The 71,298-nt window shown below is 44.9% G+C and overlaps 1 protein-coding gene across 1 annotated transcript; it reads left to right on the forward strand.

Moving 5' to 3' along the window:
- Window positions 1-2,634: 2,634 nt before the first annotated feature.
- On the forward strand, window positions 2,635-30,314 carry TBC1D21 (TBC1 domain family member 21). The gene is made up of 11 exons (XM_058156487.1): window positions 2,635-2,807; window positions 7,670-7,777; window positions 12,479-12,582; window positions 14,042-14,136; window positions 18,315-18,425; window positions 22,158-22,258; window positions 22,386-22,482; window positions 23,288-23,385; window positions 28,008-28,124; window positions 28,643-28,732; window positions 29,816-30,314. The coding sequence occupies exons 1-11, from the start codon at window positions 2,715-2,717 to the stop codon at window positions 29,858-29,860; spliced, it is 1,059 nt and encodes a 352-aa protein (XP_058012470.1). The 5' UTR covers window positions 2,635-2,714; the 3' UTR covers window positions 29,861-30,314.
- The last annotated feature ends 40,984 nt before the right edge of the window (window positions 30,315-71,298 follow it).

Below are 71,298 nucleotides of genomic sequence, written 5' to 3' on the forward strand. Positions count from 1 at the left end.
CATCCATCCATCTCTCCTCTCTCCCTTGTCTCTCCCTTCCTTCCTTCTTCCCTTCTTTCCTTCCTTCCTTCCTTCCCTCCCTCTCTTTCTCCTATCATTCTGGTCCAAAACTAATACAGCCACTAGAGTAAAGTAATGCTTCTCAACCTTGCCAGCTTTAAGATGGGTGGCTGGGGAATTCTGGGAATTGAAGTCCACCCATCTGAAAGTTGTCAAAGTTGGAAAAACTCCGCAGTTGGGAATCTAGACGTCTACCTTGTTTTGCTTTCTTGAAACATACATTGCGAGCAAAGTGCATTCTTTTTCCATCAAAGTTTCATCTTGAATGGGTCTGTTTGCTGAGCCTTCCTTGTCCATTAACTCTCCCTAGAGTTTGAAGGGTTATGTTCTCCACAGTTCTCCTACCTTGTTGTTCCACACCTCTGCTTTCATACCTTCCAATCCATTTGCAGCTTGTGGGGTTTTGTTTGTTTGTTTGTTTCTTTAGCAAAGAAAAACTCTGTTTTATTCACATCTGCTTGAAATCCACACAAGGGCATTCAAGGCTGACCTTCACGGCTACACCAAAGGCATCTACCTGTTGTGATCTGCCAGCAGCCTGTGGAGCCTGTGGAGTCAGACAGTGAGGAGTCTGGGGAGGACAATGTGTCAGTCCTGGAGTCAGGGGAAGGCCCGGATGTGTTGGAGGCAGAGATAGGACCAGGGCCATCTGGGAGCGTTGCATGGACTCTGCAGCCTCCAGAGGCGGACAGCAGAGAGGCAGAGGAACAGGAGGAGCCTGTTCCTAGTGCATACATGTGAGGAGCTGCCAGAAAGCAAGAGCAGCTAAAGCAAAAAGGACGACTCAGGAGTAAGGCCGCGAGATGATTGGCCCCTCCCATAAGGCTTAAAAGAGCAGCAACGGCTCTTGGGTTCTTTGTAGGAAAGCAACGTTGCTACAATTGTTTCTTGTCTCCTGTTTCTGAAGTTTGTGGGGTTCTTGCCAAGAAAAGCCTTTGACAGGGAGCCAAAAAAGACAAAGGCTTGTAAGAAGGCTGAAGGACTTTTTCTGAAGGATTTATTTTGGAACTAATTTGAACTAAGGTGTGAATGAAGTAATTCTCAGCTTTTCTAATATGTTTGTTTAGGACTGATTGCTATTCCAGAGGACAGGGGCCACAATAAAGAAGACACCGCTCCTAGGTCCTGCTGGATGTCTCTACAGAAAGGATCTGGAGCTGAACTGTGGCTCCTTAGCAGTTATCTATCATCTATTGCAATGTCCTTCCTGTTAAAGACTACTTCAGCTTCAATAGCAATAATACAAGAGCAAACAATAGATTCAAACTTAATGTTAACCACTTTAATCTTGATTGCAGAAAATTATGACTTCTGTAACAGAGTTGTTAATGCTTGGAATACACTACCTGACTCTGTGGTCTCTTCTCCAACTCCCAAAAGCTTTAACCAAAAACCTCACCCCATTCCTAAGAGGACTATAAGGGGCGTGCATAAGTGCACAAAAGTGCCTACCATTCCTGTCCTATTGTTTCCTTTCAATATATGTTCTTGTATATAATGTTGTGACAAAATAAAAAATAAAAAATTAGATCAGTAAAAAGATCCTTTTCCTTCACCAGAAAGCTATTGCGGGGGGGGGGGGAATTAGAACATTTCTACCCTGAAGAAACAAGAAGAAACAAGGAGATATTGCTTTAAAATGGAGAATAATTCAGTTGCTGGAATTTCTGTAAATCCATCCCCCTGGTCTCAAAACATCATGCTAAGGAGACAGTGTGACAAGGGGACTTGCTTGGAAAGAATCGTTTTAGGCTAAGAAGACTTACACTGGGTTTACCAACCAACCAACAAACACTGATTATGTTATAGAATAGAATAGAATTTTATTGGCCAAGTGTGATTGGACACACAAGGAATTTGTCTTGGTGCATATGCTCTCAGTGTACATAAAAGAAAAGATACGTTCATCAAGGTACAACATTTACAACACAATTGATGGTCAGTATATCAATACAAATCATAAGGATTGCCAGCAACAAAGTTACAGTCATACAGTCATAAGTGGAAAGAGATTGGTGATGGGAACTATGAGAAGATTAATAGTAGTGCAGATTTAGTAAATAGTTTGACAGTGTTGAGGGAATTATTTGTTTAGCAGAGTGATGGCCTTCGGGGAAAAAATGTTCTTGTGTCTAGTTGTTCTGGTGTGCAGTGCTCTATAGCGTCGTTTTGAGGGTAGGAGTTGAAACAGTTTATGTCCTGGATGTGAGGGATCTGTAAATATTTTCACGGCCCTCTTCTTGACTCGTGCAGTATACAGGTCCTCAATGGAAGGCAGGTTGGTAGCAATTATTTTTTCTGCAGTTCTGATTATCCTCTGAAGTCTGTGTCTTTCTTGTTGGTTTGCAGAACTGAACCAGACAGTTATAGAGGTGCAAATGACAGACTCAATAATTCCTCTGTAGAACTGAATCAGCAGCTCCTTGGGCAGTTTGAGCTTACTGAGTTGAGATTATGACCTGTTGCCTCTGTGACCTCACAACGCTATGGAAACCTACTTATGTTCTGGAAGCAGAAGACGCTCAGCCGCATCTATCCACAGACTGTTTGCTGGATGGAAAGCAGAAGAAAAGCTTAAAGGGGAACCCAGCTTCTTTGAAGGTAGAGAGGGACTGCAGATCCTGCTAAGCCTGGATGAGGACGAACACTGAGCAATGAAGCAGAGGATGGACAGCGAAAAGTTTAGAAGCCCCACCTCATCGGAAGAGGAACTTAAAGGATCCAGTTCATCAATCTCATCATTATTAGTAAGTCGCTGTCTTTAATCCTTGAGTACCACCCAAAAGCCCATCATGGCCTCCAACGCAGAGGAAGATCACATGGAACCTTCTCCCCTTCTTCTTTTGAAGTCCCCATCAGAATAATAAAGTTGGAAGGGACCTCATGGGTCTTCTAATCCAAGCCCCCTCCTCAAGCCAGAAACCCAGACAAATACCATATTTTTTCAGAGTATAAGACGCACTTTTTTCCCTCCTAAAAGAGGCTGAAAATTTGGGTGTGTCTAATACTCCAAATGTAGCCCCGCCCACCCACCAGCTCCCACCCTTCGACCTCCGCACATCCTCTTCCTGGCTGCAGAGATTGCCACCAAAAATGGCTTCTGTTTTTGGGCTCCACACGTCGCGTTTTCAGCCTCCAAACGCTCCATTTGAGAGACCTTCAAGGCCAAAGTACATTGCCACCAATAGCCACCCATAAACGCAAAACGTTTTGGAGGCTGAAAATGTGATGCGTGGTGCCCAAAATGGCTAGCCGGAACAGCTGCTGCTTTCTCTTACCTCTTCCTCGCTTCGCCTGCTTTAGTCACTGGAGCTCCCTCCAATGATCAGCTGTGCTTTTGAAGCTGTTTTGCAGCCCCAACATGAGGGAAGCAATCTCCCATGCTTTGTTTGTTTTTCTATTTGCTGCTCCCTCCAAAAATCAGCTGTGCTTTAGAAGCACCGCCCCAACGAGCCCCAACCTCAAAACCAGCAAGTGAACTAATGTGCTGAAGCTGACCAGGCTAAGGACTAGCCAGATACCTGGTAGGCAGAACTTTTTTCCCCCTATTTTTCTCCCCAAAAATGAAGGTGCATCTTATACTCCAGTGCATCTTATACACCAAAAAATACGGGTAGTTGTCCAATCGCTTCTTAAAAACCTCCAATGTTGGAGCACCAGTGGTGGATTGCTACAGGTTCTCCCGGCTTGGGTGAACTGGTAGCGGCAGCGGTGAGAGGCTCCTCCCACTCGCCCGGACGCTTCTGCACATGCACAGAACAGTGGCGAAATCCAAATTTTTTTACTACCGGTTCTGTGGGCGTGGCTTGGTGGGCATGGTGTGGCTTGGTGGGTGTGGCAGGGGAAGGATACTGCAAAATCCCCATTCCCTCCCCACTCCAGGGGAAGAATGTTGCAAAAGACTATTGCCCTATACATTGTAAGCCGCCCTGAGTCTTCGGAGAAGGGCGGGGTATAAATGTAAACAAACAAAAAAAAAAAAAATCACCATTCCCACCCCACTCTGGGGCCAACCAGAGGTGGTATTTTCCAGTTCTCCAAACTACTCAAAATTTCCACTACCGGTTCTCCAGAACCTGTCAGAACCTGCTGGATTTCACCCCGGCGCAGAAGCGTCGTGCGCAAGCATGCCCACGAGCAAACCGGTAACGATGGGTTTTGAAACCCACCTCTGTGGAGCACCCACAACTTCTGGGGGGGGCCAGATCAAATCAGACTTTCCTGTACCATTATTATTCTAGAAAGCAAGGTGGTGGCTACAGAAGTTCTTTCTCAGCAGGTTTCGTCATGTTCTCCATTTCCACGCCGACGTTTCTTTTTCCAGCCGCCAAACGACTCCTGCGCCTTAAAATTGAATCCCATTATTTCTTGTTTTCGATTTCAGGAGCTGCAGACCTTCTGTGATTCTAATGAGATTTGCTTAAATGGCCCCTCTACCTGATTCCATCGATTTTATTCCCTCAAGTTCCTCTCATCAGGTTGTTTGTAACTAATTATGCATTCAATCTATGTCGACCCCTGGTAACTGAAACTCAAGTGCAAAATATCTCACCGCTCAGGTTTTCCGACTGGAAAATTCATTGCTATAGAAAAGGCGACGAATGAGAAGCAAGATGCCCATGGCTAGAATTGATGCTCGCGCACAATGCAGTCACACACACAATGCAGTCACATACATGTGTGTTTTTGTGTGTGTGCGTGTGTGTGTGTGTACAATTGTTGGAAGAAATGTCCATCTAGGTTCAGTTCCAAGTGGGGAGAAAGACACTGGAAACATGGTGGCTGTTTGGAAAGATGGTTTAATATTTATTTATTTATTTATTTATTTATTTTATTTAATTTTTATACCGCCCTTCTCCCGAAGGACTCAGGGCGGTGTACAGGCAAAAGTAAAAACAGCACAATATACAGAATAAAATACCATTTAAAAAACTTATTAAATTAGCCTGAGATTAAAATTTTCCATACTAAAAACCCCAATTAAAATTAATAAAATTTCCCCTTAAAACTAATTTAAGCCAGCCCCGCGCGGATAAAAAGATGTGTTTTTAGTTCGCGACGAAATGGTGGACAGGACCACATGAGAGAGGGGGGGGAGGGAGAGGGAGGGAGGGAGGGAGAGAGGGAGAGAGAGAAATGTTTATACCCTCTGTTGGGCTTTGAATTTGAGCTTGTATTCTGATTGGTTGTCAGATTCCCATGGGGCCATGCAGGGGTAACTTTGTAGGTTGTCTTTTGAGTCCCAGGCCTGGTTGAATCTTGCTGGGTGATGATGTAATGAAGCGGGTTTTAGGCAATTCCTATTATGGCTGTGGGCTAATCCTACCTTTGTTGGATCTTGGGCAGAGGTGGGTTTCAGCAGGTTCTGACCAGTTCTGGAGAACCGGAAGCGGAAATTTTGAGTAGTTCGGAGAACCGGTAAATACCACCTCTGGCTGGCCCTGCCCCCATCTATTGTCTGCCTCCCGAGTCCCGGCTGATTGGGAGGAAATGGGGATTTTGCAGTAACCTTCCCCTGGAGTGGGGTGGGAATGGAGATTTTACAGTATACTTCCCCTGCCACGCGATTTGGTTGTAGTCAGAAGCGTTCATGACCAGAGGTTCTACTGTATCTCCTCTTAGCTCAAAGCTGGTTTGTTTGTTTTAATAGAACCTGTCTGGTGTTTTGTTTTTTTTTTGTTTTTTAAGGCAGCCTATTCTGTTATTCATAATTTGCAGCTTCTGAATGACCTTAAAGGGGAAATAAGTCACTTAGAACCTCAGATTTATTGAGTATTTGCCAGTTGTGGGGAATTTCCACATTAAAGTCAGAAGATTGCATTGCGTCAGGTCGCAGCTTGTTGGAACATCTAACTTTCAATATGTAAAGGGATGTTTCATGGATGAGGAAGATCTGTTTGAAGGTTCCTTTGATTTTAATGATCGAATGATGCTAGGACTTTGGCTTCTGCTTATTCACCCTCTAAGAAGACCTCCCTGCACTTACCTGGGAGTTAAAATGGGGCATGTGGAGCAGTGGTGGGTTCTAACCAGTTTTACCACCGGTTCACATCGCGGACACACAGATCGCATCGTGCATGCTCGCTTCACTCACACATGCATCAAACTTGCATTTCACGCAAGCGCATTGAGTAGAAAAACAGCTGAGGCTAGTCATCCACTCTGCTGTGCCTTACAGCTGAGCTTAAAACAAAGGAATAAAGGTAGATGTACCACGGGGGTGGGAGGGAAGGTCCAGATGACGTTAGGAGTGAACCAGTTTGTTCTCATATCAAGATTTCCACTACCGGCTCTCCAGAACCGAGGAGAACCTGTAGTAACCCACCACTGGCATGGGGACTCCTGGAAGGGGAAGGGAGGGGAGGGGCAGAGCCAGCCAACAATTTAATTACCGGTTCACACAAACCGTCCCGAACCGAATGAATCCCACCACTGCCACTAACTGAAAAGGAGAGGACACCTTCGGAGAACGTCCAAACTCTCTTCTCTTAGAGTACTTATTTGATGGTTCTGTGAACTGTAATAAAGAGTTCCTATATTTATTCACCAACAAGATCCCTGACTTTATACACGCAAATAACACAACCACAAATATCAAAATATTCCTCTGAAATAGCCTCACTGCCTCCGTTGGAAGGTAAAGACCTAAAGATTGGATCTCCACTGTGCTACATTTTGATTCTGGAGTCATAGAACATTGAATCACACAGTAGAGGGGAAGGGACTTTGGAGGTCTTCTAGTCCAACCCCATGCTGAAGCAGGAGACAACATATCATTTCAGACAGAAATTTTTGAAAGCCTCCAGTAATGGAGCACCCACAGCTTCTGAAGACAAGCTATTCCTTTGGCTGATTGCTCTAACCCAGTGGTGGTCAACCTGGTCCCTACCGCCCATTAGTGGGCGTTCTAGCTTTCATGATGGGTGGTAGGGGTTTTGTCCAATACGGAAACACTTTCCTTTTTTTTTATTTAATTGACTTTTTTAAAAAATTCCATAGCATTATTTAAAAACATTTTCATTAGGTTTTCATAAAATTCCCCGTGACAATTTAAATTTCTGAAAATATACTATTTGTATTGCCCGCGCATACGTTTAGTTCACGTTACGTAAGTGAAACTAAATGGTGCTATAGTGCGACCGCAAACAAAAGAGCCTCATTCCAGAATAGCTCGCGCATCTCCCCCCACACTACCCAGCTGTAGCAGACAAGCAGAGCTTGTAGCCGGTGCCCCCCCAAACCCAATCCACAATGTGCGAGAGGCATGTGCAGACAATGATACACGGCGCATTACTGTGGAACCGGTGGGTGGTTAGAAAATTTTACTACTAACAGAGATACAGAAGTGGGTGGTAGATATAAAAAGGTTGACTACCCCTGCTCTAACCATTGGGAAATTTCTCCTTAGTTCTCAGTTGCTTCGCTCCTTGGTTAGTTTCCATCCATTGTTTCTTGTCTTGCCTTTTGGTGTTTTGGAAAATGGATTGACCCTCTCCCCCGCTCATCTTTGTAGGAGCCCCTCAAATATTGGACTGCTGCAATCGTGTCTCCCTTTGTCCTTCTTTTCATCTAACTGAACCTCCACTTATCTGATTTTCATTCAATTCAGAGAATCAAGAAACTGCCCATCGATGCGGCTGAATGGGAAAGCTATTTTGACGAGAGCGGGCAGATCCTCAAGTCACAAAACTATGTGGCTTCCCAAATTTTGGAGAAGGTGAGTGTCCTTGGAGAACGATAAAGAACAGGGTGGTTGTGGGACCTCAAGAAGATAAAATGTCCATCTTGATTGTCATCTTACAACTGGCTCTGTTTTTATCCAACCTCAGTTTATCCCAGAATGGTTGTTTTTCCAAGAGCCAGTTCCCACAAGCAGTCTGGCTGTTGTCCAAGCCACATGGGAAATGTAGTTCACAAACCCCTGGAGAATATCAGATATAGGATATCTACTTTACTGCAGGGGTCTCCAACCTTGGCAACGTTAAGCCTGGCGGACTTCAACTCCTTGGACAGTTTGAGCTTTCTGAATTGGCGCAGAAAGAACATTCTTTGTTGTCCTTTTTTGATGACGTTTTTGATTTTGGGTTTCCATTTTAAGTCGTGAGACATAGTAGAACCTAGAAATTGTTGGGGGCAATAAGTTGACTTTGTATATAAATATACAAATAGAATGAAGACTATTGCTAACATAGTGTAAGCCGCCCTGAGTCTTCGGAGAAGGGCGGGATATAAATGTAAATTAAAAAAAAATCTGCAGGTCTCTACTGTTGATACTGTGTTGTCTAGTATTGTAAGAGGTGGAAGTATGGATGGTTTCTCCTAAAGTCCACCACCATTTCTACGGTTTTGAGTGTGTTCAGTTCCAGATTGTTCTAGTCGCACCACGAGGCTAGTCGTTCAACCTCCCATCTGTATGCGGATGCATCACTGTCTCGAATGTGACCAACATCTGCGAACTTCAGTAGTTTAACACATGGATCTCGTTAGAGATGCAGTCATTGGCATACAGAGAGAAGAGAAGTGGGGAGAATCAACTAGGAATCCCGCTGTCTCCCAACACCTAATTCATGCAAAACACAATAGTTCTTCTTCCCCAAACATCCTTCTCCTGTTCAAAGGTGAGGTTGCCATGGAGATCAGATGCCTGGACAACTTTAGAAGGGGGGGCGTGAAATCCATCCCCGGAGTTCTTTTTCAGTGGTGGTACAAGGAGATTTCTCCAGCCAATTTGAGGTCAGGAGAATTTGTTTGTCCAGGGATAATCCCAGGGTCCTGAGGCACAAGGTCAATTGTGAATGATGCAGAATTTCAGGTAGGGACAATAGTTGCAGCAGCTAAATTGTCCACATTTTAAATTGAAGGAGCAGCAGGATCATTTTTTTATTTGTAAAAGCCCCTTTTATGCATCGCCAAGGATAATTCATTTTCGTCCCATTTATCTTCTCTCTGCATCAGAGCCACCCACTTGCCTAGATAGATGGGGAATAATACTGTACAAGACAATAGCCTGGGGAAAGGATGGAAGGGCCATACAGAAGTACCTTTAATAAAAAAAGAAGTTAATAAAGGAAGAAGTTAAAATGTGGTTCACGGTCAAATTACCATTTTGGAAAAACAAAAAGCTGTATGACTAGACATGGCACGGACATTTTATTTTTTTTCTAAAAGAAGAACACCTCCTTCTCACCACTCTAAAAAAAGAAAAGGCCAAAATAAACGACCAAAATAAACTAATACTGTAGTGGGGGTGGGGGGGGGACCCCATAAGTGGGAAAATATTAAACTCTGAGAACTGCAATTGCAATCTTTTTTTTTTTTTTTTTACATTTATATCCCGCCCTTCTCCGAAGACTCAGGGCGGCTTACATTGTGTAAGGCAATAGTCTCATTCTATTTGTATATTTATATACAAAGTCAACTTATTGCCCCCCCAACAATCTGGGTCCTCATTTTACCTACCTTATAAAGGATGGAAGGCTGAGTCAACCCTGGGCCTGGTGGGACTAGAACCTGCAGTAATTGCAGGCAGCTGTTTTTTAATAACAGGCTTCTTACCGCCTGAGCCACACCACGGCCCTATCTTATATAATTTGGTCTTCATTTACGAGAGGTTCTTGGTGCTCTGCTCTCTAAGATGGTTCTTGCAGACGTTTCATGGGCCAAACTAGGTAATACCATCAGTGCTAGAAGGGAATGACGTCTGTGGAGAGGAGGAGGAGGAGGAGGAGGAGGAGGAGGAGGAGGAAGAAGAGGAGGAGGAGGAGGAGGAGGAGGAAGAAGAGGAGGAGGAGGAGGAGGAGGAGGAGGAGGAGGACTGTGGGGATCCTTGGTGCCCTCTGAGCTTGGTGGTTTTCTTGCAGACGTTTCATGACCCAAACTAGGTAACATCATCAGTGCTAGATGAGTGGGGGCGTTGTGGAGAGGAGGCGGAGGGGAGGAGGACGATGACTCTGGGGCCTGGAGCTGTCTGAATTTGGTTTATTTTTTTGCAGTCATTTCATCAGTGATGATGTTACCTAATTTAGGTCGTGAAATAATCTGCAAGAAAACCACCAAGCTCAGAGAGCATCAAGGACCTCCTCATTCCAACCCTGAGCTGCAAATCTTCTCCTTTATCGGTCATCATTTAACCGGAGTGGTGCAGTGGCTTAGCGGTGGAGCTCTCGCCTCACAATCTGGAGGCTGTGGCTTAGCGGTGGAGCTCTCGCCTCACAATCCGGAGGCAGGTGTTTCTGTCTCTGGGCACGATGAGAATATATCTGCTGAATATAATTCCACATTGGCGACAAGAAGGGCACCTGGCCAGTAAATAAATACTCAGCTCCATTCAGTTGCCCAGACTTCACCCCTTGAGGTGCACCCGGAGACTTCAGTTAGTTCAGAATGCAGCCGCGCGGGTGATAGAGAGAGCCACTCGTGGCTCCCATATAACACCGATCCTGCGCAGGCTGCACTGGCTACCTGTGGTTTTCCGAGTGCACTTCAAGGTGTTGGTTACCACCTTTAAAGCGCTCCATGGCATAGGACCGGGATATCTTCGGGACCGCCTTCTGTTACCACATGCCTCCCACCGGCCGGTACGCTCCCATAGAGAGGGTCTTCTCAGGGTGCCGTCAGCCAAACAGTGTAGGCTGGCGACCCCCAGGAGGAGAGCCTTCTCTGTGGGGGCACCTACCCTCTGGAATGAGCTTCCCCCAGGACTTCGACAACTTCCTGACCTCCGGACCTTTCGCCGCGAGCTTAAAACATACCTATTCTTCCGAGCAGGACTGGCTTAATAGGGTTTTTAAACATGGATTTTATTGGGGTTTATTTTATATTTTGTATTGTATTTTAAATTTAGGCCATATTGAATAAGTTTTTTAAATAGTGTTTTTATTGAAATGTATTGTATTATTTTATCTGCCTGTTCACCGCCCTGAGTCCTTCGGGAGAAGGGCGGTATAAAAATTATAAAAATTAAAAAATTAAAATTAAAATTAATTATGCGGTCATTAAAAGAAGATGATGATTGGTCTTCATTTAACCAAACTGTCTGAGGGGGCCCATCTCTAGGATCCATGGATGACTGGGACCCATCTCTAAGACCTAAAGATGGGCACGAATCTGGATCTGAAGAAGAAGTAGTGCTTCTTCCAGGTTGAGCCCACTCACGCTCCGCTTTTCCTTAAAGAAGCTGTGCCTATTCTGAGTCTCACCTTGGAGTCAGGTTCCTCTTTCCAGCTAACTCCAAGCGGTCAACGAGAAGACTTTTCTTTTTTGATGGGAAGGAGGGAGAGGAAGGGAGAAAGCCAGGGGTAACTTGGCTGGCTGGGAAATTCTGGGAGTTGAAGTCCACAAGTCTTAAAGTTGCCAAGTTTGGAGACCCCCCTGCTCTATGCCATCATAATCTGGATAAATTTAGCTAACACCCCAAGTTTCTTGTAATCCTAGAGTCCTTTTATTTTATTTTAAAAGAAAACATAAAATTGCCAAGTTCTTCTACATCCATGTCTCTGTTATGGAACCCCCTACAGCAAGTGCCTTTGGCAGTAAGGAGACGTTCTGCGTGCCAGTCTCTAAGCTGGCTGCTGTTTTTCCTGGCAAAGGGGCTTGATTGCTTCCTGAAGTTTAATTATGCTTTGGCACTTAGAATTCCATTTTTGGAGAAAGCCATGACGTGAGCTATGGCTGCTCTCTTCCTCCGAGCATCCTTTGAAGGTTTTCATCAAGCCAGATATTTTCGTCAGGCTGGTTATGAGCAAATTGTCACCTTCCCAAACATGGGTCTCCTCCAGGCTCGTCAAAACTCCCAGAATCCCTGAGGATAAGTCCCAACATTCTACGCCTGCGGGGACCAAAGTTGGAATTCTAGGAAATGTAGTCCCCGCATCTCTGGAAGGAACCAGATCGGAGAAACTGAGCATAGATCTCTCAAAGCAGGGATGAAATGCAGCAGGTTCTGACAGGTTCTGGAGAACCGGTAGCAGAAATTTTGAGTAGTTCGGAGAACCGGAAAATACCACCTCTGGCTGGCCCTGCCCCCATCTATTGTCTGCCTCCCGACTCCTAGCTGATTGGGAGGAAATGGGGATTTTGCAATATCCTTCCCCTGGAGTGGGAGGGAATGGGGATTTTGCAATATCCTTTCCCTGGAGTGGGGAGGGAATGGAGATTTTGCAATATCCTTTCCCTGGAGTGGGGTGGGAATGGGGATTTTGCAATATCCTTTCCCTGGAGTGGGGAGGGAATGGAGATTTTGCAATATCCTTCCCCTGGAGTGGGGAGGGAATGGGGATTTTGCAGTATCCTTCCCCTGCCATGCCCACCAAGCCACACCCACAGAACCGGTAGTAAAAAAATGTGGATTTCACCACTGCCTCAAAGGAAGAGAAGGTCAGAGAAATTTTTTGGAATGTTTTTTTTATTGTTGTTTTAGGGCTTGGATCCTTCTGTGAGATCAGAAGCTTGGAAATTCCTCACCGGCTACTATCCGTGGAAGAGTTCCTATGATGAGAGACTCACAACCGACAGCATGAGACGGTGTGTAAATTAAGTCCTGATGTGGTAAAATGTGCTCATTTTATGCAGCTCGGCTACTTCCAGATCCATTAAGACGGCTTGTGCAGAATTCTCAGCTATCCATCATCATCATCATCATTTAACGATCCCATAATCCCTTGCGGGGTGAAATCTGGGCAACTGAATGGAGGTAGCAGAGTGTTTTAATGGCCGGATGCCCTTCCTGTCACCAATGCAGAGTTTCATTCAGCGGATAAATTCTCAGTGTGCCCAGCAAGAGAAATATTTGCCTCTACCTAGGATCGAACTCACACCCTCCTGATTGTGAAGTGAGAACTGCACCATTGCACTGCACCACTCCTTCCTTCCATCCTTCCATCCATCTCTCATCTCTCCCTTGTCTCTCCTTCCTTCATTTCCCTCTTTCTTTCCTTCCTTCTTTCCTTCCTTCCATCCTTCCATCCTTCCTTCCATCCAGTCATCCATCTCTCATCTCTCCCTTGTCTCTCCTTCCTTCCTTCCTTCCCTTCCTTCTTTCCTTTCTTCCTTCTTTCCTTCCTTCCATCCTTCCTTCCATCCATTCATCCATCTCTCATCTCTCCCTTGTCTCTCCTTCCTTCATTTCCCTTTTTACTTTCTTCCTTCTTTCCTTCCTTCCTTCCTTCTTTCCTTCCTTCCATCCATTCATCCATCTCTCATCTCTCCCTTGTCTCTCCTTCCTTCCTTCCCTTCCCTCTTCCCTTTCTTCCTTCTTTCCTTCCTTCCATCCTTCCTCCTTTCCATCCATTCATCCATCTCTCCTCTCTCCCTTGTCTCACCTTCCCTCCTTCTTCTCTTCTTTCCTTCCTTCCTTCCTTCCTTCCATCCTTCCATCCTTCCTTCCATCCAGTCATCCATCTCTCATCTCTCCCTTGTCTCTCCTTCCTTCCTTCCTTCCCTTCCTTCTTTCCTTTCTTCCTTCTTTCCTTCCTTCCATCCTTCCTTCCATCCATTCATCCATCTCTCATCTCTCCCTTGTCTCTCCTTCCTTCATTTCCCTTTTTACTTTCTTCCTTCTTTCCTTCCTTCCTTCCTTCTTTCCTTCCTTCCCTCCATCCTTCCATCCTTCCATCCAGTCATCCATCTCTCTCTCTCCTTGTCTCTCCTTCCTTCATTTCCTTTTACTTTCTTCCTTCTTTCCTTCCTTCCATCCTTCCTCCTTTCCATCCATTCATCCATCTCTCCTCTCTCCCTTGTCTCACCTTCCCTCCTTCTTCTCTTCTTTCCTTCCTTTCCTCCCTCTCTTTCTCCTATCATCCTGATGAGCTCACTGCTCCACTCTATAGGGATCCGCCATGGAGGCTAGGAATTCTGATACTTGTGTCACACATATACTTGGACAGAGCCAGGGCTGAAGAAAGCAAAAAGTTCTTCTCGCTTTTCATGTCTATCTCATCGGTTATTCGGTCATGTCATCTATGTCTCCCTTCCCCCTTTGCAGGAAAAGCTATGAATCTCTGTGCAACATGTACACCAAGATCGAACCGCTGCTAGAAACAGAGCATCGAGACTTCACGGAAGTCCAGAATGTTATACGTAGGTATCCAAAAAAGCTTAGGAGAAGGTTGCATACAGAATTGGAGGTGGATCTCATTATAAGACGATACATTGCACGGGCGGAAAAATAAGAAACGTGTACTTAAAATTGCTGCCTATTCCAGTGGTTGGTTGCTACCGGTTCGCTCCAGTTCGGGTGAACGTGTAGCGGCGGTGGCAGGAGGCTCTGCCCACCCACCCGGACACTTCTATGCATATGCAGAAGTGTCGCATGTGAGAACAAACGAACCGGTAGCAAACTAAATTGAAACCCACTACTGGCCTATTCTATACGTCTATTCTCAGAGATTCTCAGTCATCCACGTCATGGCTGTCCCGAAGATGTTTTTTCAAAAGGCAACTAGACTTTGTTTTTCCTTAAAGATGTTTGGCTTCTCATCCAAGAAGCTTCTTCAGCTCTGCCTGGACGTGGTGGGGAATGGAAGGATTTATAGCATTCCCCACTATCCAGTCATTGCTGAAGAAGCTTCTTGGATGGAGAAGCGAAATGTCTTCAAGGAAAAACAAGAAAATATAAACCCTTCCATTCCCCACCATCCAGTCAATGCTGAAGAAGCTTCTTGGATGAGAAGTGAAATGTCTTCAAGGAAAAACAAGAAAGTGCAGTTGCCTCTTTGTCCCAAAACACCTTTGAGACAACCATGACCTGGTTGATTGAGCATCTCCGTTGGTGTTCATTAAGTATCTGTAGGGATTTGGAGATTAATGTTGATATATCGTTTCTTTTATTAAAGAAACTGAATATGTATGTTATCTCAAAGAGGCAAATCCGTCTATAATAAGACTACAGATGCCCCTCCTGCCAAAGCCTTAGCTTTCAGCAAAAAACGCTCATAAGGAATGAATGGACTCATTTAACAAACACTATAATATGTTTACTTAATGACTACAGCCAAAAAAAAGTTATAAAATCAGGTCAGACATGGGTCAGAGGAGGCATTCAGCCGGTTCGGACCAGTTCGGGCGAACGGATAGTGGCGACCTGCCGGGTGCAATCCTGTCCTATATCACTGTGTTTTTGACGCCGCATGCATGTGTGGACAGCACCCACAAGCAAATTGCGGTGTTGTTTGCTGTCGCAAGCCTGTGCGGATGGCGAGAGCAAGCGAATTGCCATGTTTTGCGACACCACACCATGTGTGAGTGTGCCCCGATGGCGTACATTCACATTTCCGGTGCTGGGTGAACCAGTTGTGAAGCCCCCTTCTGATGTGGGTGCCTCGACTTACAACGATCGTGACTTAGAGTGGACATTCTAGCCTCGTCAGAAGTCATAAGTCAAGGGCCACCTGCAGTGGTGGGATTCAGCCAGTTCGCACCATTTCGGGAGAACCGGTTGTTAACTTTCTGAGCAGTTTGGTTGTTGGAAGAAATCATTAGGGCAGAGAACCAGTTGTTAAATTACTTGAATCCCACCACTGGCCACCTGTAATGCAGTGGTCTACACACTTGTGTGTAGAATGAGGAAAATTGCTCTCCGGTTCCAGTTAAATGACTGAAAAAACCAAAGTGGGAAAGGGGCAAATATTTTTGGCGGCCCAACCTCTACCCATTCTGCAGCATCATTCACATATCCTCTTCTCCAGCCATTCTTTAAAACTGGTCCCTGTGCTGCTTCAATTGCCTTGATACTTGCTAAGTAGCTATGCCTAGCTTGAAAGTTGTATTGTTCTAGAAGGAGATCAATAATCTCCAAAGAGAGACAGATGAGAGGATTTAAAAAGACAAGAAGAAAAGGAAGGAAGAAAAAGGGGGGAGGGAGAGAGAGAGAGAGAGAGAGAGAGAGAGGGAGAGAGAGAGATGTAATTTTAAAAGAGCCAAATGGAAAAACACCTAAGAATCCATCTTCTCACATTGGACAGGAAAGCCATGATGGATTATTATAATTTTATTCAGATCTCCTTTTCTGTCTTTTCCCAGCTGTCTAACAAAAAGAATATTAAACGATACAGCAAAATTAAGGCTACAGATCAATGAAATGGACATAAATCAACGCGAGGCAGACTCAAGAAAGATTTACAACTGAGATGGGATGCAGGCCAAAGCCCTTCAGATATAATAGATATTCTCTCTAGCTGGAGAATTCTTTAAACAGGTCACATACCGGGGAAATGTTCCCCTTTTATTGCCCCGTTTTCTTCCCCAGAATTGGAATCAAAAGAGATCATTTTCCTACTTTTATGGGGAAAGGGGATGGAGAAAAGTAACATGTTAAATTGTGCCGTTTTCTGGCCTTATGCATTTCCAAGCCCGCTTGGGAATTTAGTATCTCTCAACGTCTCCATTCGGAGGTTGAAATATTTGGCTTTGTTTTAAATTGCCTGGCTGTTTGGCTTCTTTTATTATTATTTTACTTCCTCTTAACGATCAATTTCAGCCTTCAGTGAGGGACTGTTTAACTTTGAGAGGGGTTACTAAATTAAGAGGTGCCAATGAGCTCTTCAGTAGCTCTACCAGGAGCAGTTGGAAGACTTAATTCAAGGAGCACCGTAGAATGAATAACCTATTGCTCTTACTTATGAGTAGGGATTTCTTTCCAGGTTCTCTTGACTGGATTTTAAGATTGTGTTGTTATTGTTGTCCCCTCCTTCCTTCCTTCCTTCCTTCCTTCCTTCCTTCCTTCCTTCCTTCCTTCCTTCCTTCCTTCCTTCCTTCTTCCCTTCCTTTCTTCCTTCCCCTCCTTTTCCTTTTGCGCTCGATTTGGGTCTGTCCTCCAAGCCTTTTCCATCATAGCGATTTTAAAAAGTATAACCTGGCTGGAGCCATGCCAAGGGATTTGAAGGTGGGCTAAGAATCTGCCTATAAATAAATTAGGGCCTGCTTATATGACTGCACCGTCCACATAAATAAGTCAACAATGAGAAGTGGGGGGGGAGCAATCCAGATGGAAGGAAACAAGAAGAAGTAGGAGAGAAAAAGAGGGCAGCACGGAGGAATTTCTTGCTAAAGTTCCTTATCCCACCGCAGAAAAGAATCCCTGGATATTTTTTTCTTAATAACATTTTTTATTAACAATACAAATTAAAAACAGCAGACGTAGTGTGACGTCTCCGGTTTAAACATTTTCCTCAAATTTAACCTCATAATTGATACACGTCCTTATCTCTATACAAGTTTACACCAGGGGTGAAATGTAAAATTCGGCTGAAGAGGTTGTAGAAAAAATGCTTTTAAAAGGCTCCTCTGATAATCCCAGCTGAGTTGCCTGATCGTCAGAGGCTTTTCTTTTCTTTTAAAAGCATTTTTTTTTCCTTTAAAAGAAAAAAAAAGCCTCTGATGATCACGCGGCGCAGCTCGGATCGTCAGAGGGGCCTTTTAAAAGCATTTTTTTTACAACCACTTCGGCCGAAGAGGTTGTAGAAAAATGCTTTTAAAAGGCTCCTCTGACGATCCCAGCCGAGCCGTGTGATCATCAGAGGCTCTTTTTTTTTACTTTTAAAAGCATTTTTTCAGCCAAAGAAAAAATGCTTTTAAAAGTAAAAAAAACCAAAAAACTCTGATGATCGCACGTCTCAGCTCAGCATGGGCGGGGGGGGCAGGGATTTTTGTTACCGGTTCTCCGAACCACCCGCCGCCATCGCTACCGGATCGAGTGAACCGGTCCAAACCGGGAGCATTTCACCCCTGGTTTACACTAATTATCACATTCCAACTATATCAATTCTTTCATCTGTGAAAGTTACATCGATATCCAATTCAGTCCTATCTAAAATAGAAAATGAACATTAAAAACTTCTAAACATGTAACTCGTCAATAATCCTTTATCCCAGCATTCCTCCTCCTGTCCAGCCAATACTAAAATTTGTTAAGAATCCTGGGATATTTTATAAGGCATAAGGAGATATTTTATCCTTGGAATGTGGAGAGCAGAGAGCTCTGCAGATCAAGAGGCCTTTTGCACGGAGTTTGCATGAAGGAAGGGACATCAACAGATATCAGAGGTTTACATATATACCACGAGATCGCAGCCAGCGACTGAACGTATTTTCTGACCTTCCAACATCAACTGGAGCATAAATCATTCCAGCTAGGATGACCGCCAAGTTCTGGGCTTGGAGAAAATTGGCAAACTTGGAAGGGATCTAGTAGGCCTTGTCCTTCGACACTCGGTTTGCTTCCGGCATTCCCTCTTGATCCTCCTTTCTTTTCTCCGCAGAGTCTGATGTTCAACGGCTTTACATCAAAGATGCCCAGGGCAACCCCCTGGTTGATAAGAAGCAACTGGAGAAGATTCTTCTGCTGAATTATGTCTGCAACCTGAATGCTGGTAAGAGGAGAATGGGATGGGATGGGATGGGATGGGATGGGATGGGATGGGATGGGATGGGGTGGGGTGGGGTGGGGTAGGGCAAGGCAGGGTAGGGCAGGACAGAGTAAAGTAGAGTAGAGTAGAGTAGAGTAGAGTAGAGTAGAGTAGAGTAGAGTAGAGTAGAGTAGAGTAGAGTAGAGTAGAAGAATGAAGAATAGAGTAGAGTAGAAGAATAGAATAGAATAGAATAGAATAGAATAGAATAGAATAGAATAGAATAGAATAGAATAGAATAGAATAGAATAGAATAGAATAGAATAGAATAGAACAGAACAACAGAGTTGGAAGGGACCTTGGAGGTTTTCTAGTCCAACCCCCTGCCCAGGCAGGAAACCCTACACCACTTCAGACAAATGGTTCTCCAATCTCTTCTTAAAAACATCCAGTGTTGGAGCATTCACAATTTCTGGAGGCAAGTTGTTCCACTGGTTAATCCTTCCACACCATTCAAAGGGTGTCCATCCCAAATTGTTTTGATTCAAAGTTAGAATGGTAGCGTCCTCATGGGTTGCCAGGGTCACATGACCAAAGTTCAGGCGGTAACTGGGGGAATTCTGGGAAGTCTTGAATTGAACAGACTTCTTTGAAGTCTATTCGTCTTAACACTGAAATCTTAAAGTCGCTCAGCTTGAAAAACCATTGAACGAGAGAGTTAAGGATTTACTCTCTGCCTTTTTTTGAAAAATTGCTAGTCTGAGGTCATTTCTTTCTCTTCTGTCTTTGCTGGCACATAGCCATAGGCTGTGTTAGCTTTCCTCCTAATAGGATGTAGTCTAGGCATCTACGCAGAGCATATATTCTCTGTAAATAAATCAGCCTCTGGTTATTCCAAAATCTGCTTTATCCATCAATGATCAGGTTAAATTCCTCTCTTTCACACCTCTAAACCATCACCAATCAGTGCAAACTTAGGGTACAAAAGAATAAAAGAGTTGGAAGGGACCTTGGAGGTCTTCTAGTCCAACCCCCTGCTCAAGCAGGAGACCTTATACCATTTCAGAAAAAATGGTTGTCCAATCTCTCCTTAAAAACTTCCAGTGCTGCAGCACCCACAATGTCTGGAGGCAAGTGGTTCCACTGATTAATTGTTCTAACTCAGTGGTGAAATCCATTTTTTTTTAACTACCGGTTCTGTGGGCATGGCTTGGTGGGCGTGGTGTGGCTTGGTGGGCGTGGCAGGGGAAGGATACTGCAAAATCCCCATTCCCTCCCCACTCCAGGGGAAGGATACTGCAAAATCCCCATTCCCTCCCCACTCCTGGGGGAAGGATATTGCAAAACCTCCATTCCCACCCCTCCCTGGGGCCAGCCAGAGGTGGTATTTGCTGGTTCCCCAAACTACTCAAAATTTCCTCTATCAGTTCTCCAGAACTTGTCAGAACCTGCTGGATTTCACCCCTGTTCTAACTGCCAGGAAATTTCTCCTTAATTCTAAGTTGCTTTTCTCCTTGATGAGTTTCCACCCATTGCTTCTTGTCCTGCCTTCAGGTGCTTTGGAGAATAGCTCTTCTTTGTGGCAGCCCCTGAGATATTGGAATATTGCTATCATGTCATCCCTAGTCTATCTTTTCATTAAACTAGACATACTCAATTCCAGCAACCGTTCTTTATATGTTTTAGCCTCCAGTCCCCTAATCATCTTTCTCGCTCTTCTCTGCATTCCTTCTAGAGTAGCAACTCAAAACAGTAGAAATGGCAAAGGATCCTTGTTAAAGAAAGCTCTTGCCTCTTTTATTTATTTATTTTATTTTATTTGTCAAGTACATATTAGATAATATATATAAGTATAAGCATGAATTGAATACATAAAAGGAATACAATTAAAAGGAACATTAGGACAGGGACGGTAGGCACGCTGGTGCTCTTATGCATGCCCCTTATAGGCTTCTTAGGAATGGGGTCACAAGGAGTCAGAAGGGATCAAACAAACAGGCGTGCAGATTTTTTGCAATATTGAAACAAAACAATGTACCAGGAGAGGAAATAATAATCCGAAAACTTCTACAATATGCAGAAATGGAGAAGATGATGCTGGAAATTTAAAAAAGGGAAGAGTTGGAATACTATAAAGTGTGGAACAAACTATATGATTGGTTAGAAAAAAGAAAATCAAAATAATAAATCGGAATGTTGATCTAATTGGGTTAAAACTAGGAAGTGTAAATTACTGAATAGTGTTAACCGGACAATGATGGTTCTCTAATTAGACACCAATGTAAATATAAGCACGTAGATGAACGATTGAGTAAGAACAGAGAATATATATCTATGTCGATACAGTAAGCTGTAAAATAATATATGATGTAACGTTATGCTTGTTACGTGTTTTAATGTTTTTTGTTGTATTTTTCTTCATTTCGTTTTTAAAAGTCAAAAGTTTAATAAAATTACTTTTTTAAAAAAAAGAGTCAGAAGAGATCAAACAAGCAGACATGCAGATTTTTTGCCATATTGGTCACCCTGACGTTAAATCCCTGAGTTTATCCTGTTAACGGTTTTTTCCAACCCAAATGCATTCATTTGCTCTCCTTAAAGTGGCCGTTTTTAGGTGCTATTGAAGCTTACTCGAGCAATTACACATTTCATTAAAAGCTTCCTGTTTTCTAATCCTTTGATTGTTTTTGGTTCATGAGAATTTGTCTCACGGAGGCTCAGACTGTTGGCCAATCAGGCTTAGTTCGGGTAAGTTTTCTGCAGAGTCCCTCATTTCAAAACTAGACGTGTTTGTTTCTGCAACAGTAACTGAATCTTCTATCATCTATCCAGCCATCTAAGTATCATTTCCCATAAACTTCTGTTTTGATTCCATTTCCAGTTGGTTGCAGAAAATCGATGCCTCAACAATGTTCAAAGGCCCTAGGAGATATAGGCAAATCCTACCGTTCTGAGAACTTTTGAAATATTCCCAGAACAGTCAATTTTCCAAATAGCCCGGTTTTTCTGCAAATGCATCTACCAGTTCTGGGAAATGAAACTGAGTGTTCTGGGTGTTTCCACTCAGAAAGACCAAGGGTCAAACTAATTCAGGGGATATCTCTGAAAAGAGAATCTCCAAAGGTGGTAGAAATAATGAGATGTCAGTTTTGAAGTATGAAGAGCTAGGTTCTTCAGAAAAACAGGTTTCTTAATCACTTTCCCATCTCCCTCCCTCCTTCCTTCTTCTCTCTCTCTTTTTCCTTCCCTCCCTCCCTTCCTCCTTCCTTTTCTCTCTTTCTCTTTCTCTCTCTCCTTCTCTTTCTCTCTTTCTCTCTCTCTCTTTCCCTCCCTTTCTCCTTCCTTCTCTCTCTTTCTCTTTCTCTCTCCCTCTCTCTCCTTCCTCCTTCCTTCTCTCTCTCTTCTCTTTCTCTTTCTCTCTCTCCTCCCTCCTTCCTCCTTCCTTCTCTTCTCTCTCTCACACTCTCTCCTCCCTTCTTCTCTCTCTCTCTTCCTCCTCCTCGCTTCCTCCTCCTCTCTCTTTCTCTTTCTCTCTCTCTCCCTCGCTCCTTCCTTCTCTCTCTCTTTCTTTCTCTCTCTTTCCCTCCCTCCGTTCCTCCTCCCTTCTCTCTCTTTCTCTCTCTCTCTTCCCTCCTTCCTTCTTTCTTTTTCTCTCTCTCTCTTTCCCTCCTTCCCTCTCTCTCTCCCTCCCTTCCTCCTTCCTTCTCTCTCTCTCTCCCTCCTTCCCTCCCTCCCCCCCCTCTCTGTGTCTTGCAGAATACCAACAAGGTTTCCACGAAATGCTTCTTCTCTTCCGGCTGCTTGTCGAAAAGGAGCACGAGATCTATTGGCTGTTCCAGTTTTTCCTACAAAAAACGGTGAGCTGGTGTCTTTTTACCATTGCTGTAATTGCTGTAATTGCTCCGTTATTTGCTTCGGTTGGGTTGTCCAAGGTCTTTGCGTTCCTTGATCAACTTCCCTTTCCTCAAATGTTTCTTTTGTCAGGAGAACAGCTGCATCATAAATGTTGGGGTGCAGAAGAACCTGGCCATGCTGAAAGCCTTGATTACATTTATGGATCCAATCTTTGCAAACCACCTGGGTAAGTTTTGCAGCTTGACCGAGTTAGATCAGATGCTCTTTCCTTGTCTGCCCAAGAGTGGAAAAGCCGGAAGATGACCAGAAACCTCTGGTCACATCCTAGGCAGAGATTTAGTTTATTCGTTTATGCACTTCTTTAGAGAATTGATATGGCTGCCCATCTTAAATGTATAACCCTGAGTGGTGGAAGGGAGGGGAAGGGTAGGGAAAGCACAAGAGAAGGAAAGAAAGGGTGGAGGGAGGGAAAGGAGAGGGGAGAGGAGAGGAGAGGAGAGGAGGGAGGGAGGGAGGGAGGGAAGGGTAGGGAAAGCACAAGAGAAGGAAAGAAAGGGTGGAGGGAGGGAAAGGAGAGGAGGAGGAGGAGAGGAGGAGGAAAGCACAAGAGAAGGAAAGAAAGGGTGGAGGGAGGGAAAGGGAAGGGAGGGGAGAGGAGAGGAGAGGAGAGGAGAGAAGAGAAGAGAAGAGAAGAGAAGAGAAGAGAAGAGAAGAGAAGAGAAGAGAAGAGAAGAGAAGAGAAGAGAAGAGAAGAGAAGAGAAGCAGCTTTTACGCCCACAATATATTTTTCTTTCATCCTAGAAATTTGTAAAAGCACTTTTAAAAAGCCAAGATCAGCACAGCACAACATTGGCAAAATCTTAAGGGTTCGTTACACTTGTCTTCCAATTTTCTTCCAGGAGTCAAAAGGGCATGAATAGAATTTCTTCTTCCTGACTCTTTTGATACTGGAAGACTTTATTCCCAGGAAAATAAACCTTAGCCTTTTGTGAGTGTATGCGTGTGCATTTGATTTTTTTTTTTTCCCCAGAATCAAAAGGCCAAGTGGTGTCGTCATTGTTTCCTTGGTTCTGTCTCTTTTTCCAGCGTGTCTTCAAGTCTTTTGAGGATGTCTGGAGATTGTGGGAGGTAAGTATTTCCTGATACAGAATCCAGCAAAAAGTTGGAGGAGGTTCAACACTCGTCAATACCTTTTCGTTAGCAGTCAGAACGAAACTAAGTGTAAAGGATGTTCTAAATCAGGGGTCTTCAACCTTGGCAACTTGAAGACTTGTGGACTTCAACTCCCAGAATTCCTCTGACAGCAAAGCTGGCTGAGGAATTCTGGGAGTTGAAGTCCACAAGTCTTAAAGTTGCCAAGGTTGAAGACCCCTGTTCTTAATTGAATCCATATGCGCAGAGGGTAAAAAAAAAGGTTACTTCTTGGTTAAAACCAGGAAGTAATGACGTCCGGGCAGGTGGGCGGTGTTGTGTCTCGTCCGATCTCACCACAGCCGGGGTCTTCTTATCTGCTTCCGAACACGGAGGAATGTCCTAGTATGTCTCCCGGCCCCAGCCCTGGCTCCATGCCCAGACAGGCTGAAGAGGAGGAGAGAGGAGGGGGAGGAGAGGAGAGGAGGAGGGGAGAGGACAGGAGAGGAGAGGAGAGGAGAGAAGAGAAGAGAAGAGAAGAGAAGAGAAGAGAAGAGAAGAGAAGAGAAGAGAAGAGAAGCAGCTTTTACGCCCACAATATATTTTTCTTTCATCCTAGAAATTTGTAAAAGAAGTTTTAAAAAGCCAAGATCAGCACAGCACAACATTGGCAAAATCTTAAGGGTTCGTTACACTTGTCTTCCAATTTTCTTCCAGGAGTCAAAAGGGCATGAATAGAATTTCTTCTTCCTGACTCTTTTGATACTGGAAGACTTTATTCCCAGGAAAATAAACCTTAGCCTTTTGTGAGTGTATGCGTGTGCATTTGATTTTTTTTTTTCCCCCAGAATCAAAAGGCCAAGTGGTGTCGTCATTGTTTCCTTGGTTCTGTCTCTTTTTCCAGCGTGTCTTCAAGTCTTTTGAGGATGTCTGGAGATTGTGGGAGGTAAGTATTTCCTGATACAGAATCCAGCAAGAAGTTGGAGGAGGTTCAACACTCGTCAATACCTTTTCGTTAGCAGTCAGAACGAAACTAAGTGTAAAGGATGTTCTAAATCAGGGGTCTTCAACCTTGGCAACTTTAGACTTAGGATTAACTCCCAGAATTCCTCCGACAGCAAAGCTGGCTGAGGAATTCTGGGAGTTGAAGTCCACAAGTCTTAAAGTTGCCAAGGTTGAAGATCCCTGTTCTTAATTGAATCCATATGCGCAGAGGGTAAAAAAAAAGGTTACTTCTTGGTTAAAACCAGGAAGTAATGACGTCCGGGCAGGTGGGCGGTGTTGTGTCTCGTCCGATCTCACCACAGCCGGGGTCTTCTTATCTGCTTCCGAACATGGAGGAATGTCCTAGTATGCCTCCCGGCCCCAGCCCTGCCTCCATGCCCAGACAGGTTGAAGAGAAGGAAATACCTCCAGCCCCCAGCTCTGGCTCCATGCCCAGGCAAACGGAGCAACTAGACCCCTCCCCCTCCTCCACAGCATGTGAGCCTGAGGGAGGTCAATTGCCAACAGCTGCAGACTGGAGTGACCCTCGCGTCAGAAGACTTGATAGATGGAGGCAACAGAAGGAAGGGAGGGGCAGGCCTGGATAAGTGCTGAGTCATGGAGCCACACCCCATGGCCTATATAAAGGACCTGCTTTCTGGCATTCTCTGAGTCAGGCAAAGTCTAAACATATCTTGCTGAAGTCACTTTCTGGTCTCCTGCCTGCCTTGAGGACTTTGCTAGGACTTTGGCAGAGCTGCAGAGACACGCCTGATTCGGATTTCCCTGACCCGGCCGTCAGCGGAGGAGTGGGATACGACAGGCGGAGCCTCGCACTTCCGCCGCTACCAGTTCTCCGAACCACCCTCTGCCACCGCTACCGGCTAGCCCAAACCAATGCAAACCGGTAGCATTTCACCCCTGAGTCAATTCCTGGTGACCACATAGAAACATCTCATAAGAAATCCTGTTAGACAGCAAGGATCGCTGTAGCACATGTATGAAAACAAAATAATGTTCCAAGTGAGGAAATAATTATCCCAAAAAAAATCTACAATGTGCAGAAATGGGCACAGGATGATGTTAGAAATCAAGGAAAGGGACGAGTCGGATTATTATAAAGTGTGGAATAAATTGGAAAAAAGAAATTATAAATTATAAATTATAAATTGAATTGTTAATCTGACTAAACTGGAATTAGGAAACGTAAATTATTGGATTGGTAAACAGAATAATAGAATGTAAATATAAGTATGTATAGGATTGAGTAAAAAAAAGAATATATACCACTGCCGATACAACGAGCTGTAAAATATGTAACGCTATGTTCGTGGTGTGTTTTCAATGTGTTTTTGGGTTTTTTTGTTTTTTTTGTTGTGTTTTTTCTTCATTTTGTTTTTAAGGGTGAAAGGCTTAATAAAAATTATTTTTAAAAAAAAAAAAGAAAAAGAAATCCTGTTAGACTCTCACCCAATAGCATTGTCCAAAGACCTTTTCCGTGGCCATGGGGCCAGCATGGTTATACATCAAAGGAGCACACAATGGTGTTACCTTCCCTCTGAAATGGGAATCCGCTCACGATTTGCGTGCTTTTGAACTGCTAGGTGGACAGGAGCTGGAGCAAGGAACAGGAGCTCATCCCTTCGTGCAGGTCTCAAACCCAAACTATCAGATTTCCAGTTGACAAGTTTGGGGTCTTTAAACCGCTGAGCCATCACATCCTTAAACGCGTTTGCTTCCGTGAATGGATTTTGTAGAAACTGTTGGCCCAATTCTTTAGCCCAGAAACACCTGGGAAGCTTTCAAAAGGCCGTTTCTGTCCTCAAACTCTCCTCAAAAGAGATCTACAAGAGGAAAGCGGTTCAGAGATCTTGGCACTCTTGGTGCCAGAGATGAGATCATTCCAGCTGCTAGGGTCAACGAACAACGTTTTGGAGCAGGCCCAGGGAATACATCAAAGGATTGAATTGTTTCTTCTTAGAAACCAAATGAGGGGTATGTGGTGTGTGTCTTTGGGGGGAGACTTCCTGCTGTGAGGCTCTTTTTTTTCCCCATGCCCAAAGCTGAGATTTTTATGAATAAAAGCAAACATCAGAGAAGGTCCTAAACTTTCTTTGCGTTCCTTCACAAGGCAACTGAATTCTGGGGGGGGAAACAACACTCTAGTCCTGTTAAAGTCTCACCTCTTAGAACTGGTACACACTCTCAGAAGACCGATAATGTTTGCATCTTTGCCACCTGGTTGGGTTTAGAGTGCTTTTCAGTGTCACTCCAAAGACCAATAAGCATCTCACTCCAAAACTGTGGTTCACTTAAAAAAACAAGAACAATCGTTCATACAGATTTGTACGCTGTCTGGATTTAGGGGAGGGAAGGGGGGGGGAAAACAAACCACCTACTCACTGCAGAGTCCAAGTCAAATTTTATTGACAGAATCTCTTCCAAGTGTTTCATTGATTCTCTAGGCAAATATGAGGGCCCCCAGAGCAGTTTCAAGATATTGACATCAGTGCCTGCCTAATGCGATTTCAGCACCTGAGAGCAGCTAGTTAGATTCTTTCCTTCCTTCCTTCCTTCCTTCCTTCCTTCCTTCCTTCCTTCCTTCCTTCCTTCCTTCCTTCCTTCCTTCCTTCCTTCTTTCTTCCCTCCCCCTTCTCTCTCTCTCTCTCTCTCTCTCCCTCTTTCTTTCAACTCTGCTTTTTCACTCACAAAAACTCTCTTTTTAAAGTTTCAAACTTGTTCCTTGTAACAGCTGAATTTGGGGACGTGTTCTCTCTCTCCCCCCCTCCCTCTCTCCCTCCATATCTCCCTCTCTCCCTTTTTCTCCCTTTCTCTTTCTTTCTTTCTTTCTCTCTCTCTCTCTCTCTCTCCTTCCCTCCCTCCCTCCATCTCTCTCTCTCTCTCTTTTTCAATTGGCTGTCAAGGAGACTCTTAACAAGGACTAGAAGAGTCACTATAGCAAGATCCCCAACCAACTCAAGCTGGTGCCCTTGGGTTATTCCTACTCTGGTTCCATCCCGTCACCGCACGTAACTTTTCTTATTTCATTTAATATTTGCAAAGGTTGAGCTCCACCATGCTTGTTCTTCATGACAAGAAGGTTGTCAAAACCAGGATTTTGCTGACAATTATAATGTCAGGAGAGGCAACAGCTCCATTTTTGTTTTCCAATTGCTGCATCGAGAGAAATGTCAGCTAGATGATCCTCATCTCCTTCTCCTCTTTTCTTCTTCTTCTTCTTCTTCTTCTTCTTCTTCTTCTTCTTCTTCTTCTTCTTCTTCTTCTTCTTCTCCTCCTCCTCTTCCTCTTCCTCTTCCTCTTCCTCCTCCTTCTCCTCCTCCTCTTCTCTCCTCCTCCTCCTCCTCCTTCTCCTCCTCCTCTTCCTCCTCCTCCTTTTCCTTCTTCCTTCCTTCTTCCTCCTTCTTCCTCCTTCTCCTCCTCCTCCTCCTCCTCCTCCTCCTTCTCCTTCTCCTCCTCCTCCTCCTTCAGAGGTCAAGTTCCTGGATATTTCTCTGGGTTTACCACAGCCTAAAATTAGATTACAGGAACAGAAAGAAGCCTAAGTAGTAAGCATGGATCACAGAAGGAATCCTCCAACATTAATCTACTCATTCTAATTTGTGTTGAACTTCAAGGTGTTTCTCACAGGACATCCCTGTAGAAACTTCCAGGTGATTATCGCTTACACGATGTTGCAAATGGTGAGAGACCAGATCCTCAGAGAAGACCTGGAAGGGGATGACATTTTAATGGTAGGTCAGATTAATAAGAAAGAGAAACATTCAAACACAGGGTGAATATCCCTGAATTGCCCCCATTGAAAGCTGCTTATGAAAACTGTGGATTGTATGGAATTATGAAGGCCAGGATAAAGGGAAAAAAGAAAACTATAAGCTACACCTGGTAAATGTCTATATTTTAAGCTTGTCAAAAATACAATGAATGCACAGTCTCGCTCCAGAACTCGTGTTGTAGCTTACAAAAACTAGTCTTTTCGAGAGTTGTTGAAAAGGAATCTGCAGGTTTTGTAAGTCTAATCATCTGTATGTGTGAGGATGGGACATAAATCACTTTATTCAGTGCCATTTGAATTGTCACTAAATGAATGGTTGCAAGTTGAGAACTACTTCGATACAATCAGTCATTACCATTACCATCAACATCAGCACCATTCTTGTCCATCAATTATATATCAGTCTACGCTGAATTTGAAACCCTGTTGTTCTACAGTGTGAAATAGCTGATATTGTCCCCTGTCTTCTCCAACCAGTTGTGCCACAGCATTGTAGATCTTGATGCTGATGACTTGATCGCCAGAGCCTGTAACATATATGAACTCTTCCTGAAACATGAAGACAAGGTAAAGAATTCCATAATTGTCCCATGTAGGCCGAAGAGTTTGTAAACATGTTTAAAAGGCTCCTCTGACGATCCCAGCTGAGTTGCCTGATCGTCAGAGGCTTTTTTTTTCTTTTAAAGGCAAAAAAAAAAAGTTTTTAAAAGAAAATAAAAGAAAAGCCTCTGACGACCAGGCAACTCAGCTGGGATCGTCAGAGGCTTTTAAAAGCATTTTTTACAACCTCTTTGGCTGAAGTGGTTGTAGAAAAAAATGCTTTTAAAAGTAAAAAAAAAAATTGGCCGTGCCCACACAGTCACATTACCCCACCACCATCAAGCCACGCCCACAGAACCGGTAGTAACAAATTTTACATTTCACCATTGGTTTAGACCAGCGGTTCTCAACCTGTGGGTTGGGACCCCGTTGGGGGTGGAATGATGATTTGCCAGGGGTCGCCTAAGACCATCGGAAATATGGGAAGTATACTTGCGAGTCGAAGAATCGCGCTCCAATGGTTGACTCCACAAGCCAGCTGCAGGCTCTTCAAATCGCTAGCCGAATTCGGCTTCAGGCGCGATGAATTAAAAAAGAGAGAAATCTTTGCTCTGATGTCTCCCTCTCAAGCCTGCTGCAATCACTCCCAATCACTAGCCTAATCTGGCTTCAGGCGCGATAAACTTAATAGGGGAGAAGTCTCCGCGATAAACTTAATAGGGGAGGAGTCTCCGCTTTAATGCCTCCGTCCTCAAGTCAATCGCAAGCAGTTCAGATCGCTAGCCAATACGGCTTCAGGCGCGATAAATTCAAAACGAAAATAATTTTATGGTTGGGGTCGCCACATCGTGGGGAATTGTATTAAAGGGGTCACAGCACTATAAAGGTTGAGAACCACTGGTTTAGACCAAAGGATGGACTTCCAGGTCCTTGGCGGAAATACATGAGGAGGGAATATTCATCAGCCTTGGGAGGTGCAAACAAAAAAATCCTTTCAGCTTATTTATGGACGTTCTATCAAAAGTTTCCCCTGATCATGATAACCCTGGTCACTTTTTTCCTTCCCTCCTGCTCTCCTTGCAAGGTGATTTTTCTCCTCTTTCTGCTCAGGTTCCAGAAGATCTCAAGGAATTTTTCAGCCAACCTTCACAGTAAAAAGGCCGGGCTATAAATCAGGAGACTGCTACAGCCGAAGCAGCATGAGCGTTAAGGAATAGATCGAATTGGAAAGTAGAAACATCGTAAATACTGTTCACCTAAGACTAGATTCACCAAATTAGATTATCTGAGGTTAGGGCAGAATGCCTTATCTGTCCGCCAGAACTACCCATAAAACGTGTTGAAAATTTGATGGAGCAGCTTTACAGTTTCTGTTTCCTGCAAGGCAGGGGGTGGACAACCTGTTGATGGACAGGGGAGCTAACATTTGGGGTAAAACATTTCATTTGGTGAAGCCACAATGCAGAGGGAGTGATGCTGCATTAGACATCCGGGAAGCAAGAATCAGTGTTTCTTTGTTCCTTTTTGGAAATCAAGTGCTTTTTTTTCTGAGTTATTAACCTTTGGGCCGTCTTTGTGATTCAACGCAAATAAGAAACAGAGAATTCAGGCTTTGGATCAATTATTGGAGTCACCCATTCTAAAGATACAATTTTCTGTAGCCCTGATTTGTGCGGGAGGGAGGGAGAACCACACACACAGGCTGAGTTTATATTTCCCAAGAAATCTTAAACCCTGCCAATCACACTCTGGCTTTAGTACAGGGCATAAATTTCCTCATTTAACAGTGGGTTAATTGGGCGAATGCTGTGAGTTGTTGGGATAAAGCTGCAGGAGACAACAACAACAACAACAAAATCTCAGCATTTTTTGGTGAGCAAAGCCTGGTTCACTCTCCCAGTAAATGCACACTGCCAACGGACTGCACAATGTGTCTATTCAAACCACCCCACCTTTGGTTGCGAATGCCACTTGCATCTTTTTCACTTGGGAGGAAACACCTCCCACCCACCCCCATGGAAATCTTTCTCCTCCTGTCAGATTAACAGAGTTGGAGGGGATCTTGGAGGTCTTCTAGTCCAACCTCCTAGAAGGTTGGAAGAGAAGAGGAGAGGAGAGGAGAGTTGGAAGAGAAGAGAAGAGAAGAGAAGAGAAGAGAAGAGAAGGGAAGGGAAGGGAAGAGAAGGGAAGAGAAGAGTTGGAAGAGAAGAGGAGAGGAGAAGAGAAGAGAAGAGAAGAGAAGAGAAGAGAAGAGAAGAGAAGAGAAGAGAAGGGAAGGGAAGGGAAGGGAAGGGAAGGGAAGGGAAGGGAAGAGAAGAGTTGGAAGAGAAGAGAAGAGAAGAGAAGAGAAGAGAAGAGAAGAGAAGAGAAGAGAAGAGAAGAGAAGAGAAGAGATGAGAGAAGAGTTGGAAGAGGAGAGGAGAGGAGAGGAGAGGAGAGGAGAGGAGAGGAGAGGAGAGGAGAGGAGAGGAGAAGGGAAGGGAAGGGAAGGGAAGAGAAGAGTTGGAAGAGGAGAGGAGAGAGGAGAGGAGAGGAGAGGAGAAGAGAAGAGAAGAGAAGAGAAGAGAAGGGAAGGGAAGGGAAGGGAAGGGAAGAGTTGGAAGAGGAGAGGAGAGGAGAGGAGAGGAGAGGAGAAGAGAAGAGAAGAGAAGAGAAGAGAAGAGAAGAGAAGAGAAGAGAAGAGAAGAGAAGAGAAGAGAAGAGAAGAGAAGAGAAGAGAAGGGAAGGGACCTTGGGGGTCTTCTACTCCAAACCCCTGCTCAGGCAGTAAACCCTGTAGTACCATTTCAGACAAATGACTGTCCAAGCTCTTCTTAAAACTCTCCAGTGTTGAAGCACCCACAACTTCTGGAGGCAAGTCGTTCCACTGATTAATTCTTCTCATTGTCGGGAAATTCCTCCTTAGATCTAGGTTGCTTCTCTCCATGATGAGTTTCCACCCATTGCTTCTTGTCCTGCCCTCAGGTGCTTTGGAGACTAGCTTGACTCCCTCTTCTTTGTGGTAACCTCTTAGCTATTGAAAGATTACTATCATGTCACCCCTGGTCCTTCTTTTCAATAAGCTAGACCAGGGGTCCCCAACAGTGGTGGTATTCAGCCGGTTCTAGGCGGTTCAGGCAAACAGGTAGCGGCAGCTGCAGGAGGCTCCCCTCACCCACCCGGATGTCATCACATCCCGTTTTTGATGCTCTGCACATGTGCAGAAGGTGCGCACGCTCACATTTGCAACCCGGTAGCGAAGGTAAATGAATACCACTCCTGGTCCCCAACCTGTTTGGTTCTGTGGACTGGCTGTGGCAGTTTCAGTGGGAGGGGGTGGCGGGAAGAATGGTTTCACGTGTGCAATTTAAATCCCACGCCTGCACAAATGAAGCTTTGTGAGCTTGCCTGGTGCTTTGGCGGCCCGGTTCCCAGTGGGCCATGGCCCGGTAGAGGCCTGTGGCCCAAGAATCGGGGCCCTCTGAACTAGACTTACCGTATTTTTCGGAGTATAAGATGCACCTTAGTTTTTGGGGAGGAAAATAAGAAAAAAAGCTGATTGGCTGGTGGATTGGCCTCCCGGAATACCCTCCAATTAGCTGTTCCCAGAGGTGAATTTTAGCAACAGGTTCCTTGGTTGTGAGCTCTGTGCCTTGTTTTTTCTTTGGCTTTTTTTTTCCTGCCTCTGAAACTCTGTATCAGAAAAAACTTTTTTCTGCCTCTGAAAGCCTCCAAAACAGAACTTCAGAAAAAAAGCCTCTGAAGCTCTGTTTGGGGAGCTTCTTTTCTGAAGCTCTGTTTGAAGGCTACTTTTCTGAACCTTCGTTTCTGATGCTTTTCTTTTTCAGTCTCTGAAACCTCCGTTTGAGAAGCTGGGAGGGGCTACATTCAGAGTATAAGATGCAGTTTTTCACCCTCTTTTGGGGGGGGAAATACTCTGAAAAATACGGTACACAATTCCCGCAACCGTTCTTCATCTTGCCTGTACACCACCCTGAGTCCTTCAGGAGAAGGGCGGTATAAAAATCAAATTAATAATAATAATAATAATAATAATAATAATAATAATAATAATAATAATAATAATAATAATAATAATAATAATAATAATAATAATAATAATAATATATTTTAGCCTCCAGTCCCTTAATCATCTTTGTTGCTTTTTTCTGAACTTTTTCCAGAGTCTCAACTATCCAGGGTGGGTTGGTAGAGATGAGAGCGGTGGAGGGGGTGAGGAAAAAAAACCCCTTCATAATCAAAATGATTTTCTTTTTTTTTTCATAAAAAAGTTTTATTTTTACAATCATGTCGAACAACTCATTCAATGTACAGTTATATACAGTTAGTCGGGCCTGCCCAGTCACCACCCCCCTTTTTAACACTCTTCCCTCTTCTACCTTCTACTTTCCAGACCTTCCTCTCCTTCTCTTATCTACATCCTCTCCTCCCTCCACCCTACACCTTCCTTCTCCGTCTTCTACCCATCTTCCTTCCTCTTCTCCTCTTTCCTACCTCCTACTCTCTCTTTTCTCCCTCCCCACCGTTCTAAAATGGTAACTGGGCAGACCTGACCCTACATTAATTATATTTATACATCTTCAATAATCCCTGTACATTAACCATCACTCCATCTCTAGCCTCAACCTCCCAATTCCCCTCCCCCTTATCCCCCACTCCCCACCCCGACTTCCCAGAACAAAATGCAGGGTATCAAAACTAACAATCATAATCCAAAATAATTCCTAAATTATAATCTCTAGTCACCCCACACATAATCACACTCTCAATTCCCCTCTCCTTCAAAAATATATCTAATACAAAATATTTCCTAAATTTACTCATATGCTATTCGATATTTTTTTATCTGATACTTATTTTGAATATAATCAATCCACATTTTCCATTCTAAAATATATTTTTCTTGTGTATAGTCTTTCAAGTAAGCAGAGATTTTTGCCATTTCTGCCAGATTTGATACTTTAAGTGTCCATTCTTCAATTGTAATAATTAAAATGATTTTCAAGACCAAAAGAGGAATCCTACATCCTAATCCAAGCCTTTACATGAAAGGCTGCCACTCTGAACAAACAACGCCAGCTTTGCCGCTGCCTACTAGGAAAACCGTTCGTCTCATCTTGATTCTATGCACACGGGACTTCCCACAGAATCTAATCACTGGCCCAGAATTTTAATTGCTGGACTTCCTTACACTCGACGGTCTGTTTCTTGAACGCCGTCTTATCGTTCTGAAATTGCATTTAGGAGACGTGGAGGAAAATCCTCTTCAAAGGAATCTATTGGCACTTTGTAGCTAGTCTTTCTGTCTTGGTAGTAGCCACCATCACCCCAGCCATGTCATGTGACCTCTACCACGATTCAGAGGCATCTTCTCCGAAAAGTTGGGGGGGGGAACTTCTCTGGACTTACAGACTAATATGCAAAAATTAAGATCCGAGGATCCCTACAGAATTTAAACTTAGATGTAATGGGAATTCAAGGACAGTGGTTTGATTTGCAAATACGCTGTATTTTATTTATCAAACTTCTATACCGCCCTTCTCCCGAAGGACTCAGGGCGGTGTACAGCCTCCATTTAAAACAATTAATATACATATTAAAATAACAATTAAAAAACTTATTCAATAAAAGGCCAAATTAAAACCGTCGATTGACCATAAAAATACCCAATAAAATTACCATTAAAAGTTTAAAATTTAAATTTAAAATTTAAAAATCAGGCCAGTCCCGCTTGTATAAATAAATAAGTTTTCAGTTCGGAAGGTCCAAGGTCAGGCAATTGGCGAAACTGGGGAAGTTCGTTCCAGAGTAGGTGCTCCCACAGAGAAGGACCTTCCCCTGGGGGCCGCCAGCCGACACTGCTTGGCAGACGGCACCCTGAGAAGACCCTCTCTGTGAGAGCATACGGGTCGGTGGGAGGCATGTGGAAACAGCAGGCGGTCCCGTAAGTACCCGGGCCCTAAGCCATGGAGCGCTTTGAAGCTGTGATTTGCTTAACCTTGATGTATACCAATAAGCTACATTTTGGCCGTTATTCGTGGTTTGGAAGTCACAATCCCTGGGCGCGCGAGCCCAAATCTGTTACATCTTTGCCTAATTTTAAAATGATTTACAGTAAGAGAGATTAATGGGTTCCCTCTTTCTTTCAACTCTGATATTACACTCACAAAAAGTTCTCTGTTTTTAAAGTTTCAAACTAACTACAGTTCCTTGTAACAACTGAATTTGGGAACGTGTTCTCTCTCTCTTTCCTTCTCTCCCTCTCTCTCTCTCTCTCTCTCTCCTTCTTTCTTTCAACTCTGTTATTACACTCACAAAAAGTTTCAAGCTAACTACAGTTTAGTTTTAAAGTTTCAAACTAACTACAGTTCCTTGTAACAACTGAATTTGGGAACAAGTTCTCTCTCTCTCTCTCTTTCTTTCTCTCTCTCTCTCTCCCTCCCTTTTTCTCCCTCTCTCTTTCCTTCTCTCCCTGTCTGTCTCTCTCCCTCTGTCCCTCTTTCTTTCAACTCTGTTATTACACTCACAAAAAGTTTCAAGCTAACTATAATTTAGTTTTAAAGTTTCAAACTAACTACAGTTTTTTGTAACAACCGAATTTGGGAACGTGTTCTCTCTCCCTCCCTTCCTCCCTCTCTTTCCTTCATTATCTTTTCCCTCCATACAAAATATTAAACCAAGAACAAAATATGCATTAATCACATTCAGGGGATTTATGGAACTTAATAAACTGTACATCATCACAGTTTGTGAGAAATAAATAACACTTCATAAAACTGCCACTTGAAGAATTAATCAGCATTGCAAGAATCATCTCTCCCCTTTAAGCAGAAATGCTTAGGAAGAAGGTGGAAGGGGGGGGTCTCAGGAAGGGTCTTAAAGACCAATAAAGGAGAATATTTGTAGTTCAGGGTTGAAATTAGGGGTCCTTGGTGCTCTCTGATATTGGTTGTTTTCTTGTGGACATTTTATGACCCAACTAGGTAACATCAGTGCTAGAAGGGAGTGCAGGTATAGAGTGAAGGAGGAGGACTGTGCAGTCCTTGGTTCTCTCTCTTTTTTTTTTTTTAATTTTCATTTATATCCCGCCCTTCTCCGAAGACTCAGGGCGGCTTACAGTGTATAAGGCAATAGTCTCATTCTATTTGTATATGTTTACAAAGTCAACTTATTGCCCCCCCAACAATCTGGGTCCTCATTTTACCTACCTTATAAAGGATGGAAGGCTGAGTCAACCTTGGGCCGGGCTTGAACCTGCAGTAATTGCAGGCTGCTGCGTTCTAATAACAGGCTTCTTACCAGCCTGAGCTATCACGGCCCTCTCTGAGCTTGGTTGTTTTCTTGCAGATCAAGTTCAAACCTTTATTGTGAGAGTACAACATGTGTACTATGAGATTGGCTGAGCCTCCCTTTGTTCACCCCTCTAACACAATACAATATTCAACTCACAATACAACTTGCCTCAGCAGCACAGTGGGGATAGTATAGTGCCTTGTTGTTGTTTTGAATACAACACAATACAACTCACAGTGAAAGACAAAAAAATACTTCATTACCCAACTAGATAACATCATCTGTGCTACATACTGCGCTAGATATCTGCACCAAACCCCACTCCCTTGTAAGACTGATGATGTTACCTAGTTGGGTCGTGAAATGTCTGCAAGAAAACCACCAAGCTCAGAGAGCACCAAGGACCCCACAGTCCTCCTCCTCCTCCTTCGCTCCATGCCCCCACTCCCTTCTAGCACTGATGTAGTTAATTGTTAATTTGGTAAGAGATTTGGATACCTCTGTCAAGGATATCTTGGTTATGGGTGAGACTGAAGCAGTTACAACCTATCTCACAAAATTATCCTACAGCAAGTCTACCTGCCTTTGCTAGAGATAAACCTCGTATACACCTCATTGAGATCCTGGAGCAAAGATGAGATGCAAATGGAATACCCATTTAAAATGCAGGCAATTAATAAGCTACAGTAAGTCAGTCGAAAGAGGCTGGGCTAAAGAGCTGCCTCTGAAGTCCTTTGGAGTTTTGTTTTGTTTTTTTAGGAACTTTTGCTATTATCTGTTGATTTATGTTTTGTTTTTAAAAGGGATTTTTGCTGACAAATTATTTTAATTTGCTGTTCAGTGGCTTTAAGAGTTTTCTGTTTTAATGGATGTGGGTTTTTAAATGCATGTAAATGTATTTGCATAACTGTCTGAGTACTCAAACAAGTGGGGGAGACAGATAGATCTTTTGAAAACATTATATTAAAAAACAAAAAAAAGCAGCGGAAAAAATAACGTTGAAGTCCAGAGAGTGCTGCCAAATTTCCTGTCTCTTTGGGAGTGGATGGCTCACAGTCAATCCTTCCATCCTTCTCCAGCTGCCCTTCTTGCTATAACCCAGATGACTGCAGTAGAGTTGAGAAATAAAGACATTAAGGATTTGTGGCAGACGACCAGGCTAAGCCCGAGGAAGGGGTTGGGTCATAAGTCAAAAGTCCCTGTGCACCCACAAGAGTTCTAAGTCCAGCCCACCTTAAATGACTTTCTTATCTCCCGCTCATTTCTCTTGACTGTTAGTTGGCCAGATTCTTGTAGAGAGCTTAAGGTTGTAATAAATCTTTATATTCATTTGAACTCTTGATTTCCCTAGTGCTTGACATATCTCTCTCTCTCTCCCTCTCTCTCTCTCTCTCATCTATCTCTCATCCATCCATGCATCCATCTATTGTAGGAGATGACCAGGCTGAGCCCGAGGGAGGGGTCAAATGTGTCATAAGTCACAACTCCCTGAGCACCCACAAGAGTTCTAAGTCCAGCCCACCTTAAATGCCTTTCTTATCTCCCGCTCATTTCTCTTGACTGTTAGTTGGTCAGATTCTTGCAGAGAGCTTAAGGTTGTAACAAATCTTTATACTCATTGGAACTGCCTGGATCTCTTGATTTCCCTAGTGCTTGACATCTATCTCTCTCATCTATCTCCCATCCATCCATTCATCCATCCATCTATTGTAGGAGATGACCAGGCTGAGCCCGAGGGAGGGGTCAAATGTGTCATAAGTCACAAGTCCCTGCGCACCCACAAGAGATCTAAGTCCAGCCCTTTTTGAATGCCTTTCTTATCTCCCGCTCATTTCCCTTGACCGTTAGTTGGCCAGATCCTTGTAAGGAGCTTGCAATAAATCTTTATCCTCATTTGAACTGCCCGAATCTCCTGTTTTCCGTGGTGCTCGACCCACTTAGTACAAACTTCACTTAGATATTAGAGTCCTGATGTACAAACTCGAAGAATTCAGAAGGAGTAAAACGGGATCCTTGGAGATACTAAGGTAAATAAAGATAGACGTTCAATGAAGCGCTGTGAAGCTTCTAGCAATTAGGAATGAAACCAAGGAAGGATCTCTTTTCTAAAGGAAATGAACTTTGCAAGAGGAAAGATTGTGGATATTTTTGGTTGATATTTTTTTCAACTGGATTTCCCTTGGTGGGCATCGCAAGAGCTTCCACTAATCGGACCAAGACATCCATCATCGTAAGCGCTGTCCTTGTAAACCTTCTTGGAGAATTTATTTTTCTTTTTCCCCTAGAGAAATCTGGTTGATTTCCTCCAATTTCTCCATCCCTGAGGCAAACTGTGGGAAGCTCCAGCACCAACGTCAGACATTAGGAGGCATTGCAAAAATTGGACGGGGGTACGGCACGAACTGCCTCCAATCTAAAAATTCCCATTAGCCTGGGAAATTGAGTTGGCTTGATTTTCTAAATTGATTGGAGGAGGGGAGGGGGAAGGAGGTTTCTAATTCCAAAAAAAAAAAAAATGTGGAAACGTGGCTATTTCAAAGTGCATCATGTAATGCTAAGTTGGCACTTTCCCGCTTTCCATACGTACCATTACTCGGATTGTGCAAGAATCCGATTTAGAAACTCCATCAATTTTCTCCACTACCTCTGCACAACTTGATAAGCAGGTATGCACGGGGCTTAATGTTATAGAACTAACTTTGAGGTGGCCCCTTATTCCAGCTCTATGAGTTACAGAAGTAAATACAGTGTGAAGACCCATATTATTTTGTCTGGTCACAGTTGTGGTGACTAGAAACAGTAGAAATAGTATTAATGGTAAAGGTTCCCCTTGCACATATGTGCTATTCGTTCCCAACTCTAGGGGGCAGTGCTCATCTCCGTTTCAAAGCCAAAGAGCCATTGCTGTCCGAAGACGTCTCCGTGGTCATGTGGCTGGAATGACTAAATGCCAAAGGCGCATAGAACGCTATTACCTTTCCACCAAAGGTGGTCCCTATTTCTCTATTTGGATTTTTTATGTGCTTTCAAACTGCTAGGTTGGCAGAAGCTGGGACAAGGAACGGGAGCTCACTCCGTTACGCGGCACCAGGGATTCGAACTGCTGAACTGCCGACCTTTCAATTGACAAGCTCAGCGTCTTAGCCATTGAGCCACTATTTCCCCATGGAAATAGTGTTAGAGGATGCTTAATCAGGAAGTGAGAGAAATATCTTCTATGCACAGGTAAAGATAAAGGTTTCCCTGTCCAGTTGTATCTTACTCTCATCTCCATTTCTTGGTGAAGGAAGCCAACGTTGTCCGAAGACATTTTCTGCGGTCATGTGGCCAGCATGACTATACACCAAAGGAGCATAGAACCTGTTACCTTCCTATCAAAATGGTACCTGCTTATCTGTTCACGTTTGCAAGCTTTCAAATGGCTAAATTGGCATTAAGCTGGAGCAAGGAACAGGAGCTCACCCCCATTGCACAGTACCGGGGTCTTCAACCTGGAATGTCAGCTTTCCAACTGACAAGCTCAACATCTTTATCCACTGAGCCATCACGCCTCTGACATTTTCTAAGCAGATCCAACATCCTCTAGGCAGCAGTGCTTAAGCAATGGAAAAATTCTGATTGGTAAACTATTTGTCTTTCCCTCTTCATTTTGACAATAAGCAGTCCTCAAATTACAACCATCCATTTACAACACAGGCCTCATTCCATAACAGACAGGAAGCAGCAGGTGAAGCTAAGCAGAATCACATCAGGTACCTGTACAGTTAGCACAGGGGCCCCACAAGGCTGTGTGCTCTCCCCACTTCTCTTCTCTCTGTATATCAATGACTGCATCTCCAACGATCCATCTGTTAAACTACTGAAGTTAGCAGATGACACAGCAGTGATCTGTCTCATTCAAGACAATGATGCATCCGCATACAGACGGGAGGTTGAACAATTAGCCTTGTGGTGCGACTGGAACAATCTGGAACTGAACACACTCAAAACCGTAGAAATGGTGGTGGATTTTAGGAGAAACCCTCCCAAACTTCCACCTCTCACAATACTAGACAACACAGTATCAACAGTAGAGACCTTCAAATTTCTAGGTTCTATCATATCCCAAGACCTAAAATGCACACCCAACATCAAAAATGTCATCAAAAAAGCACAACAAAGAATGTTCTTTCTGCGCCAACTCAGAAAGCTCAAACTGCCCAAGGAGCTGCTGATCCAGTTCTACAAAGGAATTATTGAGTCTGTTGTCTACACTTCTATAACTGTCTGGTTTGGTTCTGCAACCCAACAAGACAGACACAGACTTCAGAGGATAATTAGAACTGCAGAAAAAACAATTGCTACCAACCAACCTTCCACTGAGGACTGTATACTGCATGAGTCAAAAAGAGGGCTGTGAAAATATTTACAGACCCCTTGCATCCTGGACATAAACTGTTTCAACTCCTACCCTCAAAACGACACTATAGAGCACTGCACATCAGAATAACTAGACAGAAGGACAGTTTTTTTCCCCTGCTACACAAATAATTCCCTCAACACTGTCAAACTATTTACTAAATCTGCACTACTATTAATCTTCTCATTGTCCCTATCACCCATCTCCTTCCACTTATGACTGTAACCTTGTTGTTGGTATCCTTACGATTTATATAGACTGTTTCCTAATATGATTTGATTACTTATTTGTATCCTGTGACTATCATTAAGTGTTGTACCTGATGATTCTTGACAAATGTATCTTTTCTTTTATGTACTCTGAGAGCGTATGCACCAAAGACAAATTCCTTGTGTGTCCAATCACACTTGGCCAATAAAAATTCTATCTATCTATCTGTGTTCCACCCACCCAGAGGAGTAAATGAACAGGCACCGGTTCCTTTCAAGTTCTTTAAAAACTGCTCTCATTAAATCCATTGCCTAGGGAGGCCAAACAGACAGAGAAGTAGATTTTAATTACAAAGGTCAAGAAGAAGAAGAAGTGGCACAGAGTTTGCAAATACATTCGCTTTGACTTTTGCGAATGAAATTGGTGCTATAAATATTGACTCTTCCTCATCCCGTCCCAAATATTTCTCGTGCCCAGGTATAGGGTGGGCCGTTTACAGAGGTGGGATTCAGCTGGTTCTGTCTGGTTCAGACAAACTGTTGGGGTCACTGCAGGAGGCTCCCCCCACTCGCCTGGACGTAATGCACAAACAAAGAGCATGTACGGAAGGCCGTGCACATGCACAGAGGAGGCACGTTTGAGCAAAGTGAGCGAGTGCACTCACATTTGCAAACCGGTAGGGAAGGTAAGTGAATCCCACTTCTGGCCGTTTACAAAGAAGGGAGGGGTTGCTTTCCAGAGGACCGAGAAGCAACAGAGCTTGGAATGTCTGGTAAGTAGGAAGAGGGTGAAGGCAGACCCGCCTTAGCAGTTCACAGAATATATCCAATAGTTATGTACTGCAGACAGTTGCTTTAGTCTGGCAAGATTCCGTTTGTAGGCAAGCAACAATGAAGAAACTCTCAGTACCATATTTTTCGGAGTATAAGACGCACCTTAGTTTTTGGGGAGGAAAATAAGAAAAAAAGCTGATTTGGCGAGTGGATCGGCCTCCCAGAATACCCCCAATCAGCTGTTCCCAGAGGTGGATTTTAGCAACAGGTTCCTTGTTTGTGAGCTCTGTGCCTTGCTTTTATTTTTTTTATTTTTTATTTTTTTATTATTATTTGTTTGCTTTTTTTTCTGCCTCTGAAAACCTCCGAAGCTCTGTTTTGGGGCTTTTTTTCTGAAGCTCTGTTTGGAGGCTTTTTTCTGAAGCTCTTTTTGGGGGCTTTTTTTCTGAAGCTCTGTTTGGGGGCTTTTTTTCTGAAGCTCTGTTTGGGGGCTTTTTTCTGAAGCTCTGTTTGGAGGCTTTTTTCTGAAGCTCTGTTTGGGAGCTTTTTTTCTGCCTCTGAAAACCTCCGAAGCTCTGTTTTGGGGCTTTTTTTCTGAAGCTCTGTTTGGAGGCTTTTTTCTGAAGCTCTTTTTGGGGGCTTTTTTTCTGAAGCTCTGTTTGGGGGCTTTTTTTCTGAAGCTCTGTTTGGGGGCTTTTTTCTGAAGCTCTGTTTGGAGGCTTTTTTCTGAAGCTCTGTTTGGGAGCTTTTTTTTCTGAAGCTCTGTTTGGGGGCTTTTTTTCTGAAGCTCTGTTTGGAGGCTTTTTTCTGAAGCTCTGTTTGGGGACTTTTTTTCTGAAGCTCTGTTTGGGGGCTTTTTTTCTGAAGCTCTGTTTGGGGGCTTTTTTCTGAAGCTTCATTTCTGATGTTTTTTTCAGCCTCTGAAACCTCCGTTTGAGAAGCTGGGCAGGGCTACATTTGGAGTATAAGACGCACCCATATTTTCACCCTTTTTTTTGGGAGGAAAAAGGTGTATCTTATACTCGGAAAAATACGGTAAGTACACATTGTTCTTTGTTCTTTGAGCCTGGCAGAAGGGTGGGGTTAGAAGGTTCATTTCATCAACTCACTTTTTTGCATAGTTGTTTTCCTAGCAGTGATAGTTCGATCACCTATGAGATGGTATTCTGCTAACAAGGCAGTCCTTGACTTACAACATTTGCTTAGTGATCATTCGAAGTTACAATGGAATTGAAGCGATTTATGACCATTTTTCTCACGACCATTGTGGCACATGGTCACGTGATCAAAATTTGGACGCTCGGCAACTGACTCATGTTTATGACCGTTGCAGTATCCTGGGGTCATGTGATCCCCTTTTGGACTTCTGGCAAGCCAACTCAGTGGGGAAACCAGATTCACTTAACAACCGAGTTACTAACTTCACAACTGCAGCGATTCCTGTAACAATTGTGGCAAGAGAGGTCATAAAACGGTGCAAAACTCACTTTATCAACAACTGTTTTGCTTCACAACAGAAATTTTGGGCTCCATTGTGGTCGTACGTTGAGGACCACCTGTGGCGGCCGTTGTTAGCGAAAGCCATGTCCATTTCTTTTCCACTTCTGAACATCTAAATTGGCGATCTCCAACTGGTTAAAAAACTCACAGCGTAAACCCCAAATTTAATTGTGCCTCACCTAGCAAAACTTCTCTTGCTCGTTTCTCTTCAATCTCCCTACTTCGGGCTTCAGCGGAGGAGCTGAATTTTAATCTTCTGAGAAGAGGGGGGGGAAGAAATCTCTTTCCATTCAACGCATGATTTTCCAACTCTATCGTATCTCCCCAGCTTTGCTTTAAATTAATCTCTATGAACGCTCTCATCTGCCTTTGTACGGAACAGTTTTTTTTATTTCTCTCAGTCGTTTTGACCGGGAATAGCAGCTGCACCATTTCATGCAGTGATTTCCGACACAGAGCGTGACACCAAGTTCCATAATGCTAATCCTTTCCTCACACGGGTTTCCGCTGTGATAGGAAGGATTGGCCTCTAATCAATGCTCTGGAATCTAATCCCTTCTTACCAGAATAGCCAGGTAAAGCAAGGGTTTCCAACTCAAGGCCCAGGGGCCAGATCCGGCCAGCGGGGTGCTTAGATCTGGCCTATGGGACACCCTGGAAACAGCGAAGGACCAATCCGCAATAACTCTGCCAGTTAAAACGGAGCTCGGGAGGGCCGCATGTGACCCTCCCAAGCTCCCTTTTTGCTGGCAGAGGGTTGTAGGAGGCAGTCGTCGTCGAAAACAGAGCTTGGGAGCCCGTTTTTGCTGGCAGAGCGCTCGGGACACCACAGGTGCCCCCGACATATAATAATAATAATAATAATAATTTAATTTTTATACCGCCCTTCTCCCGAAGGATTCAGGGTGGTGAACAGGCAGATAAAATAATACAATACATTTCAATAAAAACACTATTTAAAAAAACTTATTCCAAAAGCCTAAATTTAAAATACAATACAAAATATACAATAAACCCCAATAAAATCCATGTTTAAAAACCCTATTAAGCCAGTCCTGCTCGGAAGTATAGATATGTTTTAAGCTCGCGGCGAAAGGTCCATGACATGAGTGACATCGAGTTGGCCCTGCCCCCTCCAGTCCCCCCCACCCAGGTCAAACACAACCCCAATACGGCCCTCAATGAAATCGAGTTCAACACCCCTGAGGCAGGGATGGGATTCACCCAGTTTGGACCGGTTCGGGTGAACCGGATGTTAATTTTAATCTGGTTCGCTGAACCGGTTGTTGCAAAGACTAGATGACCATCCCACCTGCCCCTCCCAAGAGTCTCCACGCAGCCCATTTTGGATGCCAGGTAAGTGCAGGGCCTGCGCAGAGGCTCTGGGAGAGTGAAAAACGGGCCTAGCGGAAGTTCCAGAAGTCCAGAAACTGGCCTGTTTCCAGCCTCCAGAGGGCCTCCAGAGCCTGGGAGAGGTGATTTTCACCTTCCCGGAGGCTCGAAAAAAGTGTCCGGAGCCTGGAGAGGGCGAAAACACATACACACACTGTGGTGCAGGAGTTCCGAGTAAGTCACGCCCACCATGGTCATGCCCACTCAGCAACCAGGCAGAGAACTGGTTGCAAAAAATTCTGAATCCCACCCCTGCGCTGAGGTAAAGTTTTGCTGTGTATCCTTGAGGGTATCTGCCCTCCCTAACAGTTAGGTTGTCATGGGCACGCTATGGATTCCATCCTTTAAATATTGCAATCCAGTGGAATCTAGGATGGATCCTTTTTCTGTAGCAGCCCCCACCCTTCCCCGACAATTTTTTTTTAATTTGCATTTATATCCCACCCTTCTCCGAAGACTCAGGGCGGCTTACACTATGTTAAGCAATAGTCTTCGTCCCTTTTTTGTATATTATATACAAAGTCAACTTATTGCTCCCAACAATCTGGGTCCTCATTTTACTTACCTTATAAAGGATGGAAGGCTGAGTCAACCTTGGGCCTGGTGGGGCTTGAACCTGCAGTAATTGCAAGCAGCTGCTGTTAATAACAAACTGCCTTACCAGTCTGAGCCACAGAAGCCCTCTGGCAAGCCCACGACCACACCATTTTAGAAGGTCGTAAAGACCTGGATCTTCCCACAGGTTGCTGGGCTGGAATGAGATGAACCTTGCACATCAATGTTTCTGAATCTTGGCAACCTGAAGATGTGTGGACTTCAACTCCCAGAATTCCTCAGCCAGAAAAGCTGGCTGGGGATATTCTAGGAATTGAAATCCACACATCTTCAAGCTGCCAAGGTTGAGAAACACTGTTGTAGATTGTTTTGTTGCAGGCCTCTGTCTAAAATGGTATAGGATTTCGTGTCTGGGTTTGACTAGAAGACCTCTAAGCCCGCTTCTAACTCTCTGTTATTTTGTTATCCCAGGAAGATGGTTGAGGGGCTGGTTTTATGTCATTGTTTTTTCTGGCTTTTTACATTCTTTTCATGGCTTAGTTGTTGTTGCGAACCACCCAAAGTTGTGTTCCAAAGAGGGCAGTCGTACCAGTCCATCAAATAAAGAGATAGCAAAGACTTTGGGAGTAAATAGGAGCATTTCAGAAGTTTGCATAAAGCTATCATATGCCGTAGCAAAATATTGGCTTGCTTCTTATCTCTAATTCCAAGCCACCACTTGACATTTCAGTAGCGGAACCATTGCAAAGCAAACGGGTCAGTTTAAGTGCTTACCTTTGCTCGGAGTCAAGGACACTCAAGTGACCCAATTCAGCCTAGAAGTGTGAAGATTATTCGAGTTAATTACAGGTTCTCCTAGGCTGAGCTGCACGTTCTGAATTGGATAATCGAGAAAGGAAAAATGATTCCTGATGCAAAATGACCCCCAGTGTGTATTGTGTGTGAGAGAGAGAAAGAGAGGAGAGAGAGAGGAAGAGAGAGGGAGGGAGGGAGAAAGAGAGAGAGGAAGAGAGAGAGAAAGAGAGGGAAAGGGAAAGGAAGAGAGGAGAGGAAGAGAGAATGAAAAAGAGAGAGAAGGAGAGCAAGAGAGAGAGAGAGAGGAAGAGAGGGAGCGGAAGAGAGGAAGAGAGAAAGAGAGAGAAAGAGAGAAGGGGAGGAAGGGAGAAAGAGAGAATGAAAGAGAGAGAGAGAAAGAGAGAGGGAGGGAGGGAGAGAGGGAGAGAAAGAGAAAAAGAAAAGGAGAGAAAAGAGGGGAAGTAAGAGAGAAAGAGAGAATGAAAGAGAGAGAAAGGGAGAGAAAGGGAGAGAGAAAGAGGGGGAAGAGAGGGAGAGGAAGAGAGAAAGAGTGAGAAAGAGAGAGAGGGAGGGAGGGAGAAAGGAGAATGAAAGAGAGAGAGGAGAGAAGAGAGAAAAGAAAAGGAGAGAAAGAGGGAAGTAAGAGAGAAAGAGAGAATGAAAGAGAGAGAAAGGGAGAGAAAGGGAGAGAGAAAGAGGGGGAAGAGAGGGAGAGGAAGAGAGAAAAAGAGTGAGAAAGAGAGAGAGGGAGGGAGGGAGAAAGGGAGAATGAAAGAGAGAGAAAGAGGGAGAGAGAAAGAGAGAGAGAGAGAGAAAGAGAAAGAACGAGAGAGAAAGAGAAAGAAAGAGTGAGAGAGAGAGAGACACTGAATACTGATCCCAATAGGAAGCTATCACTCAAAGGGGGGGGAGGCTGAGCAATCCATCACAAAGGGACCCACATCTATTACATGCACAACATTACTTGATGTAAGTACATCTCATAATATATTGCCAAGCAATACCAAATGATCTATGAAGATTTGTTGCCATTTGCTTACAGCGTGGGTATAATTAATCTGGTATTCCAGCTTTTTTTTCTTCTTCTTAATTTAATTCCTCCCTTTCTTGGAATCTGAGAATTCCTTTGGAATTTGGGGATTCCTCAAACCCAGAGCTGTGCTCTCTCCAAGGCAGGAATGTCAATATATAGACAAAGATATATAGATATCTTTTTCCAAAAAAATGAATAACCCAGAGTGAAAACAATACTGAAGCCAAGCAGAGAAATTGAAGGGATTCTCCTAAACCAGATGGAAAGCTAAGAATGGAAGGACAGGCAATGAGATGGAACTTCTCAACCGGACTTCTTTGTAATGGACCTCTGACTTTGGCTGGTCTGGTGTCCATGGTCTTTTGTTTGAGTCAGTACCATCATTCATTCTGATGGGCAAATATTGTCTTTGGAAACTTCTTTTAGAAGAGAATTAGTGTGGAATGCTTGGAAGACAAGTGTGATGTTCTTGCGTTAGCAATTCCTTGAGAGCTAGTTTGGGATAGTGTAATCTTTCTCAGCAAGGGGACACGGTGGCTCAGTGGCTAAGACATTGAGCTTGTCGATCGAAAGGTCGTGAGTTCAGCAGTTTGAATCCCTAGTGCCGCATAATGGGTGAGCTCCCGTTCCTTGTCCCAGCTTCTGCCAACCTAGCAGTTCGAAAGCATGGCAAAAAATGCAAGTAGAAAAATAGGGACCACCTTTGTTGGGAAGGTAACAGTGTTCCGTGCACCTTTGGCGTTGAGTTCTGACAGCCACATGACCACGGAGATGTCTTTGGACAGTGCTGGCTCTTTGGCTTTGAAACGGAGATGAGCACTGCCCCCTAGAGCCAGGAACAACTAACACCTATCTGCAAGGGGAACCCTTACCTTTACCTTTAATGAGAAAGATCCTTGAGAAAGGATTGACCTAGTGGTGAAGACACGCACCTGTCACTCAGAAGGTTGAGAGTTCAATCCTAGGTAACGCAGATGTTTCTCTCCAGGACACAGTTATCTGCTGTGAACTCCCTGTAGGTGTCAGAATGGGCATCCGACCAGTAAACACTCAGCTCCATCCAGTCACCCTGACTCAATCCTAATTACAGGGTTGTAAAAAGGGAGTCTTTCCCAAGAATTCTTGGAGCTGAAGTCCATACACCTTAAAGTTGCCAAAGCTGAGAAAGACTAATGGTTAAAATTATCAGCAATAGCAATAGCACTTATATATATCACATCACAGTACTTTATAGACCTCTCTGAGCTGTTTACCATGTCAGCATGTTGCCCCACCACCAACAACAATCTTAATCCTCGTTTTACCAACTTCGGAAGGATGGAAGGCCGAGTCAATCTTCAGACAGTCAGGATCGAACTCCTGGCAGTAGGCAGAGTTAGCCTGCAGTGCTGCATTTCAACCACTTTCCAACCACCATAGCTCCTTAGCTAGAAACTAGACTTGAAGATCAGGAGTTTTAGATTTCCTTTAGATAATTGTGGCCTCGTTGCCCAACGCCTGAAGTTTGGACATCGGATTGCAGAGGAGGCCTAACAATCAGAACTTCAATTGCAGTTCATGTCCACTTTTTCAGGTTGGTCCAGAGGTGGGTTTCAGCAGGTTCTGACCAGTTCTGGAGAACCGGTAGTAAAACTTCTGACTGGCCCCACCCCCATCTATTCTCTGCCTCCCAAATCCCAGCTGATTGGGAGGAAATGGGGATTTTGCAGTAACCTGGGTGGGAATGGAGATTTTACAGTATCCTTCCCCTGGAGTGGAGTGGGAATGGAGATTTTACAGTATCGTTCCGCTGGAGTGGGGTGGGAATGGAGATTTTACAGTACCGTTCCCCTGGAGTGGGGTGGGAATGGAGATTTTACAGTAGCCTTCCCCTGCCACACCCACTAAGCCACACCTACAGAACTAGTAGTAAAAAACTTTGAAACCCACCACTGGCTTGGTCGTAACTCTGAACTGTCGGTAAGCAACCGGTTGCAAGTTGAGAATTGCCCGCATGAGCCTCTGTGTGTGTGTTTGTGTGTGTGCACCTTGCACACATGTTCAGGAAAAAAAAAACCTGCTAACAGTTGACCGTGGTGGAATTTCTACCTCCATGGTTGCAAACTGAACAGTGTGTGGCCCGTTCGTTTTGCAGGTAAACACAAAGATTGTTCTCCAACGAATCGGTTTCTATTAATTACCCTCCCTTCCTGTTGAGTTTTCTTAATGAGATCATCCTGTCAGCGCATCCGTTCGGAAAAAGAACCAGGCGGATTGTGGTGGGGGGGGCGTTATTATTTTTAATTCAATCGGGAGGAAGAACTAAGGTGTCTCATCTCTGCTAAAAGCTGTTAAGCAGAACTGAGCAACCCGTAACAGCTTCGGGATGGCTGATAAATGAACAAGTGTGAGACTGAGCGGGGAAGGAGGGAAGCCGTTCCCCTCGGGCTGAAATCTGAACATTGTTGTCTTAACTCTGCAGAAAAGTGTGCAGGGCTGCCAAACGCAGCTCAATCTTTTCCAAACTGTGAGTCGGCCAACCCTGTTTTGACATCTACCGGATGTGTAAGGATCAGAGGTGGGTTTCAGCCGGTTCTCACCAGTTCTGGAGAACCGGGAGCAGAAATTTTGAGTCGTTCAGAGAACCAGTAGTAAAAATTCTGACTGGCCACTCCCCCCCATCTATTTTCTGCCTCCCAATTCTCAGCTGATCGGGAGGAAATGGGGATTTTGCAGTATCCTTCCCCTGGAGTGGGGTGGGAATGGAGATTTTGCAGTATCTTTCCCCTGCCACGCCCACCAAGCCACACCCACAGAACCGGTAGTAAAAAAAAAATTCGAAACCCACCTGTCAGTTTTGGAAGGCAATTTTCTTTTTGCTTCTTAACTACCACATATTTTAGCTGGGGAAGTTGGGAGGGGGTTGTTGTTGGAGCGGTAGAAAGTTAGTCATAACAACATTCCGTATTCAAGGACATCCTGCATCTGATGGAGACGGCCTGAAGATTGTATCCAATTGAGTGTGAAGAGTTGATTGGACAATATGATGAACTCGTGGGTGTGGGCAGAGCTGTGAATTCTCGACTGGGTGTGGAAAACCTGGAAGCTTTCAGTTTCGGGTTTTCCCAACTGTGCCAACATGACATTTCTAATAAATTGGAACTTTGAAGAACCTCAAGCCTCAGAGTTTTATTTCGTTGGGGGTGTGTTCCTTGAAACCCTGACACCACCACTGTTGTAAAGATGCTGGCAAAAGGCTGGACGGTTGGCGTGCTGGGTTTCCGAGCAGTGTTTATCGAACTTTGGCAAGTTGAAGAAGGGTGGACTTCAACTCCCAGAATTCCCCAGCCAGCCATTGGCACCATTTAGGGATGATCAAAAACCATTCCAGACCACCAAGTGTTTGGCTGCATAAAACGGCGAATTTGGGGTGGACAATCGGTGGACAGACAGAAAATACAAATTGATCTGGAGGTCAACAAAAATGTAGATTTGGATCAGAAGTAGGAACAGAAGGGGAAAACAGGATATTAGCAGCAGTAGCCAATAAGGAAAAATAAGGAAGAAGGTGGAAAGATCAGATGATGGACCAGCATACCACCCATGGAGAGAGAAGAAGAGAAAGACGGAACGTCCATGGTTTGATTCTGTTCTGACCTAAGCTTCCCCAGCAGCACGAAGCCCAGTCCTCGTCCGATAAAACCCCTTTTATTTAATTTACAGTGAATTCCTCTCCACTCTTTCCTCTCTCCCAGTCTTTCAAGATAGTTCACAATTACTGACCTTTATCAGGCTTGGAGAGTAACCAGGCTGATATCTTTCAGATCCCGCAATACTTGGTAAGAACTAATTGTCTCCTGCAAACTCCACTCCTCTTTTATTCCCTCTGGGAGGGGCCATTCATCGTCCACCTGTGGCCTTACTCCCAAGTCGAACCTTGTTCTTTAGCTGTTCCCTTCATTTGGCAACTCTGCGCATGCACACTCTGGGAACAGGCTCCAGCTGTTCCTCTGTCTCACTGATGTCTGACTCCGAAGGCAGCTGATAACTGGCATACTGCCCTGGCCCCCTCTTGTTGTGTCTCACCCGCTTTCACCGCAGCCGGGGCCTTCTTATCTGCTTCCGAACACTGAGGAATGTCCTAGTATGCCTCCCGGCCCCAGCCCTGGCTCCATGCTCAGACAGGCTGAGGAGGAAGAAGTACCTCCAGCCCCCAGCTCTGGCTCCATGCCCAGGCAAACGGAGCAACTAGACCCCTCCCCCTCCCCCACAGCATGTGAGCCTGAGGAAGGTCAATTACCAACAGCTGCAGACTGGAGTGACCCTCGCTTCAGAAGAATTGATAGGCGGCGGCGACAGAAGGAAGGGAGGGGCAGGCCTGGATAAGTGCTGAGTCATGGAGCCACACCCCATGGCCTATATAAAGGATCTGCTTTCTGGCAGTCTCTGAGTCAGGCAAAGTCTAAACATATCTTGCTGAAGTCACTTTCTGGTCTCCTGCCTGCCTTGAGAACTTTGCTAGGACTTTGGCAGAGCTGCAGAGGCAAGCCTGATTCGGATTTCCCTGACCCGGTCGTCAGCGGAGGAGTGGGACACGACACTTCTCTGCCTCCAATGCAGAGCCCTCATCAGAGTCTTCCCCAGACTCCAAGACTGGCCCATGTTCCTCCCCAACCGCCTCACTTTCCAAATCTGCTGCCAGATCTGCTGGTTGCTGGTAGATCACAACAACATCCCCCAGTCTGACTCTTTTCATCTTAAGAGAGAGAGAGAGAGAGACGAGCAGCTGTGCCAAAACAGCCCCATCATTCTCGTCAGTGCGATGCTCAAACCTTTGAAGGTCTCCAACCGCAACACCTTGAAGTATAATCAAATTAGAGTTCCCCTTCTGTGCTTCTCTCCTTTTCATCTGCACGCCGCCTTTGGTTCCCACGGAGAAACATATTCTAACGTATTCTGCTCCTGCAGATAAACCTTTGGCAAATACTAAACATTGCTTGAGTATCCCTGCTGGATACTCAGGTATTAAAAGCCTCACATGGGACTTTCTAGCAAACAGCAATCTTGGAGGAACACAGTCTTCTGCGGTTGAGGGTGCTCGTCTGAAGAGGAGCTTTGGAGAGGGAGCAATTCAGCAGTCATGGAACTAATCCCAAGACATGCTGTGAGAAAGATGAAGAAGAGACAGAGGAGATAGTCCCAGATCCGATATTTAATCCAAGTCATAAAATCTTAGGACTTGGAAGTCTTCCAGTCTAACCTTCTGCTCAAGGCAGGAGAATTTATACCATCCCAGACAAATGGTTGTCCAATATTCTCTTGAAAACTTCCAGTGACTTCTGGACATTCATTCATTCACTTACTCACTCACTCATCTATCCATCCACCCATCCAACCAAACAACCAAACAACCATCCATCCATCCATTCATAGAATCCTAGGGCTGGAAGGGACCTTGGAGGTCTTCTAGTCGAACTTTCTGCTCAAGGCAGGAGAACTTATACCATCCCAGACAAATGGTTGTCCAATATTTTCTGGACATTTATTCATTCATTCACTCACTCATCCATCCATCCATCCATCCATCCATCCATCCATCCATCCATCCATAGAATCCTAGGGCTGGAAGGGACCTTGGAGGTCTTCTAGTTGAACCTTCTGCTCAAGGCAGGAGAACTTACACCATCCCAGACAAATGGTTGTCCAATGGGGCCGGTTTAGCTCTGCCTGGTAAGGCCTGTTATTAAGAACACAAAGCCTGCAATTACTGCAGGTTCGAGCCCGGCCCAAGGTTGACTCAGCCTTCCATCCTTTATAAGGTAGGTAAAATGAGGACCCAGATTGTTGGGGGGGCAATAAGTTGACTTTGTAAATATATACAAATAGAATGAGACTATTGCCCTATACATTGTAAGCCGCCCTGAGTCTTCGGAGAAGGGCGGGGTATAAATGTAAACAAAAAAAAAAAAAAAATATTTTCTGGACATTCATTCATTCATTCACTCACTCATCCATCCATCCATCCATCCAACCAACCATCCATTCATAGAATCCTAGGGCTGGAAGGGACCTTGGAGGTCTTCTAGTCGAACCTTCTGCTCAAGGCAGGAGAACTTACACCATCCCAGACAAATGGTTGTCCAATATTTTCTGGACATTCATTCATTCATTCATTCACTCATTCATCCATCCATCCATCCAACCAACCATCCATTCATAGAATCCTAGGGCTGGAAGGGACCTTGGAGGTCTTCTAGTCCAACCTTCTGCTCAAGGCAGGAGAACTTATACCATCCCCGACAAATGGTCGTCCAATCTTTTCTTGAAAACCTCCAGCGACGAAGCACCCAGGAGGCAAGTTGTTCCATTGATTAATTGTTTTCACCGTCAGGAAATTCCTCCTTATTTCTCCCTCTTCCACCCATTGCTTCTCCTCCTGCCCTCAGGAGCTAAGAAGAATAAATCTAACTTTGGCTGGTGGCATCATTGAAGATGACAAGCAATGGCATCTGCTTAACATAGAATGCAATTCTTTTTCCAAGCTCCATTCTCATGATCACTTTAGCTGGATTTATTATGGGAAAACGGATGAGGTTAACAAGAACTCTGGCAAATATATTATATCTTTCCCAGCAAAATAAATATGAGCCCTTAGAATGAGGAGGCAATGGAGTCTTGAAGCAATGGTGGGACTTCATGCCTGTCCTTGTAGGGAGAATGGATCAGAATCAGTGGTGAAATTCAAATGTTTTTACTACCAGTTCTGTGGGCGTGGCTTGGTAGGCATGGTGTGGCTTGGGGGGGTGGGGGGGCGTGGCAGGGCGTGGCAGGGAAAGGATACTGCAGAATCTCCATTCCCACCCTACTCCAGGGGAAGGATACTGCAAAATCCCCATTCCCAACTCACTCCAGGGGAAGGATACTGCAAAATCTCCATTCCCACTCCACTCCAGGGGAAGGATACAGATTCTGACAGGTTCTGGAGAACCGGTAGTGGAAATTTTGAGCAGTTCAGAGAAGCAGCAAATACCACCTCTGGCTGGCCCCAGAGTGGGGAGGGAATGGGGATTTTGCAATATCCTTCCCCCAGGAGTGGGGAGGGAATGGGGATTTTGCAGTATCCTTCCCCTGCCACACCCACCAAGCCAAACTGTTCCCACCAAGCCACGCCCACAGAACCGCTGGGGCGGCGGAGGGGGGCAGGGATTTTTGCTACCGGTTCTCCGAACCACCCGCCACCATCGCTACCGGATCGGGCGATCTGGTCCAAATCGGGAGCATTTCACCCCTGTTTCGAATCCATAGCACAGGTCTCCTGCGTGAGCGCGGGGTTGGACTATTATTTATTTATTTATTTATTAAATTTTTATACCGCCCTTCTCCCGAAGGACTCAGGGCGGTGTACAGCCAAAGATAAAACATAAAATATACAATTAAAAACAACAGATTAAAACGTAGCAAATTATAAAAGGCTGATACTTAAAATTTAAATTTTAAATTTTAAAATATTCACAAAACCCCAAATTAAAATTCAACACTATTATGCCAGTCCCGCTTGAATGAATAGATGTGTTTTGAGCTCACGGCGGAAGGTCCGAAGATCAGGCACTTGACGTAGGCCAGGGGGAAGTTCGTTCCAGAGCGTCACTGCCCCCACAGAGAAGGCCCTACTAGATGACCTCCAATGTCCCTTCCAACTCTGTTACTGTTAAAACCTGAAGCCATTTCCCCCAGAGTTCAAATATGAGCAAAGAGTCTTTCTGAAGTGTTGTCTCAGCAGAAGGGAAGGGAAAGAAAGAAAGAAAGAATTATTAGTAATAGCAATTGGGATACGTTTCCCTAATTAGAGCACTGCGGATCCCGGGTGAGAGGAAAGGCCTAACCTCTCATTAATCTTGCAAATGTAAGGTGGTGAGTCAGCCAACAGTTTTATCTTTAATAAAAGGTCAGGGCGTGTGACCCCCTCTGGAGCCGGGTTTTAATGACTTCCGAAGGGTGAGCAATGGAGAAGTTAAAGTGGTTTTTAAAAAAAAAACATCCAGGGAAGCAAAACCTATCAACGTTTTGACTCGAGTCTCTTTAGTGTCAGGCCTGGAAACCATATTAGACTTTAGGTTTCCAGACGCTGCCACATTTTTCCCCTGAGGGGAAGAAGGGGGGTTGAGGGGTATGGTAACATTCTTCAAGCGGTCAAGGTCGGATGGTGTTCACATCTGCAGGAAGAGTGGCGAGAAGGTATTCGAATGAACTGGGAGAACGTGGGACCATGTGACCAGCAAAGGGGTCAGGGGGGTGGGACTCTTGGGGTTTGTATAACTGGGAAAAGAATCCGGAAGTTCAGTTTTGGAATTTCACTCATCGTGTGCCAGTTTCCTCATGCTAGTAAAGAACTCTTAAAGACAATGGCTTCTGAGTTTTCTTTATGCAGAAGAGGTTTTTCTGGAACCTTGACATTTAGAGCAGCAGGGTTCACCTTGTGGCAACTTGGCTGGGGAATTCTGGGAGTTGAAGTCCACAAGCCTTAAAGTTGCCAAAGCTGCCCATTCCTCCTTTAGAGGGAGCTGTTACAGATGCAGATTAACAGAGTTGGAAAGGACCTTGCGGGTCATCTAGTCCAACCCCCGCCCCCTCGGCCCAAGCAGGAGACCCTACACCATTTCTGACAGATGGCAGTCCAGTCTCTTCTTGAAAGCTTCCAGTGATGAAGCTCCCATAACTTTAGAATAACAGAATAACAGATTAACGGAGTTGGAAGGGACCTTGGAGGTCATATAGTGCAACCCCCGGCCCAAGCGGGAGACCCTACACCATTTCTGACAGATGGCACGTCTCCTCCTTTTCTTCTGATTCAGCTGCTGGAGGGGCCGGCGGCCAACAGTCCACAAGACAAGCACTCAAATTTTGATCACGTAATTGTGGGGAATGCTGCAATGGTCATAAGTGCCATTGTACCTCTGAACGGTCGCTAAACAAATGCTTGTAAGTCAAGGACCCTCTGTAAATAATAACAGGGTGCTGAGTTTAAAATGTGTCACACGTAACCTCTTGTTGTGCTTCGTCCTCCCTCCTCTCCTCAGCCGGGCCCCTCCCGCCTCCTCCCGGGCCTGCTATCAGATTCAGAGTCTGATAATGAAGAGGAACGGCCTGGCATGCCTCCAGCCCCCAGCCCTGGACCCATGCCTGGAGGGGATGTCAGGAATGAACAAACAAACCTCACTCACACGCAGCCATCAGAGGAAGTCAGCCACGGATTGGAATTACCCGGACCTACTCCTTCTGACCCCTCCCTTTCTCAAACAGCAGAAGACAATCTAAAGTGGGAGGATCCTCGCTTCCGGAGATCTGAGAGGCGACATCAGCAGAAGGAAGGGAGGGGCAGGCCTGGATAAGTGCTGAGTCATGGAGCCACACCCCATAGCCTACATAAAGGATCTGCTTTTTGCCATTCCTTGAGTCAAGCAAAGTCTCATCTAGTTTGCTGAAGTCACACCTTGGATTCCTGCCTGCCCTGAGAATTCTGAAAGGAATTTGGCAAAGCTGCAGAGGCTTCATGGCCACGCTTGATACAGACTTCCCAGACCCGGTCGTCAGAGGGGGAGGGGGACATGACACCTCTCCTCTTCTCGTACAATGCTGCAATTTTTTTTTACTTTTTTAATTCTTTTTTAATTCAAAGCCCTTCAAAAGATTTTTTTTTTTTAAATTCCTGCTATGCAGAGAAGCCACCCTTTCCATCGTCCTTAAAAATGGCCCCAGCCCGGCAAATTTTGGCATTTTTTTTCCTCTCCCTTTGGGGGAAAAAAAAACATCAGATTGCAATCTCTTTTCCATCAAGTTGAATGAGAACCGTTGGAAGGAGAAACACAAGAGACGTTTTCAGCATTATGTAAAAACGCGGGACTCAAACAAGGAGGAAGTGCCTCCACTTATAATACTGGAGTTTTTCTGCCTGGAGGGTCTTGCATTAAAACGATCTGAAGTCGTCTGACCGTTTAGCACGGCTCCTTCTTCGCTCTAATTTTCCTCTGACAAATCTCAGGGCAGCCGATGAAATGAAGCTGATGCATGCTGCTCGGCTGAGGGGTAATTTCTTTTGATCGGTGGCTCCTTCAGAAAACACTGCAGGCTGGCGTGATAGGCGGCGAGGGTGGAGGGTCGTTCTCCGAGCTTCTGAGTTGGTGGTTTCCGAACGTTTCGCTACCAGGCTAGGTAACAACTTCAGGGGAGTTTAAGGAGAGGTCAGTGTTGGTGTTCTTCTGCTTATAAGGGCTTCGTGTGGTCAGTGGGTCTTGTGATGGGGAGGTCACGTCAGGTGAGGGTCTTGTGATGGGTCTTGTGATGGGTCAGCTGTGGGTTGTGTCGATGAGGGTCATGATGAATCTTGTGATCGGTCAGGTGTGAGTCGCCAGTGAAGTTCTTGTGATGGGTTCTTGTGATGGGTCAGATGTGGACCACCAGTGAAGTTCTTGTGATAGGTTCTTGTGATGGGTCAGGTGTGGACCACCAGTGAAGTTCTTGTGATGGGTTCTTGTGATGGGTCAGATGTGGACCACCAGTGAAGTTCTTGTGATAGGTTCTTGTGATGGGTCAGGTGTGGACCACCAGTGAAGTTCTTGTGATGGGTTCTTGTGATGGGTCAGATGTGGACCACCAGTGAAGTTCTTGTGATAGGTTCTTGTGATGGGTCAGGTGTGGACCACCAGTGAAGTTCTTGTGATGGGTTCTTGTGATGGGTCAGATGTGGATCACCAGTGAAGTTCTTGTGATGGGTTCTTGTGATGGGTCAGATGTGGACCACCAGTGAAGTTCTTGTGATGGGTTCTTTTGATGGGTCAGGTGTGGACCACCAGTGAAGTTCTTGTGATGGGTTCTTGTGATGGGTCAGATGTGTACCACCAGTGAAGTTCTTGTGATGGGTTCTTGTGATAGGTCAGGTGTGGACCACCAGTGAAGTTCTTGTGATGGGTTCTTGTGATGGGTCAGATGTGGACCACCAGTGAAGTTCTTGTGATGGGTTCTTGTGATGGGTCAGGTGTGGGTCACAAGTTCTTGTGATGGGTTCTTGTGATGGGTCAGATGTGGACCACCAGTGAAGTTCTTGTGATGGGTTCTTGTGATGGGTCAGGTGTAGGTCACAAGTTCTTGTGATGGGTTCTTGTGATGGGTCAGCTGTGGGTTGTAGCACTTATAACCGCTCCTCGCACTTATGACGGTCATAGCAACCCCATGTGATCAAAATTAAGTCACTTGCCAACCTGCTTGTATTTACAACTGTTGCAGAATCCCCGGGAGTCATGTGATCACCCATTGTGATCTTCCCAGCCAGTTTCTGACTAGCAACGTCCATACGGGAAGCCAGATTCCCTTAACGACTGCATGATTCGCTTAACAACTGCAGTGATTCAGTTAACAACCCTGGCCAAAAAAAAAAAAAAAGGAGTCGGAAAATCGGGTATCTCATTCAACAACAGCCTTGCTTCTAGCAGCGGAAATCCTGGCCCCGATTTCTGGTCGTAAGTCAAGGACGTCTTCTATCAGGAATCTTTTTCAGAAACCATGGGGCGGTTCTGCTGCCCAGGTTTATAGTTAGCCAAATAGATTATCATCAGTGGTAAATTTAAAAAGGGATTCTTTGTACTTTGGTGCAGTAGGACTGCAGAAAACAAGCAGGAAAGCTACTGAGTTGTGTACTGGGACAGGGAGGGGGGAGGGAGGACAGAGAGTGCGTGCGCAACCGTTTCCATAGCAACAAGACCCCCTTTCATTCCAGGAAGGTAATACAAATCAGAGTGTGATACGGTGAGAGGGTTCTTGTGTTCTGGGAATTATCGTTGAGCTTGTGTGTATCAGTGAAAATAATGTGCAAATGGCCTGTTGAAAAACAGCAGCTGTATTTCACGTTAAGAACACGCTGCGCAGACGTAGGGATTTCTGCACCGGCGTTAGAGGCAGGAAGTTTGCAAATGGGTATCAGAAAAGGGACCCTTAAAAGGATAGAAAAACGTGATAAATCTCTCCTTTGGGAAGAAAGTAACTCAGGGGAACTCTTCTCACTGAAAGGCTCACCTGAAAAGTTGGAGTGGTTGCCTGGATGTTGGCTCAGTGCGTTGCGTGAATCCAGCCACTGTTGTTGTGGCTCCAGCCTCCGAACCTGGCCCCATGCCTGAAAGTGACTCCGAGAGTGAGGGGGAAGGGCCGGTAAGGCTTACCTCAGAAGCACCGATTCCTTTGGCCTGGCTCCAGGAGCCAGAACCAGGCCAGTCAGAGGACGTAATGAGGCCGACATCCCCTGATTCCTCCCTTCCTCAGGCTACGCCTACAGACGCAGCTGATAACCATGCTAATCAAGCCTGGACCGACCCGCGCTTCAGAAGATTAGAGAGGCAGCGTCATCAAAGGGAAGGGTGGGGCAGGAGCCCCACCCCACAGGATATATAAGGAGCTTTGGGACTGCTCTCAGTTCCACGGGAAGCAAATTAGCTGAACCGTGTCGAAGTGAGCTGAAGTCTTAATCTGTTTGAACTTTTTGGCAGGCAGCTGCATTTTCTCGGCCAGGACTGATAGGAGCCATGTAACCACTGGCTGTAGGCTAGCTCGTTACTCCAAAGTGAGGACGGAGACAGAACAACTGTGAATTAACCTGCTTAGGGTTTAAGGCTTCTTCCCGGACCCATGGTTAAAATAAACCGTGGCTTACCTCATCTTAAACCTCTGATTGTCTGTGAGAATGGCCTTGCGAGACAGGAGGAAGGTCTATGGACTAGTCAATGATCAGAGGTCGCTAAGCCCACAGAAGAAATATGGGTCTGGCAAATATCTCCGAAAGAGCTCTTCCTAGTTTCTTGGGCTGGGGTGTGAAAAGAGGTACTTTCAGATTTGATTCTGCTAATGTAGCTTTACAATAAAGTAGAATTATCTTCATCTGGCTGTATTTCTTCTCTGGTCAACCTAATTAGAAAATGAGGAATTAGACGGAAGAGCTGTAGACTAGGCAATGGGTCAGATAAGAGGCAACTGAGCCACAAGAAGGAAAAGGGACATGGTAAATATCTCAGTAAATAAAGTAAATATCTCGGACGCGGTGGCTCAATGGCTAAGACTCTAAGTTTGTCAATCAAAAGGTTGGCAGTTCCGCGGTTTGAATCCCTAGTGCCGCGTAACAAGGTGAGCTCCTGTTCCTGGTCCCAGCTTCTGCCAACCTAGCAGGTCGAAAGGACGTAAAAAATGCATGTAGAAAAATAGGGACCACCTTTGGTGGGAAGGGAACAGCGTTCCGTGCTCTTTTGGTGTTGAGTCATGCCGGCCACCTGACCACGGAGACGTCTTCGGACAGCACTGGCTCTTCGGCTTTGAAACGGAGATGAGCACCGTCCCCTAGAGTCGGGAACGACTAGCACATATATGCGAGGGGAACCTTTACCTTTACCTTAAATATCTCAGAAGAGAAGTTTGCTGTTAGAAGTAAGCTGCCGAGAAATGGGATACAGTGGCAAACTTTTATATATATATTTTTATTTGTCACAACAGTATATATAAGCATAAGCATGAAAATAACTATATAATATATAAACATATTTATGAGCATAAGTATGTAATAACTATATTAATTGGATATAATGAAAGGAAACAATAGGACAGGAATGGTAGGCACTTTTGTGCTCTTATGCACGCCCCTTACAGACCTCTTAGGAATGGGGTGAGGCCAATGGTAGACAGTTTTTGGTTGAAGCTTTGGGGATTTTGAGAAGAGACCACAGAGTCAGGTAGTGTGTTCCAAGCGTTAATAACTCTGTTACTGAAGTCATATTTTCTGCAATAGGGGGAGTTTGTCCAGGGTGTGGAAGTGTCTATGTCCTGAGGGGCATGTGTGCATGTGTGTGTATTCTTGTGAACATTCAGTTCTACTGGGAGACTTCATTTAATTAACTCTATTTGTGTTTGCAGACCTTATCTTTGGATATGTGGATTAGGTCCGGGTAACTTATTTTGGGGTTTGAGGAAGTTTGCAAATGTGATTAACTTGGAGAGACTGTGGGTTCTGTTAATATTTTAAGGGAAGAAGGAAAGAGTACAAAGAATAAAATACATTTGGATATAAAACTTCTCACTAGTTTTGGGGTTTCCATTAATGTAACCTTTTCATAAAGACACAGCGAGTATTTCTGGATGCGCATCTTGTCTGGACTTTCTCACAAGGCTGAGATTGTCCAAGTCCCAGGAAGGAAGCTGAGATAAACGGGGATCCAGTGCACTTTGGTCAATGCTAATTTTTCAAACTTGGCAACTTTAGAATAGGTGGACTTCAACTCCCAAAATTCAGATGTCCACCACATCTTAAAGTTGCTGCAGCTTCAAAAGAACCGCGGTGGCACAGTGGTTAGAGTGCAGTACTGCAGGCTACTTCTAGTGATCACCGGCTGCCAGGAGTTTGGCAGATCGAATCTCACCAGGCTCAAGGTTGACTCAGCCTTCCATACTTCCAAGGTGGGTAAAATGAGGACCCAGATTGTTGGGGGCAATATGCTGACTCTGTAAACCGCTTGGAGAGATTTCCTTCCTTCCTTCTTTCCTTCCTTCCTTCCTTCCTTCCTTCCTTCCTTCCCAGTGGTTACAATGCAGCATTGCAGGCTAACTCTGCCCACTGACAGCAGCTCGATCCTGAATGGCTCAAGGTTGACTCAGCCTTCCATCCTTCCAAGGTGGGTAAAATGAGGAGCCAGATTGTTGGGCTATACAAAACACTGTAAAGTGGTATATAATTCCTTGTGTGTCCAATCACACTTGGCCAATAAATTCTATTCTATTCTATTCTATTCTATTCTATTCTATTCTATTCTATTCTAAGTCTAAGTCTAAGTGCTATTGCTACCTCCCTCCCTCCCTCCCTCTCTCCCTTCCTTCCTTCCTTCTTCCTTCCTTCCTTCCTTCCTTCCCAGTGCTTAGAATGCATCTTTGCAGACAAATTCTGCCCACAGCCAGCAGTTTGATCCTGACCGGCTCAAAGTTGACTCAGTCTTCCGAGGTGGGTAAAATGAGGAGCCAGTTTGTTGGGGAGCAATAGGCTGACTCTAAACTGCTTAGAGAGGGCTGGAAAGCACTATGAAGTGGTATATAAGTCTAAGTGCTATTGCTATTGCTATTACTCGATATACTAACATTGCACCAGTAGGATTTTCAAACTCTCCTGCCTGAATGATCTTCCCAGGCCCACGAGTTAAATCATTCTCTTTTTGCCGCGCGGTTTCTGAAACCTGTGAGTCGGCTGGCGAGTTCTTAAAAGCTCTCCTGTGCAGCGATGTGAAAACTGACAAGCTTTCACTGCTTCCTTGCGAGTTGAACACACGCCCGATGTATCTCCTTCTATTTGGCGCGCATCTCCCCAAGGCAACACAGGCCACGGCTCCTCCAGCCTTCCCCTCCAATGCCTGGGTAATTACCAGGAAAAAGACAGAACTCTCCTGAGTGCCCCCATCGCTCTGCTATATGAACTCCATCTCTGCGCAAGATAAGAACTCCCGCATTTGCATTTCAGGGCAATTATTGCCCTTTGAAGCCGGGGAGGTCAAGGCAACTCTTGAGCAAAAAAACGTTTTATGCAATCTTTCCCCAGCAGCCCGTCATCCAAGTGCTAAATTGGCTCCTTCTCATCTCTGACAAACAGCCGCGAGGCTTCCTCGGTTCCACGTATAAGAGTGTTCTTTTGCCTCCTATTGGGAGGTACAGAGCAGAATAACAGAGCTGGAAGGGACCTTGGAGGTCTTCTAGTCCAACCCCCTGCTTAGGCAAGAAAACCTACACCACTTCAGACAAATGGTTACTAATCTCTTCTTAAAAACTTCCAGTGTTGGAGCGTTCACAACTTCTGGAGGCAAGTCGTTCCACTGATAAATTGTTCGGTCAGGAAGTTTCTTCTTAGTTCTAGGTTGCTTCTCTCCTTGATTAGTTTCCACCTGTTGCTTCTTGTCCTGCCCTCAGGTGCTTTGGAGAATAGCTTGACTCCCTCTTCTTTGGGGGAGCCCCTGAGATATGGAACACTGTTATCATGTCACCCCAAGTCCTTCTTTTCATTAAACTTGACATACCCAGTTCCTGCAACTGTTCCTCATATGTTTTAGTCTCCAGTCCCCTAATCATCTTTGTTGCTCTTCTCTGCACTCTTTCTAGAGTCTCAACATCTTTTTTATATCGTGGCGACCAAAACTGAATGCAATATTCCAAGTGTGTCCTTACCAAGGCATTATAAAGTGGCACTAACACTTCACGTGATCTTGATTCTATCCCTCTGTTTATGCAGCCCAGAACTGTGTTGGCTTTTTTGGCAGCTGCTGCACATAACTGGCTCCTATTTAAATGGTTGTCCACTAGGACTCCAAGATCCCTCTCAGTTACTACTATTGAGCAAGGTAGGTACCACATATACGGTACTTGTGCATTTTGGTTTTCTTGCCTACTTTTTTCACCGTTGAATTTCATTTTATTAGATAGCGCCCAATGTTCAAGTCTGTCAAGATCCTTCTGTATCTTAAGTATCTGTATCCTGGATCTGGATCTTCCATTTCTGGAGGATCTTCTTGAAGCCCGGAAGAGGGGCTGGATTCTGAAGGTGTGGGTGATCCATCTCTGGAGGTCTTTTTTCCAGAAAAGAGTGGACGACCATTAGTCCAGAATGGCATAAGGATTATGAATGAAGGCAAATATATACATGTCCCAGGATAATGTTGCAGGTTCCAATTTGGGTCGGTCACCGAGACCAGAGGTTTAATCTTCCGAGCTTTCAGATTCATCAGTTCTACAGAGGAATTATTGAGTCTGTCATTTGCACCTCTATAACTGTCTGGTTCGGTTCTGCAACCCAACAAGAAAGACACAGACTTCAGAGGATCATTAGAACTGCAGAAAAAATAATTGCTACCAACTTGCCTTCCATTGAGGACCTGTATACTGCACGAATCAAGAAAAGGGCCGTGAAAATATTTATAGAACCCTCGCATCCTGGACATAAACTGTTTCAACTCCTACCCTCAAAACGACGCTATAGAGCACTGCACACCAGAACAACTAGACACAAGAACAGTTTTTTCCCGAAGGCCATCACTCTGCTAAACAAATAATTCCCTCAATACTGTCAAACTATTTACTAAATCTGCACTACTATTAATCTTCTCATCGTTCCCATCACCAATCTCTTTCCACTTATGACTGTATGACTGTAACTTTGTTGCTGGCAATCCTTATGATTTATATTGATATATTGACCATCAATTGTGTTGTAAATGTTGTACCTTGATGAAGGTATCTTTTCTTTTATGTACTCTGAGAGCATATGCACCAAGACAAATTCCTTGTGTGTCCAATCACACTCAGCCAATAAAAAATTCTATTCTATTCTATTCTATTCTATGCTGGAGCCCATCCTCAGGGAACTTCTCTCTGTGCTTTGGGTTATTCTGTGTGTAGAAATTTTTACAGTGCCTGTTGTGTATGGCTTTTGAGTTGTTGATTAGAGTGTTGACAGCTAGCTGTTAAGTGTTTCCTTGTGCTGCCAAGCCCTCACCTCTTAAGTATTTGATAAGCAGCTGGTAAATCAGGACTCCTATTGACCAACAAAGGGCCCATTTTCTAGCCTTCAATCAATTCCCTGGCTGTTTTTTATTATTTATTTATTTATTTATTTATTTATTTATTTATTTGTCAACAAATACAAGAAAACAAGTAACAGAGTGGAGGCAGACATGGACACACGAAAAAATTTTGGCACCAAAAAAAAAAAGGATATAAATTGGCAAAACATAGCCATAAACACATAGAATGATTACATATAATTGGGAACAGTAGGACAGGGACGGTAGGCACACTGGTGCGCTTATGCACGGCCCTTTAGGGACCTCTTACGAAACATGAAAGGTCCACGGTAGACAGTTTAAGGTAAAAGGTATGGGGATTAGTGAGACTAACAACAGGATCAGGTAGAGTGCTCCAGACATTTACTACTCTATTACAGAAGTCATATTTCCTACGATCAAGATTAGAGCGAATTACATTGAGCTTAAATCTATTGATGGCCCTTGTGTTATTACGGTTGAAATTAAAGTACTCATTTACAGGTAGAACGTTTTGGTAAATAAATTTATGAACTAAACGTAGACGATGTAGTTTGAAGCTTTCTAGACCTAAGATTTCAAGCCTGGTGGGATAGGGAATTTTATTTCGAGCAGAAGATTTGAGAACTCTCCTAGTAAAATATCTCTGGACCCTCTCTAATGTATTGATCTCTGAAATACAGTGAGGGTTCCAGGCAGGTGAACAGTAATCAAGTATAGGTCTGGCAAAGGTTTTATATGCCCTGTTTTATGTTTTTGTGCCTGCTTGTCCAACAATTTTAGTAGCTGCAAAATTGAATGTATGAGGATTCCTACCATGGGCAGGGGGTTGGACTGGAAGGCCTCCAAGGTCCCTTCCAGCTCTATGATCCAATCATATATGCATAACTCCAGGTGGTGACCAAAGCATCCATCTAGGTTTTCTAAGCAAGCCCACCAACATAATTCCCTGAGCAGTTAATCCCCATTGCCAAAGACTTAAGGGAGATCTGATAGCAGTCTTCCAATACTTAAAGGGAACACAAAGAAGAGGACCTCAGTTTATTCTCCAAAGCACCTGGAGACAGGAGAAGAAGCAATGGGTGGAAGCTCCTCAAAGGGAGATCCAACCTGGAATTAAGGAGAAATTTCCTGACAGTGAGAACAATTAATTCAATGGAATAACTTGTCTCCCAGAGTTGTGAGTGTTCCAACACTGGAGGTTTTCAAGAAAAGAAATGGTATTTCATTTGTCCAGAATGGTATAAGATCTCCTGCCTTGGGCAGAGGGCTGGATTAGAAGACCTCCAAGGTCCCTTCTAATCCTAGGTATTCTGTTAATAGATAGCTGGTTGGTTGGTTGGTTGTTGGTTGGTTGGTTGGTTGGATGGATGGATGGATGGATGGATGGATGGATGGATGGATGGATGGATGTCCCAGAGTTGTGGATGCCCCATCACTGGACATTTTTTGAAAAGATTGGACAACCATTTGCCCAGAATGATATAAGGTCTCCTGCCTTGGGTTGGATTGCAAGACCTCCAAGGTCCCTCCTAACCCTAGGATTCTATTAATGGATGGATGCATGGATGGCTGAACGAATGAATGAATGTCCCGAAGTTATGGGTGCCCCATCACTGGAGATTTTCAAGAAAAGATTGAACAACCATTTGCCCAGAATGGTATAAGGTCTCCTGCCTTGGATTGGATTAGAACACCTCCAAGGTCCCTTCTAACCCTAAGATTCTATGGATGGATGGATGGATGGATGGATGGATGGATGGATGGATGGATGGATGGATGGATGGATAGATGTCCCAAAGTTATGAATGCCCCATCGCTGGAGGTTTTCTAGAAAAGATTGGACAACTATTTGCCCAAAATGGTATAAGGTCTCCTGTCTTGGGCAGGAGGTTGTACTGGAAGAGCTCTGAGATCTTCTCCAGCCCTGGAATTCCATGGTCTTTTTTGGTTTCTGCACTAACGTGTTCCCTTCCTCTTTGAAGAACAAGAACTGTCTCCTGCCTATCCCGAGTTGAAGCAAGTCAACTCTGTGATCTCCTGATTAATGTTCCATGAAGCAGCCGCCGCACCAACGCGTCAGGACGAAGCGATGAGAAGGAAAGATGTTCGGCATTAATCTGGACTCAGGTCACCTGGAAAGGAAGATTATACATTCGCCGTGGGATTAAGCAGCAGCTGCTGAATCGTAAAGGAAGGGCCCGATAAGCAAATATTAATTCTGGCTGTAATAATAGGGGGAACAGATTACTGAAGGATAAAGCTGCTCGTTCGAACGGCTCCCCTGCTGCAAAAGCCCATCCAGCAGGGATTCAATATTCACTCCGCTGAGAATGCTACAGTTAAGGCTGCAAAGGTTTCTTCTTGGTTTCCTCCCGTGTTTCAAAAATGATCTGCTGTGTTGCCTTGCAGGAGAATAAACTAAGAGAGAGAGGGGGGGGAAGGAGAGAGGGGGAAGGAGAGGGGGAGGGAGGGAGGGAGTGGGAGAGAGGGAGAGGGGGAGAGAGATGTGGTCCAAGTAGAACAGCACCTCATCTTCCTTAAGGGGTATAGAAACCTTGAACGTTTCTTGAAGGGCTTCCCCGTTCCACCATTTCTTACTGTACATCTAGTCTCCCCTCAAGCAGGAGACCCTATACACGTGCTAGCAAACCTATGGCACATGTGCCACAGGTGGCATACGGAGCCATATTGGTGGGCATGCGAGTTTAGCTCCAGCGCACATGTACGCACCAGCCAGCTGATTTTTGGGCCTTCTGGGCCACCCGGAAGTAGGGAAACAGGTTGTTTCCTGCCTCCGGAGGGCCTGGGGGGGGATTTTGCTCTCCCCAAGCTCCAGAGCCTCTCTAGGAGCCTGGGGAGGGTGAAAACGGCCTTCCCCATGCCCCTGGAGGCCCTCCGGAGGTCGGAAATGGCCCGTTTGCCAACTTCTTGTCCCACTGGGGCGGTCCCACTGGGAGGGCCTTTGGGAGGGGAAGGTGTTTTCGGAGCCTGGGGGGAAAAAAAAAACAGGCCTTCCGGTCGTCAGCAAATGAGCCATTTCCACCCTCTGGAGGGGCTCTGGGGGGATGAGGAAGGCCATTTTTGGATCTCTCTTATCACTATCTCTCCCTCTCCCTCTCCCTCTCTCCCTCCCTCCCTCCCTCCTTCCGTCTCTATCTCTATCTCTTTCTCTCCCTCTCCCTCCCTCTCTCTTTCTCTCTCTCTCCCCCTCCCTCCCTCTCTCCATCTCTCTCTCTCTCTCTCATTCTCATTCTCTTCCTCTCCCTCTCTCCCTCCCTCCCTCCATCTCTATCTCTATCTCTTTCTCTCCCTCTCCCTCCCTCTTTCTCTCTCTCCTTCTCTCCCTCTCTCCCTCTCTCCATCTCTCTCTCTCTCTCACATTCTCATTCTTTACCTCTCCCTCTCTCCCTCTCCCACTCTCCCTCCTTCCTCCATCTCTCTCTCATTCTCTCCTCCTCTCTCTCCCTCCCTCCATCTCTCTCTCTCTCTCATTCTCATTCTCTTCCTCTCCCTCTCTCCCTCCCTCCATCTCTATCTCTATCTCTTTCTCTCCCTCTCCCTCCCTCTCTCTCTCTCTCCTTCTCTCCCTCTCTCTCTCCCTCCCTCTCTCCATCTCTCGCTCTCTCTCTCATTCTCATTCTTTTCCTCTCCCCCTCTCCCTCCCTCCTTCCATCTTTATCTCTTTCTCTCCCTCTCCCACTCTCCCTCCCTTCCTCCATCTCTCTCTCTCTCTCTCATTCTCTCCCTCCCTCTCTCTCTCTCTCTCTCTCTCCCTCCCTCTCTCTCTCTCTCTCTCAGAGATCTTGGTAGATCTGTAGCTAGACTGTCTCAAGCCTGCCACCTACTGGTCCATCCCTGAATTCTGCAGAGGAAGAAAACAACCGATCCCCAGGTCGCCAGGAGACTTAGGGAGGGAAGAGGGGGGGGAAAAACCAATATCCTTTCCTCCAATCCTCAGTCAGGAAACCTCTGAAAGTCTTCATTTCATGCAAATGAGAAGAACGGGAAGAAAAGCATCTACGGGGGTCTGCCTCCTTATTGGACAGGTATCACCGCAGACGGCCCTGATTGGTGATCTTTGAGGAGTCCAATGGGCTGGTGATTAAACACGATGCTATTTCAACTTCTCTTTTTTCTATAATAATAAAAAAAAAAAAGCCCGCATGAGCCAAGCTGGCAACCAAATCATCAGAGAGAACGAACGGCAGGAAAATGTACACAAGGCAATGCCTGAACAAGCCAAAGAGCTCGTGCTGGTTTGCTGCTATTGGAAAATGATATTGATTGCTGATTTGATTGGGTCTGGTGGGTGGAAACATACATTTAGAAGAGCTGTCTTGCTTGGGGCAAAAAACAAAACAAAAATTCCTTGGAAGCAGTCTTGTGTTTTACAGCAGCATGTATCTAACTATCTTAGTTTTGTGATGGTAAGTAGGGCCTGTAAGTGGCTGGCCACAGTTCACATAGAATAACAGAGTGGGAAGGGACCGTGGAGGTCTTCTAGTCCAACCCCCTGCTTAGGCAGGAAACCCTACACCATTCCAGACAAATGGTTGTCCAACATCTTCTTAAAAACTCCTGGAGGCAAGTTGTTCCACTGATGGATGAGCACATGATCACCATTGGAGCTTTGAACTGAATGATAAGTAGTGTTGTGTCCCACTCCCCCTCTGACGACCGGGTCTAGGAAGTCCATATCAAACGTAGCAACGAAGCCTCTGCAGCTGGTCAAATTCCTCCGAGGTTTATCAGGGCAGACAGGAGTCCAAGTTGTGACTTCAGCGATAGAGGCCAATAGCAGCAAACTAGATGAGACTTTGCTTGACTCAAGGTTGGAATGCCACAAGCAGGTCCTTTATATAGGCTGTGGGGTGTGGCTCCATGACTCAGCATTTATCCAGGCCTGCCCCTCCCTTCCTTCTGCTGGCGTCGCCTCTCAGATCTCCAGAAGCAAGGATCCTCCCACTTTGAATTCTCTTCAGCTGGATCTGCTGTCAGTAATTCCAGCACGTGGCTGGCTCCCTGCTCAGACGCTGTAGGAGTGAGGTTTATCAGGTTTGTTTGTTCATTCCTGACATCCTGTCCGGGCTTGGGGCCAGGGCCAGGGGCTGGAGGAATGACAGGCCATTCATCTTCATTATCAGACTCGGAGTCTGATAACAGGCCCGGGTGTAGACGGGAGGGGCCTGGCTGAGGAGAGGAGGGAGGACGAGGCACAACAAGTAGCTCCGGGGAGATCCATCATAACTTTGAACAGTTACTAAGCAACCAGTCCTAAATAGAGGATTATTTATATTGCTTTGTTGCTAAGGAACATATTTGGTCTAGTGGTTAAGGCACCACCCACTTTAGGCTTGGAAGCCAGTTGGGTATCTTTGGGCCAATCACCAGGAGACGGTGAGTTGTAGTCCTGCTTTAGCCATGAAAGCAGGGGTGAAATGCTCCTGGTTTGGACTGGATCGCCCGATCTGGTAGCGATGGTGGCGGCTGGTTCGGAGAACCGGTAGCAAAAATCCCTGCCCCCCGCATGCCCAGCTGAGCTGCGCAATCATCAGAGGGTTTTTTTTACTTTTAAAAACATTTTTTCTTCAGCTGAAAAAATGCTTTTAAAAGTTAAAAAAAGCCTCTGATGATCGCGCAGCTCAGCTGTGATCGTCAGAGCCTTTTAAAAGCATTTTTTTCTACAACCTCTTCCGCCGAAGAGGTTGTTAAAAAAATGCTTTTAAAAGCCTCTGACGGTGCCAGCTGAGTTGCCTGATCTTCAGAGGCTTTTAAAAGCATTTTTACAACCTCTTCAGCCGAAAGGGTTGTAGAAAAAATGCTTTTAAAAGTCAAAAAAAAAAAGTTGGCCACGCCCACCCAGTCACATTACCTCCCCACCACCAAGCCACGCGCACAGAACCGGTAGTAACAAATTTTACATTTCACCCCTGCATGAAAGCCAACTGGGCGACCTCGCTCCAGTCGTTCTCTCTCAACCCAACTCACAAGTTTCTTGTTGGTCGGGGGGAAAATAGGAAGAGGAAAGTATGCTGAATACCACCATCTTGAGTTATTTTAAAAAATAATAAAGGCAGGATACAAATAAATAAATGAGAAGCCCATGTGACACGGGAGGCCTACGGATGGATTCCAGAGTCCTAGGCGGCTGTCCCCTAGCTTTTTCATGAGGCATGGGACTTGGATAATAACTCACTAATGTGTGACAACCTGTGCTTCTGCCAAGCTTCCCTGATTTAATACTTAGCCTCCGTGCTGTGAGAACTGAAACCTAGCCCAGAGGGAATCTCCAGGCTGGAGAAAGCCGGAATCGAGAATGCAAGACCAAAACATACAGATCATCTGTAAAAGTCAGATTTCTAAGCTCCTATACCTCTCTGCTTCTGCACCTGCTAGTCAATTAATAGAAAACGACTGAAGCCAGAGGGAGGGCGGCTAATAAAGTCCTATTAATTATTGAATTTAATTTAGTTCTCAAGACGGGGCCTATCTGGGACGCGGCTTCTGCTGGGTTGCAAATTCTACCCTCCCTGTTCGCCAGGTAGCTCCGTTTTTCCCCTGCACAGGGTTTGGCATTCCAAAGCCTAATTCATCTTCATTCGGCACCGAAGCTTATGAAATATTCAAGGCCGTTGCATGTTAACCATTCGCCTATAAATAAGTTATTTCCTTGACTCAGTAGGTTGTTTGTACAGCCCAGCACATTTCAGAGGATGGTTTCCCAGCTCTGCGAAAATGCTTCCTCGGGTACGTCCTCTTTAGCTGTCACAAATATCTGCCACAAGGGGTATTTGGGGATGGGAGGGGAAGGCTCTAAGGAGTGTGTCTCTTCGCATCCCGGGAACAGATTAATCCCAGGGGTGAAATCCAATTTTTTTTTTACTACTGGTTCTGTGGGCGTGGCTTGGTGGACGTGGCTTGGTGGGCATGGCTTGTGGGCATGGCAGGGGAAGGATACTGCAAAATCTCCATTCCCACCCCACTCCAGGGGAGGTAAAGGTAAAGGTTCCCCTCGCACATACGTGCTAGTCGTTGCCGACTCTAGGGGGGCGGTGCTCATC

This window comes from Ahaetulla prasina, chromosome 13 (assembly GCF_028640845.1).
Source record: "Ahaetulla prasina isolate Xishuangbanna chromosome 13, ASM2864084v1, whole genome shotgun sequence".
Classification (NCBI taxonomy): Eukaryota; Metazoa; Chordata; class Lepidosauria; order Squamata; family Colubridae; genus Ahaetulla; species Ahaetulla prasina.

Bases quoted from the DNA above. Each gene is read 5' to 3' on its own strand.
- TBC1D21 (XM_058156487.1), top strand. From the start codon at position 2,715: ATGAAGCAGAGGATGGACAGCGAAAAGTTTAGAAGCCCCACCTCATCG. The intron at 22,259-22,385 runs GTGAGCTGGTGT...TTCTTTTGTCAG, and splicing joins AGTTTTTCCTACAAAAAACG to GAGAACAGCTGCATCATAAA. The intron at 22,483-23,287 runs GTAAGTTTTGCA...TTTTTTCCCCAG, and splicing joins AATCTTTGCAAACCACCTGG to AATCAAAAGGCCAAGTGGTG.